Source organism: Oreochromis niloticus, linkage group LG22 (assembly GCF_001858045.2).
Source record: "Oreochromis niloticus isolate F11D_XX linkage group LG22, O_niloticus_UMD_NMBU, whole genome shotgun sequence".
NCBI classification, from domain to species: domain Eukaryota; kingdom Metazoa; phylum Chordata; class Actinopteri; order Cichliformes; family Cichlidae; genus Oreochromis; species Oreochromis niloticus.
The window spans coordinates 3,078,820-3,139,549 of NC_031985.2; the positions used below are offsets into that span (position 1 = coordinate 3,078,820).

At 42.4% G+C, this 60,730-nt stretch overlaps 1 protein-coding gene across 1 annotated transcript; it reads right to left on the reverse strand.

The window, feature by feature from the left end:
- Positions 1–736: 736 nt before the first annotated feature.
- LOC109196621 (CD209 antigen-like protein E) lies at positions 737–37,333 on the reverse strand. The gene is made up of 7 exons (XM_019350868.2): positions 37,280–37,333; positions 36,527–36,637; positions 5,560–5,607; positions 5,395–5,448; positions 5,154–5,293; positions 1,563–1,675; positions 737–1,275 (listed from the first exon to the last, which is right to left on the reverse strand). The coding sequence occupies exons 1-7, from the start codon at positions 37,326–37,328 to the stop codon at positions 1,143–1,145; spliced, it is 648 nt and encodes a 215-aa protein (XP_019206413.1). The 5' UTR covers positions 37,329–37,333; the 3' UTR covers positions 737–1,142.
- Positions 37,334–60,730: the final 23,397 nt, after the last annotated feature.

Below are 60,730 nucleotides of genomic sequence, written 5' to 3' on the forward strand. Positions count from 1 at the left end.
ATCTCGTTCCTGGCTTATATTTTATTATAACGTTGCAAATCTTCAGCAATTAGCAGTTTCAAGTTCCTACATCATGCATCCACAAGTCCTGCATTTGACTCCTAACTTTCCTGCCACACAGACATAACTTGAAAGAAGAACGCTGCAGCCACAGACGAGCCACTCTTCATCACTGTGGTCAGCCGACACCTCACCTGCCTCCCTCTAGGCATTGTGGACTGAAGAAGATGAGCCTGCCACCACTGTGTCCTCACTTTCCTCGATCGGCTCTCTGTATCCTCCTCTACTTATTCAAGGCCTCTAATATTGTATCAGATCAGAATGCAAAAAATTCTTAAGCATTTTCTTTTTGCTTTAGAAATGAGACATTTGGGAATTGCTAGTATGCAATAATCTACACAGCAAAAGGAAAAACATTAAAATTCAGAGTACAAAATAAAGCTCCACAAATAGAAGTGATCCATCAGAATGAAGTCAGGAAATAAATCACACAGCAGATCAAAAACATGAGTAACAGGTCACTGACAGTCCTTTAATAAATTTAGCTCTGACGATGTCAGGTTAAAGTTGGACTAAAATACATTAGGAGAAAGAACCTGGTCACATTCAGCTACATAAACTCTTTTTCCTGGAGTCAACATTTTATTCCATTTAGCCCAAACTTCAAAATCCTTACTTGACAACTCCACCATAAATGAGTATTCAGAACTTATTCGCACATTTGAAAATTGTTGAATCTGCTTTTCTTCTTCATTTCAATCTCCTGTCAAAATTTATAGCTAATAATAAGAAGCAACTACTTTCAGCTGATTGAGAGAAACTCAAGAAGACATTTACTGTAGTTTTAGCACCAACAGACTGATGAATAAACCAAGTAAACCAAAGTAAAGACAAGCTGCACTTTGACTTGTATTAGAACAATTTGCTGGAACTACAGAGTAATGAAGTACTTCAAGTTTTTGTGTGGATGACTTCCAACCTTACTGTACAGCACAGAGCACAGAGGGACAATATATGTAATCAATATATGATGCAGAATGAACAAGTAACAACTGTGAGCTGAGTCTGAGGCTCATGCAGGACATTTCATAGTGAGGTGTCTTTGGTTGGATTATTCAAACATTTACATCAAAGCAGGAAACTCATTTCTCACAGATGAAGGTCTTAGAGCTGTAACCAACATAATGTTCAACTGCTTGTTTCAACTTCCCATTATCGTCACAGCAGACTCCGTAGGAATCATAACTCGTACTCAGCTGTCCTGGTGCCCACAACCTGTCAGAGAAAAAAATAAATGATATTAAACTGGAGTAAACTTTGAACATTTTTCAATCCTGATTTCTTCAAACTGACTTGTTGTAACTGAACGTCATCACAGACTGCAGATGAAGAGAGTTCAAGCACAGCTGTTCATTCAAAGAAGGATTTCTGCTTTTCTTTACATTCAGTTTGTGGGGCTGTTGGAAAATAGCTCAACTCATGTGTTGCTGATCTATCTTCCAAAATACGAATGTTTCACTTCTAAATAATAACTCTGGAATAGAAACAAACTAGTGTCTCACGTTTCATTCACAGCTGATCCGTCCACCCATTCCCATTTATATCCTCCTGATGTCTTTTTGCCTGTCAGACCAGTCCAGGACTCTCCTCTCATGTTCAGTTCATTGATAAATATCTATTTGGGAAGAGACAAAAATATTTGCTCCAGTCATAATTCAGTACTTCTTTTTGAAAAAAGACAAACAAACACAAAAACACAAAGTTACTACCAGTTATTGCCTCTTGCAGGAGGTAATTTTGGATGAGAAGATTTTCCAAGCTTCTACAGTCGTGGGTCGAGCTTTATTTAATTTCGCTGTGGTATGTTCAAGATTAATGATACGGATAAGACATCGTATCCAGAATGATTCCATACAAATGTCAGGACTGAACTGTTGCTTTGTAATTGTCTTCTTTGCGGACGTGAATCCGGCAAACAACATTTTGCATTGTATTTGTTTTAAGGAGATGTCAGAGGTATCATTAAGGAGACAAAGACCAGGATTGGGGATATATGAAACTTCCAGTACCTCAGATAACACAGAGTTCTGTCAGGCGTTGTGTGGAGGCGAGGAAGAAAGAACCCAAACGCAGGACTCGCAGGTAGGTGAGGACTGGTGAAGGTTTATTATAAGGAGTGGATGAACAGAGGGTGAACGGACACTGACTGGCTGGACAACTAAATGGCTGACTGAACTGAGAGAAGACACGGGAAGGACAACATCACACAAACATCAATGACACGACAAGGGCTGAAGGGAACAGAGGGCTTAAGTACATGACTAACAATGACAACGATTGGAGACAGGTGAGTGAACAGCTGAACATAATGAACTAATGATAAATGGGAAGAGGACTGAACATAATGCACACAGACCAAGGCTAACACAATAAAACAGGAAGTGGAACAGGCAGAAGATAAACAGTGAACATGAACTGAAAATACTGGGTCAACGACCCAGGAACCCTGACAAGTTCAGAAAGACCCAAAAGTCGGATATAACTGGACAGTCCCAAAACATGTGTAAGAACGTGCCTGGTGACAAATGTCTGTGAAGGTTCTCAGTCATCCAGGTCATCATAGTCAAAGGAGTTTGCAAAGAAAAGCGTCTGGACTTCTTTAAGTTGATTGAAGACGTTTCACCTCTCATCCGAGAAGCTTCTTCAGTTTGCCATTTGACCTTAGAACTGAAGAAGCTTCTCGGATGAGAGGTGAAACGTCTTCAATCAACTTAAAGAAGTCCAGACGCTTTTCTTTGCAAACTCCTTTGACTGGTGACAAATCATTGCACATGTGACAGTGATATGTAGCCTGTAGTTTCATCTGGAATCTATAATTCAGTACTTTTGTTGTAGTAACATCATCTTGTGAATATGTCTGAAGGAAGAACTAAATGTGATGAAACTTTTCTGTTCTTCCATTGTGCAGAAATCAGAAATACCCAAAGAGTTTCCCAGAGGAACCTGTCCAAGGAATTAAAGTTCTATCTATCTGTCTATCTATCTATCTATCTATCTATCTATCTATCTATCTATCTATCTATCTATCTATCTATCTATCTATCAGCTCCTGCATGATCAAGATGGCGCTGCTGAGGTCGGCTGCCGTGCTGGATTCTCTGACCCAACTTTTCCACATTTTGCTGATTTTTGTTACTTTTCATTTCATCATGTTTAACTCCGGACCCAACCTGGCCAAGGGAGATTCTGAGAGAGAACAAAGGACGCAATCCTAAGCGACGGCCTTGAGGGAAACATGTCAGCATCAGGAACAGGCTACGGGCTCGTGCACACTGTGCACCCATGTCCAGTATCCTGCTAGCCAATGTTCAGTCCATCGAGAACAAGCTTGATGACCTCAGGGCTAGAATTAATTTCCAGAGAGACATTCGGGACTGCAGCCTCCTCTGCTTCACCTAGACATGGCAAAACCCAGCGATACCAGACCATGCCGTGCAGCCGACAGAGTTCTTTTTGGTTTACTGCATGGACAGAACAACAGAGTCGGGGAAGAAAAGAGGTGGTGGAGTGTGTTTGATGGTAAACAACAGATGGTGCAACAGCGCGAACATTTCCCCACTCATACGCTGTTTCTTGCCCAATCTGGAACTTTTTATCATTAAATGTCACCTTTTCTATCTCCCTCGGGAATTCACTGCGGTCATTGACTGTGCTTTTTATATTCCGCCTCAAGCTACTTGGACACTGCCTTATGTGAGCTACATGAAACTCTCACACAACAACAAGCATTTCACCAGGACGCCGCGCTCATAGTTATGGGAGATTTTAATAGAGTAAATCTCAAACACATATTTCACAACTTTCACCAGCCCCACCAGTGGCACTAGGACATTAGACCACTGCTACACTCCATTCAAGGACTGCTACAAGGCTCAGCCTCTGTTGGCATTTGGAAAATCAGCACCGTTTTCAACCTCTCCCTGGCCCGAGCACTGGTTCCCACGAGCTTCAAAGAGTCCATCATTGTCCCTGTCCCAAAGAAACAACAGCCCGCTTGCCACAATGGTTACCGCCCAGTAGCACTGACTTCAACTGTGATGTTAGGATGCTGTTCGTGGACTACAGTTCAGCATTCAACACAATAATTCCCTCAAAGCTTTTCACCAAGTTTAAGGATCTAGGACTCAGCTCATCACTGTGTCAGTGGATCCTCAACTTCCTCACAGACAGACCCCAATCAGTGAGAGTGGGAAAACAAGTCTCCCCCTCAGCACTGGAGTTCCTCAGGGCTGTGTTTTAAGCCCCCTGCTGTACTCATTGTACACTTATGACTGTGTAGCCACATCAGACACCACCTCCATTGTCAAGTTTGCTGACGACACTGTTGTTGTGGGCCTGATCTCCGACAACATCAAGAAGGCCTACCTGGAGGAGATTAGGAACCTGGAGACCTGGTGCCAGGAGAACAACCTCCTCCTAAACATCAGCAAGACTTAGGAGCTGATCGTGGACTTCATTACAAAGCAGGCCCTGAACCAGGTGTGGAACTGGACTCTCTCACACACATCACATCACCACAGCACTCTGTTTATTTGCACACTTATCATTTATAATTTATTTTTATTCATAATTTCTTTCGTAAATCATTATTTGCACATTCTTTTACTGTAAATTTCTAAGTTAAAATCTTTAAATTTTGTAGTAATCTGTAAATCTGTAAATCTTACTGTCAATTCTTATTGTCATTTAATGGTCGGGCCTTGTACAGCAATAAGCATTTCACCACATGCCGTACTGTGTATGGTTGTGTGTGTGACAAATAAAATTTGAATTTGAAGCTCAGTCACTGTTGCAGTGGAATCACTGTTAATAATATGTTTTATTTGGTATTATTAAATAAGAAACATAGCCAGGATTAGGAGGATTGCTTTTATTTTGGAACATTTCTGTGTAATTTAAATTTTTGCTTCAAATTTGTCAAATGTGTAAAAACTTACATTTGAATGTGAATGTCTGTAACAAAAAAGGGAGAATCAAAGAAATCGAAGTGGAGACAGGAAGCAGGTCACAGACTGACAGCAGGTCAAAAACACAAGTAACAGATGACTGTCAGTTCCATCAAAGATCACACAGACATGAACAAACACACCCACCTGTTCCTCTTTGCTGTTTATCATCACCAGATCAGCTCCTTTATCCTGACAGTCTCTCCTGCTCTCTTGCCAGTGCTTTGCCTCAGTGGATTTAAAGTAACAGCTGCTTCCAAATCTTGTCCATCGATCAGGACACTTCTCTTAAAGTCAAACACATGTTTTAAAGGCGGTTTTATTCACTGCTCATAGTTTCAAGTTTTTGTTGTGTAATAAAGATTTTTAGTTTTTAACAGCTTGTTACCTTTGATCTTCTCCTTTAGCAACTTGATTTCTTGCTTTAATTGAATTATTTTCACTGCATGTTGAGAACAAACATAATTATAATAAAATAATAATAAAACAGGAAAAATGACTGCAAAGTTAGTTTATGAATATTTATTTATAATTGTTTTGAAATATTTCTTACTTGAACGATTAGCCTGGAGATGCTCTTTTTCCAAATTGACTAAAATATCTGGTTAGAAACAAAACAGGAAACTGATTTAAAGTTTTAAAGCATTTTATCAATGAAGTTTTGTGTTTTTCATTCCCATCACATGAATGGAACTAACACATGCTGACTTGCTAGCTACTCAATACACCAAGTGAACTAATTTGCCGGCATGACAGACATCACTGTCTAACGTAGTGTGACTGCACCTGCATCAGTCTGCAGCAGATGCTGCTGCCTGTCTGCTTTGTTGATATAGTCACAGAATCACCGTGTTGAGTGAAGAGTTTGAAGGAACAACAAGAACATTCACTCCACCTCCACAACACACACAAGATATGAGCCAGGAATCATGCACACGTACAGACTATTAAGACCATTAAGAGACTTAAAAAGAAATAAAAGAATGTTAAAATGGATGTGAAACTGAACGGTAAACCAGTGAACGTACACTAAAACCATGGTTATGTGCTCTTGTTCTTGTTAAAATCATGCAGCAGCGTCTCTAGGTGGCATAAAGACAGGATGGGCTTAATTTTTGAAAGATGGAGGACTTAACCACAGCATTGACATGCCAGTCAGGTTTTAGGCTGCTGTCCATTTTCACAACTAAATTGGTGATTCTGGATTTTTCATGCGGAGCCAAAGAGGAAAGGTCAAAGGCAGGGATACAGCTGGAGGTACTGGATTTAAAAAGCATGACCTCAGTCTTTTTTTCATTAAAATTTAGAAAATTCTGTGCCATCCACCACTGTGCCAGACAAAAAAAAAAAAAAAAACACACATCTCTCTATAACAAAATGGAGCCCGAAAGAAAAAGAAATGTTTCTGCTGTGTGGGATCATTTTGATCTTTTAACTGCAAATAAGGTCACTGTTTGTCTGTCTTTGTTTCAGTGTAATCTATCAGAATAGGAAAAACAGCAATGTGACTTGCAGTGTAAATTATTTACTTCATTTAATGCAGGTTAAATGTCGCATCTCTTCTGCAGAGCTTTCTTACACAAACAAAAGCACCTCCTCAGTGTTTAGGCATTACAGAGCCAAACATGAAAATGAGGAGACACACCAAGAATGAACACAGGTAGGCCTATATTGACACTGAACAGCTTTATCATCATTTTTTTTTTTTTTTATTAATTTCTGTTTTATTATTTTGAAATCAAGCATCTAGGAAGACTGTTCTGGACCAGGCAGTTCTGAATTTTATTATAAAGGACTGCCAACCCCTTAGTATTGTGGAGAGTGTCGGAGAGAAACATTCCAAGATCAGAGGATCCTTTAACGTACTGGGGGAATAGGCAGACATCTTATCAGAACCTTTTCCACCTGGCTTTACAATTTTTGTGTACCCCAGCTTCATCTGTGCCCTGTGAGTTTTCCAAAGCTGGGGAAATGATGTCAAAAAAACGCAACAGACTGAATGCAAAAACATTAATTACCTGGGAAAGCTTCAACTCCTTATGAGCACAGGACTGCAATGTGTGTATAAAGACATAGTAATACTGAAAGTGGTTATGCTGCACCTGTAATAAGGATTAATATGGTGTCAGTGTGTTAAATGATTATTATGGTGTCCGGGTATTAACTGTCACCTGGCCAGCTTAAAGCTATACGAGATAATATTAATGCTGATTAATATGCTATCTAATATATTGTAGCAGTAAAGCAATTTCCTCTTCTCCACAATCCTCCTTTTGACCTCTTGACCACAAGAGGTCACTACACCGGGTGCTGTGTCACTCCTCGGCCCACTCAGTCGTTTCCATCTCCATCAATGGCATCATGGACACCGGGGTCACTGCCCCGGGATCCACTGCCCTCGTAATTACCTTTTCCAACAATCCTCTGGCACAAGGAATGAGACAGCATCCACAGGTGACCAAAATCCCTAAAAAAGCAGATATAGAAAGCATTGCAGACATCACAAACCCTTTCCACTGCCCGAACACGGATGTCAGCCAACCCTCAAAGGGATTCTCAATCCCTGAGTCTTCATGCATGGTCCGGGACAAAGTTTTAAGGCCCTCCAGAGCTCGAGTAACCGAGCCATCTGGGGCAGTATTGTTTGGGATGAAGGTACAGCACATGTCACCAAACATAGCACAGACTCCGCCCCTTTCCGCGAGGACCATGTCGAGAGCTAGTCTGTTTTGGACCCCCATTAATGAGGTCGGACCCAACTGTTCTACTACTCCCACAAAGGCATCCCGGGTTAGGTTTGAGAGTCTCAGCACATTATAATGAACGTAGTTTATCCTGTCCACATTCTTGTTTGGGGTCACTGGAAAAAGAGCAGAGATTATTGGCAAGTTTTCAAAACCGGCTGCTATTGGATCTACCAGTTTATACTCGTTCGGGACTCCCCTGGGCACTCCTATGCAGTCAATCCATGTGGGTGAATCCATTCTGGGATCGTATACATGTGTTCCCTGAGTGCTTCTTTTACTCAATATGTGTCTCTTACGTCTGGCTGCCAATGTGCGTGTGTTTCTTTCGGGCATGACTTTCACTTTGTTGCCGATTAATGTCAGTGGAGCTCCCAACCTTACCATTGCACACGTCCCAACACTTCCCAGAGGAACACGGACCAGGAGAGTTCTCTGCCCACAATAATAATATAGCCCACTTCTTGCCCAGTTGCCAATTAATGTAGTTGAATGGTTTTTCATATTCGTGGTTCTCCCTGTGATTGTCACAGAGCACCAGGTAGGGTCAATATCTCCCAGCGTGTATCTCTGTTTATCTGTAGAGAACTTAAAGCACGTGTAGTTATCCTTTTTGGGTCTGAATGGTCCTGCCTGTGTCTGCTTGTCAATTGGTGGGAAGAGGCTGGCCAGAATTGAACAGTTGCCAGTACTCACCGCTTCTCTCGTAAGTCGCAGCAGACAGTCGTACCCCCACTTGTCCCCTGGATACAGTGGAGCAGGCTCTGTAAACAAACGCGGCCTAGCTGAGGCACAAGCAACACAGTTAGACACTTGTTGTTCTTTAGCATTTTGGGCCACCCAGTCCAGCCAGAGGTTACTGTCACTGAACCCGGTGGCACGCTCAATTAGATCCTGCGGCTTCAGCCTAGTGTAATCGACCGTCAGCACTCGTCTACCTTTTGGTTCATGTTCCTCTGGTGTAGCGGTTGGCAACCCGTCCCCTCCTTTTCCTGTAATGTTCGTAACAAAATTTGTGACATTATTAGACATGGGATTCACTAAGTTTATCCTAATTAATCCGATTGGATCTGTCCCCGAGACATCGGCACCGATTACCAGGTAGAACACGTTTCCTGGGCTCTGTGACCTGGGCAGGGTGTCCCAGGGACCCAGAGAGAGTGTGATAGGGTTTTGTGCGGTAGAAAAATCCCTCTGAATGGCTATTCCCTTCAACCCCTCAGGCACCTGTGGCTGCCACCCTACTCCGGTCCAACTTACCACGTTCCCCCAGCCAGGGGCGCACCACTGTGCCGCTGTGTATGACGCCAGCACAGGGCGGATTCCCCGGCTGGAATGAGGATTCCCTCCCCTGGTGCAAACGTAAGGGTGGCTGCACATCCACACATCATATCCCCTCCAGCTGCTGTTTGCTCCTTCACAGTTAATCACTTCACATAGATCAAACGTGTATGAGCTTGTGGACCCTTTAACGTAGTCCAGTTCCATGCCATTATATGCGCTGAGACACTCATCCCTTTTACCTGACACCTCACGCTTGGGTCTTTTCAGCGGCCCCATTTCGGTGTTCGGTTTTTCAGTCAGTGATGGGCTGGGCTGACCTCCGTGCTCAGGTGGGCTGCGCCGGGCTATCTGCCAAAAATACAGAAAAAGACAAATACCCAAAACTAATACTATCTTATATAGAAGCCATGTGGTTGTGAGAAGCATTTTTACCAATTTCCTCTCCTCACGCTTCTTTCTACGTGCCTGTAAGTCAAATCTGTGCATGGTGTCGTGTGAAATGTGTATTGCTGACATAAAAAATTCCTTTGTTTTCTTTTTTTTTTTTTTTTTTTTTTTTAATTTGTTACCACTCCTTTGCGTTGGCGTGGGGATCTCCTCTTTGGCTGTTCTTCTTGCTTCGGCCTCCCAGGTAGACTGCTGGTCGGCCCGTTGCACGGGTGAGAGGATTTATTTTGCCTCTGGCTGTCGTCCGCACCCGTGTTCGGTGGAGCTGGGTCGTTGTCTACCAAGCTCTCATCCGCTGCAGCACACTGCGTCCAATGGAACCAGGTGTCGCCTTTCCCTTTCAGTCGGACCGCTGTGTTGGTCCTGGCGGCTACCTCATACGGACCTGTCCAGCGGGGCTCTTTCCACTTCCGCTTGATGACTTTCAGCCACACTGCTTTTGCGTCTGGGACCTCCCCTCCTGCTGTTGGTCTTCCAGAGGTAACCTGTTTTGTGAAACTGGACACAAGAGCTTTCAACTCATTAAAATATTCAGCATGAGACCTGTTACTTTTTCTGGGCTGCTCCACCGGGACCATTGTCCAGGGCGCCGGAAACTGCCGTCCTGTCAGCAGCTCGTAAGGCGTGAAACCTGTGGATTGGTTAACAGAGCACCTTATGGTCATCAAAGCAATGGGCAGGGCTGCCAGCCAATTCAACCCTGTCTGTGCACATATCTTAGCCAGTTTGTTCTTCAAATTTAGGTTCATTCTTTCTACTTTCCCTTGCGATTGAGGGTGGTACACTGTCCCGAATTTATGCTGAACCCCCAACATTCTCTCCACCTCTGCTAAATCCTGATTTCTAAAATGGGTACCGTTATCTGATCTAATTCTCTTAGGAAACCCATGCCTTGGAATGTAGTGGTTAATCAAACATTTAATCACACTCTTTGCATCCTCTCTTTTGGTCGCCCATGCCTCTGGCCAGCCGGTCAGAGCATCCACACATACCAACAAATACCTGACTCCTCCTGGACCTGGATCTACCATGTTGGTGAAATCAATCACAATTTCTTCTCCTGGTCTCTCTGGCATGAGAAACTTACCTGTTTCTGGCTTCACCGCTGGCTTTGGATTGTGTGCCCCGCAAATTAGACAGGTTCGGGCTCTCTCTTTTATCATGTTTCTCAGATCCGGGTGCCACCAGTGGCACAAGTTTCTCTCCATCTGTGTCACTCCTACATGGCCAAGTCCATGCGCCTCGCTTACTTTCTTTTCAGCCAGCTTAGCTGTCAGAACCGGTCGCCCGTGTGGTCCTCGCCACAGACCTCTTTCTTTCCGAGCTCCTCGGTTCTCCCACTCCTCCTTTTCCTCCTGGGTGGCTTCTTCCTGAGCCTGTCTGGCTTCTGTTACGGGTCCGAAATTGAGGATGAGAGTAAAACAATGATGGTCCAGAAGAGGTGGTTCAAACAATTGATTTTAATGAATGCACGCAGCGTGGAGAGGTGCAAACTGCAAAGCAGTTGTACATCTCTACCCAAATTACACTCTAGATTGCTTTTATAACATCAGGGTATTGTAACGCCCCTTCTTGCGTTTACAAGCACATAATTTGCATGTACAGAACATTCATGTATTTTAAGAATTAACTGCAACATAGAGGTTCCTCCTTGTGGCATACTCTTAAGAATATGGTGATGATCTAAGGCCTTTGAGGTCACCATGGGCTGGACATCCTTCCGTCACCTGTAACTAGGCAAACTCAAATGCAACAAGAAGCTGAATACATTCAGGCCTTTGCTCAGGTACTATTTTACTGTACCAATATACTCAGCATATGAGTTATGATATATATATATATTTAACTCAATCATTTTAAAGTAGTTATAACTGCACCTGTAATAAACATGTTAATATTTGCTTATGATAACCCCTATAATATAAATTATACCATAATGCCAGCAGCTTCAATAAACACTTTGATGAAATGATAATTAATGCAATGATAAGATGATGGTTATGTAAAATAATCCCTGTAATTCCACAATTCCCCCTTTTGACGTCTTCCAAAGACGTCACTACACCATTCCCAGGTCCACTACCTTCGCTCTGACCCTCTCTAGCCGCCCCCTGACTCAGCAAATCCGACAACAACCTCATGTCCTCTAGGTGGTCCAGCAATAAAACACCAGCTCCCACTTGAAAACACTTCATGCTTTAGTGGTCTCTGCTCCTTTTCTGGGTCCTTCTCTAGTGGAAATCTTCTCCTGTAAGGGATAGAAAACAAACAACCTTTCTCTGCTACACCTTACTAACTTACTGTGTTCATCTCAGGTTCCTGTCATTATTCAAAGTTGGTTCCCAATATCATATCAGGCAAAATGATAAACCCTACTGCCACGTCTACTTTGTTAAGCTCTTCAGCTAGACTCTGTACCGGTTTGCCAATCTGTGTGTACATGCCTCTACACTTTTAATGTCTAAATGCACATCTGGATGTATGTGCACTTGTATGTCTATCTGCATCTATGAGTCAATGATTTGTCAGATATAAGGCGTTAATGTGAGAAATGTTTCCTGACTATTAACTCCTGATACTCAAGGAACTTTCCTGTTTGCCGAACTTCCTAGGTTTGGCCTTTTACACTTTTACTAAAGAAATTTTAACAAAGCCCAAAAAGATTTTTATTTTGCTCCTGTGCTTGACAGGTTAAGCGAAGTTGTTTTTTGTTTTGTTTTGAAATTTTTCTCTTCTGTGTGTGTGTGTGTACATAAGTAAGAATATGATAATCAACATAAGATCCCTGGTTTGCAAATGATTTTCTGCCCCCGCTGCAGGGCAACATCATGTGGTGGTGAGTCTATGTTGGCTAGTTTAATGCAAATATGTAACAGTTGCTTCATTACATTGCCCACTCAGAGTTGCGCAGTTTCAAAGTATGTGGAGAATTCAATACACATTTCTTGGCTAATTATTTTCCCAATAAAAGTGAAATCAAACATTACATTTGATTTTACTTATGTATTATCCTGTTCTGGGCTCTATCCATTATATTAACTTTATTTAATCTCAATACTCTTTATGTGTGTGAGCAACGCTTTTAGTCTTATTAAACACAACCCAAGTAAAATGCACACCATCCCCATGTCAGCCTAAATCTCCGCTAAAAAGCACACTTCAAAGTTTTCTATCTGGATTTACGCCTCTTTTGGCCTCAAGCATATACATAACATGCCAAGGTTACTGTTAATGCCCGTTAGACAAGTTTCCATTATCTACAACATTTTGTTTCACCCGGCTCACCTTCACACATTTCCTGTTCGCTTATTGCATATTTATCTTTAACACCTTTTACCTCCGGAGTTGCTAAGCAGAAACAAAGCAACCTGTGGTCCACCTTTACCCTGTAAAATAAACCCCTGTTATGATTGTGTCTGTAAGCATGTTTTGCATTCATTCATTACACTCCCCGCCATTCCTGCAAGTTAGGAGCTGTAAAGTTGAAAGCTGCATCAAGTCCAGGCCTTTGGCCTGGCCTATATTTAAATCATGTGTGTTTGTAAGCGTGCATGCAATTCACCTGCTATGTTCTCATCTTCCCTCAACATGTATCACCTGGACACTCTCACCAGTGAAGCTTAAAACCCTCTTGGATAGAACATCAACTCTAAACAAGCACAGTTATGCATTGTGTATAAAATTAACTCAACCTCATGCTAACCTACATAAGTACCTGTCTTAAGAGAGACCTCTGCACAGCTCAGACGCCAGTTGCAAGAGCTCTCTAACATTAGAATCATCAGCTGTGACTTATATAGTGTTATTTCGGTACTTTATACTTCACACATTTTTGAACGTTGTTTATATGGGGAGTTCCTCTTTTTATGTCTATATTTATTAATATGCCTTGTGCACTAAAGCTTCCTGTTTTTCAGTCTGGCTGAGCACTCGTTTGTGAGTATAAACTGGCCTCTACAAGCCTTCATTAGCAGATACACATTACAAATACTTCATATATACAGAGAAAAACCCAATAATCCACATTTCACTATTTTGTTCTTTGGTTCAGATTTGGATTCTGTATTGTTCTTTATTTCTTATTCTTTATATTTACATTGTTTTTGCTAGTCTTGGTTTATTATTGTCTGTTTGGGAGCTGACATAGTCTCTATAAATAAGCTTCTTTTGGTGGGGTAGCATCAGGAGAGAAGCTCCAGAGAGGCATCTTCCATGTTAAACACTAAAATATAACAAAAGAGATCTCCTCAACGTGTTGTATATTTTTAATATTTCCTTATTATTTTGTCATAAATAAATCAACCAAATAACTTAAGCTGTGTGACAGCACCTTGCGTTTACGCCAGGCTGTGAACTGCCCTAAATCTACTTGCTACACCCCCTTTTCACCTAGTTTAATTTTTTCAATTCTAATTTAAACTATTCCTGACTTCCCTCAATGCACACTGTAAAGTGTAAAAGATACAATTAGCTTTCTCCTGGTAAAAGGTCCTACATTATTTTCTCTACCTTTGGAAACATCCTTTATCGAGTTAACCCATTTCATTTTCAAACTTAGGCCTGATTTCTTCGCCCCTTTAACGGGTAGCGCATATCCGGTCTGAACACTGTGTTTGGGCAATTTACGAATTGTTGCAGGATTTCTATGTTATGTAAAGTTCCTCTCATCCCTTTTATGCTTCCATTATCACCTGTGTCTAACAAGCTTTTGATCTTCTTTGTAATATAAACAACTCGGTGTATTTGTGCTCTGTTCTTCTCCTTTCTGTCGTCTGATCATCTCAAGTACGTCCTGTACCCAATTTGCTTCCTCTTTTCAAGCCCCACATTTAATTACAAGCTCAAACACATTTGCCCTATATTGCTGTCTCGACGTGTTTCCTGTCAACTTAACAGAGTTATTCTCAGAACTCAGAGCTGAGGTTCCCCTTTTCTAAGTCTGTCTGTTCTACAAGAGAGCAAGTCGGTAAACAAGTTTATCCTCACAAAGGTTATTAGGTAAAGGTCACGTAGACATTTGCCTAGTAACCCTAAAAGAACACATTTCATGTAGCTAATCGCATATATTAACACCCCCCTTTTTGTGACACATCTCATGTGTTACAAACTCAAAATCCTTCACTCAGGTTAGGGAATTAAAAGAAAAGTTTAGTCCTATCATATTATGTATAAATGCTCCGGAGCTTCAAACCTGTATTTAAGGAATGAAATCAAATTAATCATCATGTCAAATCTTTTCTTGGCTCCATCCACAGCCTGCATCCTTGAAACGTCCTAGAAACAAAAACCTGTGTGTTAACCAGAACATCACCTTTTATACTCAGTTTATCCACTTATGATCCAACCTGTGTTATAACAGAAAAGTTAAAACAGAACAATTATCAGTCATGTGTCCAACCTTAGTCCAGTCTTTTGTCAGTGTCCAGTCGGTCCACCCTATGGTCTGCCTTGTCCGTCCAGTCACCATCCATTTACACACATTCACTCACACGCATTACCATCAGGTATTGCTGACAGTGGAGACTATCTCGCAAATATTCAGTCTTCACTCTCAGCAACATCAACTCATTTATTTGTTTTACTTTGTTTTTAAGAAAATAGTTCTTTCTGCTTTTAGACTGGATTGGCTCGCGGCAATCCTTTTACTTTGTCAGCGCTGTTATCCACTCTTTTGCAGGCCTGCTTACAACAAAAATGAGAAAAAAGAGAGCTGAGTATTAGCTCATCAAAGTACAAAACAAAATCACCTGACAGGTTTTTCTTTATAAGTGCACTGTTACAAAACCCCTTAAACATGTCCATGTTTATTAACACTCCCTCTTTAAAAATAAAACAACAACCTCAAAAATCTTCAACAATCTTAAATTTCACCCATAGACCACACCCAAAACGTAAAAAAGCTACACCGTTTTGTACACGAGATCCCCCTTTAAGCACTTTACCAAACTCACATTCAACCTTAACATATAAGCACGTTCTCACAATATGTCAACACTAATTTATAAACCTCTTAATCAAATTTGCACCTCTGAACAATCTACCCCTCCTTTAAGGCCTCAATCACACACACACAGCAACCTCCTCTGTCCACATTCACACGAGCTCTCAAACTTTTTCCATACTCAGCCATATCTCAACAATTTAACTTGGCAAAATAAATACATGTTTAAACTTTATCACATTATTCGATTATTTTCATTTTCTTTCTATACTAATCACTTACTTTGATCAATCAGTGCAAGAGCACTCCTGAGTCACTCTTATAGACACTTTTCTTTTGTTTTTCCATCTATTTTATGAACCATTCACACCATTCTCTCACTCATACAAGCAGCAAGCAGATCTTCATTGCATATGCTTATGTTCTTAGCCAGGTTTTTAATCAATATCTGTTCATTAAGCTTCAGGAGCTTGTCTTTATAAGGTTAATGCATTTTCTGTTTGTGTGTGTATGGGTATATGTTATTTTGCATCTATGACTTCACAGTCTCCCAGACTTCTTCCCAACTCTCCAGTTAAGCAGTCAGTTTTCTTTTTCCCCGAGTTACTAACCCACATTTTGATTTCCCACCTTAAATTACCGCCCTCCTGGTCTTCAGCCAGGAGCTGGGGCTTGCTTTTCAGGTTCCTGGACACATCCTGCTGTGAACAATTCAACCAGAAACTTGCCTTAACTTATCCATAGATGTTAACCTCTAACTTTCTTCCGACTGCTGCTGTGGAGAGCCGGTCCAAGTCTGCTTTACTCCTGAAAATAACAAAACTAAGACATTTTCATTATTATCACCAGTGGTTGAATAACCCATTTCTCTGTCTCTGGTCAGAAACACCAATTATGCCAGGCATGTAAGCGTGTTCTTCCCTGCATTTTATGTTAATTGGGTGTAAACTGCTTCTTCATTAAATTAATTCATTGAGTTTCTCATTGCATTTCTATGTATTCATGTTAATGTACACTACGTGTAAGCTGTTTCTTCATTGCATCCTATATATTCATATTTAATTTATGCATTTCACCACTGAGCTTTAGATTCAAACTATCTCACTTCTGATTCATTTCAAAAATAATCTCACATGTAACAATTTGTATGTGTGTTTTCTATTCATTAAGGTAATAACAATTATTTCTTTCATTATTCTTACCTTTTCTAATGTTTACCTCTTTGTTATGCTATGGTGGACATCCCTAAACAATTCATGAGTTCAGGTTTCAATTTTCAATCCAATTATATCCTATATTCTCGCAGTCAAACTCGTCCAGCTTCATCTCTCACTGGTCCTCTCTGCACAATGTCCTGTTCGGGCTTCAAAGCTCCCGCAAACACAGTCTCAACTCAGCTGTTGTCTTCTTCTCTGTTTCTTTACAGTCTTTCTTTCAGATTAAGTCCCAGCATGGCAAAATATCACTCAATGTCCAGTGCTCTTCCACAATTCTTTATCCCACTGTTCAACTGCCCAGCCTGTATTTTCACAGTACATGTTACATTACTCTTACATGCTGCTGCTGGTCGTCAGTCGTCATCAGTGTTACTGGATCAGTGGCACTGTCGTTTGCCTGCTGTATTCAAGTCCACGATGTTCTATCGGTCTTCATCAGGCGATTAACTGTCCTTTGAACTTCTTCTCCGCTTCAGGGACAAAGTGAGAGATCCAGCCGCACAATTTCGAGCCAAAAACTGGCTTATTCTCCCAATTCTTTTAATCTACTTTTCTGCTGCTGAACTCAAGGTTGCAAAGTTGAAAGACGCCCACCTGTATTGACACACTAAACCATATAATTAGTATTATATTCATTTTTTCTTAAAGGCTTCATTTGCTTCATGTGCCTAGAGTTAAATCTCTCTCTCTGTGTTCTTTCTGTACACACTCAGTTCCCATATATGGGCATGCACAGTTCCTGTTCCTCAAACTAATCTAACTCCTTTGTTTTTTTTTTGTTTTCTTGAATTAAAAACACTTTCAAACTTTAGCACATCCTACTTTTCATCACACAAGAAATATATTTCACACTCCTTTATTCCATACACACCTTTTAAATGCTCTAACCTCTTTCAGACGCCATAAATCGTCTCACACGCACTGCCTTTCTCTCTCTCAGACTTCCCCTTTTCACTTACTCAGACAAATCACCCAGTCACTCAAATCAAATACTGACAGCATTCACACAGTTAAAATCACACAAAATACGCTTTCATACGAGTATTTTGGACATGCCTTCCATGATCAGAAAGAGCAAGTCAAAAGAAAAAAGAAAAAGAAAACTGAAACCTCTCATAACATCCCTGAAGGTCAAATATCTTCATAGACCCAAAAGTAAGCATATTATTTCCCTAGTCAAAAGTCAAACCGTTACTCACAGTAATTTTAATCTCACAGCCTTTGTGTTTTGAAACTAAAAAGAGGAAGGGACAGCGCCCAATTTAAAGTGCGCATGTTGTCACTCAACAACACACACACAGAAAATGTAACTGTATATATTATCTCAAACTGAAACAAAACCCATCTAAAAATCCTAAAACATCTTACTTCGACACCCCAAAACACACATCGCTTACAGACATCTTTATTAATTAAATTATCTCAAATTCAATTTCAGTTCTCAGAACCCAGGTAACGGTCTTAAGTATCAACAGTTTATGTATCCTATCTCAAAACCCCTCAAAAAGTCATACAGTCATGGCAAGAAATAAAACTTTACTTACATATTGTAATAAACAAAACCAGCATCTTAAGTACATGCACCAGCAATGTCTAGCAGTCCCTATTAACTTCCTCATACTCTATTGACCTCTCAGCTGCCTTATTTGCATTCTCACACACACACACACAGTCTAAAAATAATACCAGCCTGACTCACAAACTCAGACAAGTCTCTTAATATATTTACACAGACGTCCTATGATTACAACTGCCCAGATTTTAGGCTTCTCATTCCAAAACCTACACAATTTAGACAATTTTTAAATTAACCCTCCAAGGGACAAACTCCCTGAGTTTTTTGTGATCAATTTAACCAGTCTCGGCCCCGGACCGTGGTCAAATATCTAAAACCCTACACAATTTAAAAGCGTCAACCAACTCAACCCCTGCCGAAAAGCTCTGTTTTGGGGACATTTCACATCCCAGGCTTCCCCGAAGTTTTAAGTTAAAAGTTACACGCCCGAAACCCGGTTTCTACTGACCAAAAAAGTGCAAACCACCGCCCCGGACGGCAAACTGACCCAGTCAGTGGCTATTTTGGAGTGTCGTAGTTCTCCACACTTGCCAAGTGAACTATCCCTCCCCGAGGAAGATGTCGATCGTCACCGACAAATTGGAAGCGTCACCTTCCGACAAAAATGCACTTGTTAGACTCCCAGAGTCCCGCTCTATACAATTTAATTATTTTGAAGACACCCCAAAACTCACAAACCCACCATATCGGTGTCCAAGCCCGGCTTTATATTCAATTATAACTGTATGACCATATACAGATTTCAAATGACCTATATCCTAAATTCAGTAGTCCAACTACTTTAACTTGTCCTTTTCCTATTTCCGTTACTTTTACCTATTCCTATTCAGTAGTCCAACTACTTTAAATTCTCTTTCCTTAGCAGTCCAACTGCATTTCCTTTAATCAGTACTGTCACTTAACCTTACGTTATCATTACTTCAACTTCAATTCTCATGAGATTTTCACCAAAATCAAAACAGACGTTTACCAGTAATTTTCAGTGAGTAGACTTTCAATTTTGTCAGAACCAATTCAGCACTGTTTGGAAATAATTCAACAGGTAGTGCCTTACCTTTAAATAAGCCGGCTTATGTCCACTCACTTCGACCACTGACTCGTGTCTGCCTGTTTGAGCACCTTGGGCCCTCTCAGTCTCAAGCTCCAACTTTTCTCCCTCAACCCTCGGCCAATGCACCAAATGTTACGGGTCCGAAATTGAGGATGAGAGTAAAACAATGATGGTCCAGAAGAGGTGGTTCAAACAATTGATTTTAATGAATGCACGCAGCGTGGAGAGGTGCAAACTGCAAAGCAGTTGTACATCTCTACCCAAATTACACTCTAGATTGCTTTTATAACATCAGGGTATTGTAACGCCCCTTCTTGCGTTTACAAGCACATAATTTGCATGTACAGAACATTCATGTATTTTAAGAATTAACTGCAACATAGAGGTTCCTCCTTGTGGCATACTCTTAAGAATATGGTGATGATCTAAGGCCTTTGAGGTCACCATGGGCTGGACATCCTTCCGTCACCTGTAACTAGGCAAACTCAAATGCAACAAGAAGCTGAATACATTCAGGCCTTTGCTCAGGTACTATTTTACTGTACCAATATACTCAGCATATGAGTTATGATATATATATATATTTAACTCAATCATTTTAAAGTAGTTATAACTGCACCTGTAATAAACATGTTAATATTTGCTTATGATAACCCCTATAATATAAATTATACCATAATGCCAGCAGCTTCAATAAACACTTTGATGAAATGATAATTAATGCAATGATAAGATGATGGTTATGTAAAATAATCCCTGTAATTCCACACTTCCTCTAACACATCGATATTTGGTTCTTCCTCCGCAGTGACCTCCACCATTTGCCTTCGTCCTTTGTAGCCTGCCGCTTCCTTTGCGGCTTCATCTGCTTTCTGGTTTCCTTTGGCCACCATTGTGTTTTCTTGAGAGTGTCCTTTGCATTTTATGATACTTACCTCGCCTGGGTCCTTCAGAGCTTCTTCCAGTTCTTCCATTTCCTTCTTATGACATATTGGGGCATTAGTTGCTGTTCTGAAACCTGCTCTCTTCCATTGAGCAAGTTCCACGTGAGCTGCTCCAAACGCATAAGCTGAATCAGTGTAAATGTTCACCTTCATATCCTTGGCCAGTCTGAGGGCTCGAGTCAGAGCTATTACTTCAGCTCTCTGTGCTGACTGTTGGCCCTCAATTCTTCCAGCTTCTTTCACTTCATAGTGTTGTCCTCTCCTGCAAACCACAGCGTAGCCTGCTTTCAGTCCTTCTTCATCACGGTGACAGCAGCCATCTGTAAACCAGTCTTCAGCTCCGGGGATGGGGTCCGCCTTCAGATCTTCTCTAACTTTTTCTTCAGCTTCAGCTCTTTTGGCGCAGTCGTGTGGTTCCCCTGACCCCATCAAGTCCGCCATGTTTATTCCCTCATGTGTAAATGTCAGATTTGGAGCGTCTAGGACTTTGCTCAACCTCTGTTGTGTCAGTGGTGTCATGGTGAAGGCTTGTGAGTTCACATATGCTACTACACTATGTGTGGTGAGCACTTTAAGTGGATGTTCTCTCACTACATGTGCTGTTTTCTGGATGATTTTTGCTACCCCAGCTGCGTGTTGTGTGCACGTGGGATGCCTGGCCTCTGTTGGGTTTAATCTTATGCTAACATACATAAGCACATCTCTACCTCCTCCTTTTTTCTGAAACAACACCCCATTCACCACCCCACTTGTTTCAGAAACATCAAGGTAAAATGGTTCGTCATAGTTGGGCGTGGCCAGGTCTGTGGCCCTTGACAGATCTTGTTTCAGTGAAATGAACGCAGTTTCTGTGGCCGGCGTCCAGGGCAATTCAGCCTTAAGGTTTCGAACGCCCACCTTTTTTATCAGGTCCCTTAAAGGGGCCGTCTTGCCTGCATAGTTAGGAATGAACTGTCTGCTGTAACCTGTCAAGCCTAGAAAGGAAAGGAGCTCTTTCACAGTTCGTGGTCTTGGGTGTGTCAGAATCTGGTCTCTGTGTGTGTTCATCAAACCCACTGACCTGTGTGCGATGACTCGGCCCAGAAATGTTACTTCCGGTCGGACCAACTGCAGTTTGTCTTTACTTACTTTGAACCCACATTCTGCCAATCGGTTCAGAACCACCAGCGAGGCTGCTGTACAGGCCGATGCTGACAGGGCTGCAATGAGAAGGTCATCAACATACTGAATTAATGTACAACCTTCAGGCAGGTGGCATGGTGACAATGCATCTTTCAGCACCTGATTGAAAATGCCTGGGGACAGTGCAAAGCCTTGTGGCAGGCGTGTGTATCTGTATTTCTGGCCTCTGTATGTGAATGAAAAAATGTCCCTCAGTGACTCATGTAAGGGGAGACAAAAGAAAGCATTAGCAAGATCAATGCATGTAAACCACTTCTGGTCCCATGAGATGGCGGTTAAAGCCGTGTATGGGTTTGGCACAGGCACAGTGTCAGTGCGCAGTATGGCATTAATGGCCCTCAGATCATGCGCCATCCTGTATTTCCCTGTCCCTTGCTTCTCCACCGGCAAGATAGGTGTGTTCCAAAATGACTGTGAAGGCTCAAGCACACCTACTTTCAACAGCCCTTCAATGGTTTCTGCAATTCCCTCTTCAGCTTCTGGTTTGTGTCTGTACTGTGGTCTGTTGATTGGCGCCTCCGACTTTAGCTGAAACAGGACGGGTGAACAATTAGCCAGGCCAACATCCGTGGGCCCTGTTGACCACAAACTGTCAGGGAGCTGTGAAAGCGCTGCAACTGCGTCAGGGTGGTCTGTTTTTTCCCTGCCATGTGTTCTTGAAATTTCTTTGTGTTCTACAACCACCGCGTCGTTAGACAGACAGGTGATACGGTAGGTTTTGCACTTGGGTGCATACCAAACATTTGGGATTTGCGTACTTTGCCACCAGCCGTTTTCCAGGGCCCGCTTGACCATCGGACCCATTTCTCTAGCCTGATGACCTATGTGGACCGCCAATGTGACATGAGGAGCTGAATCGGAACCCATCTCGTACCAAGGCAGTTGTTCTTCCGTTAATTTCACAGCAGCTGCTACTCCTTCCGGCCCAACATAAATGTTGTGGCAACGCACGTTCCAAATTTGACCTTCGAGGTCAGACTCAAATTGTTCTCGGTATGTGTCATCGTCGTCCCTATCATAAAACAGAGTGACGTGGTAAGGGTCACGCGGCGGGGTGTAGACGGCCAGGCTCATTATCCAGGGTCTCCACAGCTCATATTGTCTGAGAATGCCGTCTTCCACCAGCCTTCCCCAGTAAATGTCAGCGGTAGCTTGTTCAGAGTCTTGGATCAGATATTGAGTCTTTGAATGTGTCCCCAGGCACGGGAACTGTCTGCCTCCCGGAAGAGTAACTGTGAGTCCATCTGTAGAACACATTATGGTAGCTCCCAATTTCACGAGCAGATCCCTGCCCATGAGGTTTACAGGTACTTGTGGTGACACTACATATCTGTGCTTCAAAGTCTGTTTCCCCAGCTTGGTCAGTGCTGGATCAGTTAGTGGCAGAGTCATGGGAACCCCAGAGAAACCAACCACGCTCACAGTGTGGTCTGAGAGTGTTGCACTGTTTGGTGTGGATATAAGCGTTGAGTAGGTCGCTCCAGTGTCCACCAGGAAGGTCAGTGGTGTTCCTTCCACAGTCATAGATAGCATGGGATCTGCCAGTCCCACACCATCCAGTTTCTCAGGGCCCCGTCAATATTGCTCTCCCTCCCAGCCCCAGTCCACCACTGGATACTGGGCGACTGGCGCTGCACCTGGGTTAGGAGCTTGGTGTCCACCTCTGTATGCACCTCTTCCTCTAGGAGCTCCACGTGCCTGGGCTTGGTAGCCTCGCCCACGGTAGTTCAGGGGCGGTTCTGGGCAGTCTCTCGCCCAATGTCCCTCTGCTCTGCATCTCAGACAGGCATTCCATGACGTGGAGCTGGGATTCCCCGTACCACGTGCCCTTTGTCCTCTCCCGGCGTAACCACCACGCCCTCTGTACGGTCTCGCCGCCCCCCAATTTCCCACGGGTTGTCTCTGCCTTGGTGCATTGACGGCCCAGCGGTCATCAGGATACAGGTTGGGATCCAGATCTGGCCACTCAGGCACGGGATCAGGCTGTGGCTTTGCCACCATCATTGCCTTTCTTGCTTCTTTAATTTCTTTTTTCTTGCCCTCGCACTTTTCGCGAGCCTCGTTCAGTTGCAGCTTCAGCAATTGAGCCTGTGCGTCCTCCAGTTCTTTTTTCTGTTTGTTCACCTCGTCCTGCTCCAGCGCCAGCCGGTGTGTTAAATGCCGCTCCCACTGGGTGGAGTCCGCGACAGCAAAGTCTGGATTCTTCTCTAAATCAGTTCTCACCTGCTTAGGCAGCCCTGCCAGCACCGCAGCTCTAAACCAAGCTCGTGATTCTCCTTCTTGGCCAGGATGTATCCCTGTCTCTGACATCCACTGCTCTTTTGCTCTCGCTAAAAACTCTAGGGGGGTGTGTTGTGGATCCCAAAGTATTTTAGGAATGGCTCCAGTATTTGGGGTCGGGTACTTCTCACGCACTGCGTTTGCTAGGGCATTTCGCACTTGGCGGTATGGCATGTTGTTGGCGTATCTGGTTGTTCCTGCCATTTCTTCCACGTCCGCCAGTCCACATGCAATCATCGCCCTCCCCGCTAGAGCGCGAAAGTCACCGATGGCGATCTCCTCTCCTTCCGTCAACGCATCCAGTTTCCTCAGCCATCTTGCTCCTCCTTCTGTGACAGGTGGCAGTTGTCTGGCCAGAGCTTCCAGATCCCTTATCTTGTATGCCCGGTAGATCGGTTCATGTTTGGGGCCCACTATCAGCGGCATACTCCAGCCTGCTCTCTCGACTGCATCCTCAACGTCCGCTTCCCTGCTCTTGCTGGTCTTCCCCCCGCTCATTGGGGCGTCAAACACTGATTTGCGTTCCACTCTGGCGTCGGACTTCAGTTTTGTAGTTGGATGTCTGTGCACCGTTCTACTACGCAAGTTCAAGTTTTTGTCCGGGTCACAGCCGTCTTTTCCTTTAATTTCCTCCTCTTCTTCATCCATGTCATCTTCCGATGAAGTCTTGCCCTCTTCCATGTCATCCTCCACAATTGTCTTCGGGGGCTTATGCCCTTTGGATGAAGTCTCCAAGTGCTTTAGTTCCTCTTCCATAAGTTCCTTCAGGGCTTTCTGCTTTACAACGGTCAGCGTTTCTACTACTGCCAGTAGAGCGTCTCGGTCCTCGTGCATTTGCCCATAAACCTGCCCATCCCACCTATTCTGCTTCTTAGTAATCTGCTTGCTTGCTTGGTGGTGTGTCTGTCCTTCTGGGTTCGGCAGCTCGACCAATTCTGACCTCCTTTCTTCCTCATCTTGCGAGGGCACCTCTTCCGTCGGGACAGCAGGTGAGGCTTCGGTGTGAGGCACCCCCGGCCCTGCTGCTTCTCCTAGTGAGTCTCGCGTCGTCCAGGCCCGGCTACACGATGCCAAACCGGGACCTGTGGCACAGGCCGTCTGCGTCCCTGCATTCTCCCTGTTGTGTGGTCCCACCACCGTCATTTCTCCATGTTGGGTTGGCCTGGTCATGCCTGGGTACTCGACATTTACGAGTCCTCCTATCACAATGCCCGTCTGTCCATCAGGGCCCTGCACCTGTCCTCCGTCTAAGGACATCACTGGCATCACGTAAGGGGGAGGAGTCTCCGCTCCACCAAGCTGTGGCGGGGCGCTGGGAAGTTGTGGGATCCACGGGTATATTGCTGGTGTTCGAGGGTTGTTTACTTCTTCTCCCTTCAACGTGAGTTTTGCCATTTTGTCCTCCAGCTTTTCATTGTCGTCCTGTAATTTCTGCAGTAATTTCATTATACTCACCGTGTCCTCTTCCTTTGCTGGCTCAGGCTGTTCCACTTTGTCTTTCATCCAGGACGACACTGCATTGCACATCATCATCCACTTGCAGCAGTTGCCATGCATTGCCTTCAAAGCAGTCATTTCCTTTTTTGTTTTCCGGTTGACTGAGCGGCCTCCTGATTCATCCTGTAAGTTTTTTAGTTTCTTCTCACATCTTTCTCCCTCTGTTCTAAGCACAACCTCCAGAGCTGTCCTTTCATCTGTCCCTTTGTGTTGTAAGTCAAAAATTTTGCTTACCTCTGCTTCCATGGCTCGGCACTCCTTTTCGGCTGCTTTAGACGTACCTGTGCAGGCCATCCTTATGGCCTTTTTCAGCTCCTCTACCTGATCCTTCAATGCCTTGTAACGTCTCTGTCCGTTGGCCGAGCTGTCCGCCATTTTGTGATTTCCTGCAAGACAGCACGTACCTCTTCAAAATGGCTGCTGTCGGCTCCTCCCTGCCAGTCACCCTCCGGCACTTCCCTTTTCCGCCTCAGAGCTCGTCTCTCCGCTCTAACAGTCACTTCCCTTTTTTAATTCTGCTTGGTGACACAGAGAACAGTGAACTCAGGCCTCACCACACAATATTATCTGCTCCGTCCACCCCTGAGCAACAATCCAGATCCCGACAATGACATAAACCTGAAAATGATCCCCCCCAATAAACTTAATAAGTTTTTATGTTAGTGTCTTGCCTCTAGTTACATTTTTTTTTTTTTTTTTTTTTTTTTTTTTTTTTTTTTTATTGTACAATGTACCAAAATACATCGCAGAACTTAAGCAGATCCATCCAAAAATGTACAGTTATGGGTGATGAGGAACGAAGCAGCCATCAATCAGAAAAGAAAGGAAAGGCACAGTAATAGAAGTCTCCAGCAGCAAACAATTATCTTAATGTCCTTCCTTATAAAGTAAGATATAACTAAATCAAAAAGAAAAGTAATACTAAGAAAAAAAAAAAACACAACAACAACAACAACAACAAACAAACACAGAAAAAAGAAAAAAAAAAAACGGAGAACGTACAGTCCACGCACATACAGTCTATCTACATTAGCTTAGAAGCTGCATCAAAAAATCAAGTAAGGTGTGAGCTTTATTAACATTACATTTGTCTAATGAAGCCTTCAATAAAGAGACTTCATTTTTAAAAGCAGCGAAGATCGGAGTAATTTTCAAGAAGCGACATTTATGAATGAAGAATTTTGCGACTATAAATAGGTTGTTAATCCCAAATTCTATTTTCTTATTTTCTGTTTGTAGGCCAACTCTAATTACTTGAAAGGTTAGAGAAGGGCAGTCAATATTTTTAGAAGTTAACCAGTACTGGAAACCATCCCAAAAAGATCTGATGCTTTCACATGAGTAGAAAAGGTGCTCTGTAGTCTCAATATCAGTGTTGCAAAATGTGCATGTGTTCGTATCTATATTGAATTTCTTGTGAAGATAATCCTTGGACGGGTATATGGCATTTAACACTTTAAAGTGAATTTCTTTAGCTTTTGGCGGAATTGGAAAGGAAAGATACTTGGTCAAAAACCTAAAGTTATAATCTTTAAACAAATATTTTCTTGTTAATTGAGAAGGAAAAAGTTGCTTGGTTAAAATTGTCCTTAAAAATTTGTTATTGCAAGTCTTTCCTTTAAATTGACGATCATCAATAAATAAGGATGGTTCACGGATTATAAAGGAAGAATAGGTTAAACTGGCTTTAGTCATCTGAATCATTGCAGGGGGAATGGCTTTCACAACTTTAATGAATTTACTTTGAGTACATACTAAGCCATAATTATCAATAAATTTATTATACGATAATACATTGCCGTCATTGTCTAAAAGGTGTAGAACGGTCCAAATTCCGTGGTCCATCCAATCCTTATAAAAGAAGGATTTTCTTTTTATCAATATACATCGGTTGTTCCAGATCGAATTTGTATGTGGAGAAAAATTGTGCTTATAAATCATTTTCCAGTACTGGAGAACCTGTTTATGAAAATTGGATAATTTAATTGGTAATTTGGAGATTTCAAAATCACACTTTAAGAGAAATTCAATGCCACCAAGCTTCTCAAAAATTACTTTTGGGAAATAAAACCAAATATTATTTAAATTATTTATGAAAGACTGCAACCATTTAAGTTTGATGGAACCATCCAATGCTTCAAAATCAATCACATTCAATCCGCCTTCTTCTAAAGACTTCACTACATCATTCTTCCTAATATAATGTTGCTTATTTCTCCAAATATAATTAAAGTTAATTTGATTTATATTCTTGATTAGTTTATTGGAAATATATAAACATTGAGATGGATAAATCAGTCGCGAAATACCTTCTGTTTTGGTAAGTAGGACACGTCCAAAGATGGAAAGGTCTCTTTGTAACCAGCTGATTAGGATCTTTTTAGATTTTTGGGTAATATGCTCAAGATTTAGGATTTCTCTATTATTTATATTCTTTGAGATTATAATACCCAAATATTTAATTTCAGTTTTTACAGCTATATTAAGAGAGATGCTGGGTTTTCCATCATGAATAGTTAATATTTCACATTTTCTAATATTCAGATACAAACCAGAGGCCTTTGAAAATAGTGAAATTTCATTTAGTGCGAGAGGAACCTGTAACATGTTCTTTAAAAACAGTGTAGTATCATCTGCTAGCTGACTTATAATCAGTGGGGCTCCCATTAAGTTCAGTGGTTGAATATTTGGATTGTGTTTTATGAAAATAGCCAAGAGTTCTGTTACAATAATGAAAAGTAGCGGAGAAGCTGGACACCCCTGACGGATTCCTCGACTAATGTTAAATCGTTTAGATGTTCCAAAAGGTAAAGAAATAGAACTATTGATATCGGAGTATAACAAAGAAATTAAATCTATGAATTTTTTACCAAAACCAAAATACTGCAAAGCTTTAAAAATAAAAGGATGTTCGACCGTATCAAATGCTTTATAGAAGTCTAAAAAAAGAATCACACCATCATCTTCAATTAAGTGATTATAGTCCAATAAATCCAAAACTAATCTAATATTATTGTGGATAGAACGATTCTTAAGGAACCCAGATTGTGTTTCACTAATAATCTGATCTAAACCGTCCTTTAATCTATTTGCAATAACATGAGCAAGAATTTTATAATCTGTATTCAATAGAGTAATTGGACGTAAATTATCGATTAATCTTTTATCTTTACCAGGTTTAGGAATAAGGGAGATAAGACCCTGTTTCATTGTCGTTGCTAATGATTCATTGCTAATGATTTCCCTAATAGTTTTGAAGAAAAATTCTTTTACTTCTTTCCAGAAGAATTTATAGAAGATGGCAGTCAAGCCGTCCTGACCAGGAGCTTTGTTCATTTTCAGTTTGTTTAAGGCTTGATCTAAGTCATCCATTAATATGTCAGAATCACAAATTTCTCTAAATACAGAATCGATTTTTGGAATATAAGGTTCAATCTGATCAAAAAAGGCAATTGAGTCAGTAGTTAAATATTTAGATGAGTATAAATTTGAATAGAACATATGTATTTCTTCTGCTATAGTCTTATGATTTGTGCATTCTTCCCCATTTACAATTAAGGTATTAATAGATTTCTTCTCTTGCCTCCGTTTCTCCAGATTGTAGAAATATGAAGTACTCTTTTCACCTTCTTCTATCCATTTTGCACGAGCTCTAATGTATGCTCCATGAGCCTTTTTCTTGTATAGATCATCTAATTGAGCCTGTAAAGACAGTAGGGATTTCTTATCAGCCTCTGACATAAACTGTCTATTACAATAGTTATTTATATTGTAGAGTAATTTACTTTCATACTCTTTTTGTTGTTTACTTGCCATTTTACTAAACGTAATTGAAAATTCTCTAACTTTAAACTTAAAAAATTCCCATCTGTTTGTGTAAGTACCAATTGTTCCATCATTGTAAATTTTATGGATGAGAGCTTTAATCATCTTAACATACCCATCATCAATTAACAGATCTGCATTAAATTTCCAGTAATCTTTTTTAAATTGTGTTTTATTTTCAGGGTTAAGTTTAAGAGTAATAGTACTGTGATCTGTCAGCGGGGCTGCTGAGATAGACACATGTGAAACATATCTATACAATATAGACGAGCCCAACCAAAGATCTATTCTGGACATATTATTACCATTTGGTTTAATCCAAGAGAATTGAGTGACTCCAGGATTTTTCTCTCTCCATATGTCACTTAAATTGTTTGAGTTAATGAAATTTGATAAAGTTGGATTCCACTGATTAATACCATATCTAGGAGGGTTTCTATCCTGCCATTCATTTGGAACAAGATTAAAGTCACCACCTAATAATACATGGTCTGTGTGGTATAGAAGTTTATACTCGGAAAGAACATCTGTTATTTTTTCCAGCATGACCTTATTTAGAGTAGGAGAGGAGTACCCATAAACATTTACTAGAATCACAGATGAACCATCAATATTCAATACAACTGCAAGCCAGTGCCCTGAAACATCAGCCTGAAAAGTCACGACCTTCCCTGGACATCGGTAGAAACAGAGAGCTACTCCAGCAGAGTGGTTAGATCCATGGCTGAAAAGGATTTTATCACCCCATTGATTTGACCAGAAGGTGACATCAGTGTCACTTGAATGAGTTTCTTGTAGTAAGACACAATTCGCTTTTAGCCCTTTGATAAACATAAACATTGCTTTCCTTTTAACATTATCCCTGAGACCTCTAACATTCAACGACACAAAGGATAAACACGTGCGTAGCATTAAAAATAAACAAAAAAAAAAAGGTTCAAAGTATTATAATATCAAACTTAACTATGTACAAAAAAAAATTTTAGTTTACTTTCCTGTTTAGGGAAAGGTGAAAGAAGAGCGGTGCGGCAACTCCCATCCCATTCAAAACTGTCAAGCGTCCCTCTTTAGGTAGAGTTCAGAGAACAAGTAAAAGTGAAACAGCCTTCAGCCGTCCGCCAGAACGCGACGGCCGTTAATATAGCCGACAGCTCCTCTGTAGTAAGCCTTCTCCCCCGCATTTCTGGCTTGTAAAATTTTCGGCCAAACTTTCTCCCGTTCCAGACGATCCTCCTTCGTCAAATCCTCGGCAAAACGGATTTTTTCCGTCTCACAAATCTGAGCGTTTTTGGACTTCTTCCATATTCCATCTCGATGTAGGCGCTTCGTGAACTGAATCATGACTTGGCGATTTCTGCCCTCTTCTTTCCTTCCAATCCAGTGCACAGTGTCGACGATGTACTCCATATTATCAGACCATTCTGGGGCTATCTTGGCGAGAATTTTAATCACCTCTTTTCTGATATCTTCGCCCATACCTTCTTTCATTCCTTTAATCCTTAGATTCCACCTTCGTGAATACCGGTCTCGTTCTCTTGCCTTTTCTTTGAGCTCATCAACTTCTCTCCGTAAAGTTGAGGCTTCCTTCTCCAAACCCGCAATTTTATCTTTACAATCACGGACTTCAGCTGCATTGAACTCGATAGATTCAACAAGATTGGCAATCAACGAGGCATTCTCCGATAGTTTGTTGTTAATGTCCGCCATTTTATCATCTTGTTTATCAAATCTCACGTGGAGAGCTTGAATAGCTGCCAGAATGTCACTTGTTGTGGGACTAGGTCTAACAACCTTACTCGAATGATCACTAAGCAAGTCATTCATTTCCTCTAGATTTCTTTTTTCCCCTCCGTCACTTTCAAGCTCCACGTCTGAAAGGCAGTAATCGTGGTCATCCGTAGCTGAAGCCAAATCTTGTATCTTATCATTCTGGGAAGACTTAGATTCCATTTTGTCCTTCTTCTGTTTTTTTGGCATCTTTGTAAAGTTAGGTAAGATTTTTGAGGGAACAAAGCGTCAAAAAAAGGAGGGATAAAAGGTACCTTGCACCAGAGCTAAATTAAGGACAGCCGCTTAGTCCGCCATCTTGCTTGCCTCTAGTTACATGTTTAACAACATTCACCAAACTTTTACACCCCTCAAGGGACCCTGGTGTGCCTGTCAGGAAACAGAGCTGCTGCCTGACACGCTGTAGTGAGCAAAGAGGAACCACACCCTATCTCTCCAGGGACCAAGCATTTCTTCAGCAAATGTCATCTAACATCCACCACTGTCTAACAGCCCAACTGAACTGTGTAAAGCAATAAAACAAACATGTATAAAGTAACCCCAAATGCACAGCTATTGTAACACAACATGAACATTCCTAAATGTCTTCTCCACTCCCCTCATCCGGAGAGGCCCATTGTACAGTGTCGACCTCCTCGCACAGGTCTACCATTGTACTAAACAATGCAAAGCTCGTGGTCAACCACCATGCTATTTGTGATTCTGTGACAGTGGTGGCGAATTCAATTTCAACCGGGTCATCCTGTGCGTCCGCCCTTTCTCCACGAAACACACGACTGGCTCTGAACTGGCCCTCTCCCAGGGGAGTAATTGTTATTCTGCAGTGCCCAAAAGTCAGCATGTCACTGCGTTCATGTGTGCGCTTTATGCAGTAAGATAGTATCAGTTAAAACACAAAATCAAATTTATGTATGCACATAACAGCTATGTGGCACACCAAAGGCAAATACAATAAAGTACAGAACAGGAAATGGGAAATGTCGCACAAACGTATAAGACAAAATGTTTATCAGTCTACAGGTCTGCGGCCTCCTCACTATTTTCTTCCACAATCTCACGTAGCGTGGTTACCAAGCGCAAACACTCATGTAATAACAGGGGGAATTCTGTTTCAGTCAAGTTCACAATTATAGTGTAGTCACGCTCAGTGAGCCCTACTTCACAGCAAACACGCACCTCTGTTTCCACCCACCATGTTTGACCGTCCGTTACTGGAGTCAACACAAGACTGAAAGTAAAGCCGGTGACATCCCTGCGCCCTTCCCCCAAAACTGTATGGTGTCTTTCAGCCATCAAATCTACAAGTCATTGCACGTGAGTGTATTTACAAAACAAAATTGTCTCGAGCAAAATCAAGCCGAAATACAATACAATCTATCCGGTCCACTGAAAGTCAATATCAAAACCCCGAAAGGCAGAAGCACAAAAGGCGGGAAAGTCCCGTTCGGCGTCAGTGGGAGTGGGACCTCTGTCGGGATGACAGTATAAGTCCAGCACCCGAAATATAATAAGACTACGAGCTGTAAAGTCTAATAACACTTGTGGTGAACGCCTTACTACCGCAGTTACTGTGAAGCCATACTCATGGTTAGAAAACTCAGCGTGACAGCGACAAGTGACGTTGGCAACGTCTCCTGTCCTGGTATACTCAACCACACAAGAGCCGTTATCGAACATGCAAGCAAAATGAGACAGCCAATTATCCTCTCCAGTCGAACAGAATATCAAAATCCCTGAAAGCAATTCCACAAAAGGCCGAAAAGTCCCGTTCGGCGTCCGTGGGGTTTAAATTTCTCTGCTGTCTACAGTATAATGCCAACGCCCGAAAGATAACAAGGCTACTACATGCAAAATCAACTAATGTTTCTTCCGATGACCCTGTTACAGTAGTTACTGAAAAGCCATACGGAATCCCTGACACCACAACGCGACACCGACAGGTTACGACATAAAAATCCCCTGCCTGTGTGTATTGAAGCAAACAATACCCTGTATCCGACATGTGTATGTACAGAAGCTTGTTACACAATATTAAAAGAATGTGAGTATAAACAATCAAAAAACGCAAGTCATATGAGTTTCAGCAAGTATTATGTGTAAAGTAAAACACATCATAGATTAGTCACCATATATAACAATCATAATGCCAACAAAGTGAAAATAAAAGCAAATCTTCCCTGAAAACACCAAGGCCAGTCTTCCTTAACTCAGGCTCTGCAGTCAGTCATTAACCACTCATTAGTAAACAGGAAATGTCAGTCTAAATAAGTCGCAGGCAACTCATTTACATAGACACAGACACATCCTCAAAATAACCAGGCTGCTGCAGTGCCTGTCACAGACAGGGCCTACACACAAACAAAGAAATTATAACACAGAGACGTCTGATAAATTAAAGAATATTTACAAGGCCTTAAATTGCACAACCTACATAATTTAGACAAAATTTGAATTAACCCTCCAAGGGACAAACTCCAAGTTTTTGATCATCAATGACAGTCTCAGTTCCAAACTGTATCTGCTCTAATCCCTAAATATCCTAAGTAAATTTAAAAGCGTCCAACGCCCAAGCTCCAAGCTTTACTGCCCAAAAAAGTGCATAAACCGTTCCAAACGGTAAAGTGGTCCAACCACTAGCTATTTTGGAGGTTCCCAAGTTCTCCACGATCGCCAATCGGACTATCCCGTCCAACGGAAAATCCTGAGCGTCCTCAGGAAGTTGGGAGCGTCACCTCCGAGAAATGCACTTCCTGGAACATCCCACAGTTCCGTTCTACATTAATTTAATTATGTTTTTAAAGACATCCTATGAAACCACCAAACCAACTTTATTGATGTCCAAGCCCAGCTTTGTATTCAATTATAACTGTACGACCATATACAGATTTCAAATGACCTATTTCCTAAATTCAGTAGTCCTACTACTTTAACTTGTCTTTTCCTATTTCCGTTACTTTAACCTATTCCTATTCAATGTGCACACTACAAAATATCAGATCATAACAACACAAACAGTCACCAGTAATCTAATGAGTAGACATTAATTTAAACATCCAATTCGGCACACTTCGGAATAATTCAACAGGTAGTGCCTACCTTTTGCGATGGGCTGCCCGTTTGTCCACTCAGATTGACCACCGGATCCTGTCTGTGTGACCCCCTTGGACGTCTACAATGCCAACACCGTCTCTCCCTACCAACCACGGCCAATGCACCAATTGTTGAGGGTTCAGAATTGGTGGAGAGTACAAAGGCAAGACAGTCCAGAAGAATTGGGTCAAAGCGATCTTTTATTGAAGTACTCGCGCGGGAAGACAGTCACTGCACATGTCAGCAAGGGTCTTCACCAAAATTATACTTCAGACTGCTTTTATAGCATCAGGGTATTATAACGCCCCTTCTAGCGTTTACAAGCACATAATTTGCATGTACAGAACATTCATGTATTTTAAGCATAAAGTGCAACATAGAGGTTCCTCTTTTCGGCATCTTCTTCCAAAAAAGGCAATGGACTCGGGCCTCTGCAGTCTCCAGGGGCTGGTCCTCTCCCCGCGTCACCTGTTGTCAAGAAAGCTCCAGTGCAACATGTTTGCTCAATACATTCAGGCCTATGCTTAAATCTGGTTCTAGGTTATATGTGATATATGTGTGTTTTGTAAGCATGTGTGTAATCTTTCTTAAGCTCCCGGCTTCTTAACCAATGTGTCACCCAGACAGTCGCGCTGAATGAAGCTTGAGACCTTTAATTACCTGGGAAAGCTTCAACTCCTTATGAGCACAGGACTGCAATGTGTGTATAAAGACATAGTAATACTGAAAGTGGTTATGCTGCACCTGTAATAAGGATTAATATGGTGTCAGTGTGTTAAATGATTATTATGGTGTCCGGGTATTAACTGTCACCTGGCCAGCTTAAAGCTATACGAGATAATATTAATGCTGATTAATATGCTATCTAATATATTGTAGCAGTAAAGCAATTTCCTCTTCTCCACACATGTTAACTTAACAAACTTGTAGGAATTGACGTAAACCAAGATGTTATATTATATAATCTGTAAAAGTGCAAAACATAAACAAACCCGGGATAGTAGATGTTTGCCTATTGCAGATTACATGTGAAATATGATTAAATCAAAACAAGAATGTTAACTAAGAATATAGACAAGTGGTGTTCTCACCCACTTTGTCACACACCAGATGAAGGGGAGTGGGCCGAGTGGGATAGAGCACCTGCTCCAACAGGGTCCAGGGAACACCAGGATGTAAAAAGTCTAGGAACCTCACTAGCTGCTCGCCAGGACATCAGTGGCGTCTTCTCCAGCGAGATGGGTGTGGTTCCTGGCAAAGGTAAGCTTGTACTCCAGCCAAGAGCAGGGGTAAGAAATCAAGTCTTTCTTGTTGGCAGTGCAGACATTTTGCAGTAGACCAGGGGTGGGCACCGAGGGCCGGTGTCCCTACAGGTTTTACATGTGTCCTTGAACCAACACAGCTGATTTAAATGGCTAAATCATCTCCTCAACATGTCCTGAAGTTCTCCAGAGGCCTGGTAATGAACTAATCATGTGATTCAGGTGTGTTGACCCAAGGTGAGATCTAAAACCTGCAGGGACACCGGCCCTCGGGGGCTGGAATTGCCCACCCCTGCAGTAGACGGATGAAGGGCCAGGAGAGCTTAGCAATGATAGGTCAGTAATGAGTTGACATTATGAAAGACGCACAGAACTAACAACAAAACAGAATAACAACAGAGAGCAGTAGATAACTCGTCACACACACTGGACCATCTCTTAACCGCTCAATCAATCAGTGCATTCAATACTAAGTAACAGACTCATGAAATACTAGAAGCTCAGTCACCAAAACAACATGTTGGTCAGGCTGTACCACACAGCAGCTCATATTATTGATCAGAGAATTCCATTTAAAATGCATTTAAATAGAATCCATTAAAATCCATTTATGAAGAGGGGAAACTATCCTCAGAGACCAAAACTCATTTTGTATGAATGAATGGAAACCTGCTTTTAATGCTGGAAAGGTGCTCATTTTAACACGGGAGTCTGTGGGGACTGACTCGCTTTCAGAATCAGCCTCCAGTGGTCATTAAAGGAACTGCAGTTTTTGGTTCTTCTGTGCTGGCTTCATGTTTCTTGTCCAGGCTTCTATCTGTTTCAGACAGGAAATGGCTTTTTGGAAGTGACAGCATGCAAAGAAACACAGGCCTATAAATGAATGTGATTAATATGAGTGATAACCTCCAGTGTGCTGACCGCTAGACGGAGAATTCCCATACTTTATATTTGTAAAGCCCATTAGACTATCTATCAAACAATTTGCGAGGCAAGAATAAATTATTTTTCATTGTTCAACAAAAGAAAAGCTCTTAAAGAGAGAAAAAAAACACATTCACACCTCACTCTCACAGTGCATACAAACCAGGAAATGCCTCTTTAGAGGCGACACTTTTTTGCCTTATAGAGAAACTGTGTCATAACTTTCATTATATATACTTTAAATAAAGTTAAATCTGGGATCAGCATTGATTACTTTACTACTGAAAGCTAAAAACTTTTCTTCTCATCCTTCTTTGACCAGTAGTTTAACACGTAGATGGGAAACAGGTGACGGTTTCTAAGTAAAATATGAACTGATAATAGGAGCTAAACAAAAGCAAGTCTACATCAACATCTAATGTCTAAAATGATACAGCCACCATACTATATTTTAATAAAATTACTCACATCGTGCGGTGATTCCAGCCAGAATCAAAAGATACAGCAGCCCAAGATTCACTTCAAAAGCTCTGAACCATCTTCTTTTCACAGCTGAAAGCTTCATCTGGATGTTTAATTCTACAGAGACAGAATGAGATTTAATTATTTTATTATTTTAAATAATAAATACGTTGTGATCAGGTTTTTGCTGCATTTATGGAGCTCATCATCATGAACTCATCTTGAGGATAAGCTGAACAAGTTCATCATGTTAGTGTAATATTTACAGGAGATTGTGTAACATATAGAAAGCAGAGAAACAGTGTTTGAGAATGAGAAATGTTTTTAGGTGATTCTTAGAGCATGGAGGCCAGAAAAAGTCCAGTATATCTGTCAGTATGGTCAAAAAATAAGCTTAAAAAATACAATTAGCTCTGAAGACTTGAAGACCACTCTTGAGTTGTTTCCTGTGGTTTCACTTGCACCACACAGTATCTAAGAAGACTTCCTTGTTTTTAACATTTCTACCTTTGCCACTGATCTGTCAGATAAGCCTTTAGACTCATGTGGGACTTCCCTCCTTTTCTCTAATTTTTCAAAGACTGAACAATTTTTAAACAAACTTCAATTCACTTCTATTCAGTTTTATTTATTTAGCGCCTAATCACAACAACAGTTGTCTCAAGTTCCTTTGTATTGTGAGGTAAAGACCCTACAATAGCACAATACTTTAAAGTTAACTCATCTTGTGAAACTTGAGTACATTTATTTCCTGCTTACCAGCTGCCTGCAGCCCAACATCAGGATGTTGTTCTTCATCATCTAGCATCTCAACCTCACTGTACTCTTCCTCTCGTCCATCACTGTCGATCCTTCTGCTATATTTCACTCTAAAATCTGCTGCAGTCTGACTGTCTGCAGACATCTTGGTGGGTGGAAGTATTTGAGCAGCTTCCACTGTCTGTTTCTTTCAGTCAGGCAGTTTTTAATCATCAGCATCAAACAGGAAGTAGCAGCAGACCAAACCACAAACACAGAGGGGCTAACTTCATTTGTACTTTACAATGTGGTTAGACCTTTGAGTGAGAGTCATGTCAAATGTCAAAAAGTTTTTTTCTGTCATTTTTACTGGCTGTTGCAACACGGAACTATTGAAACTAACATACATACATGTACAAATATGAATACCTTTGTCTTGAATTAGTACATACTGTGAATAGACAGAAGCACACCAATTTCTGACTTTTTCCGACACAGGAAATGATGTTGGGCACCACTTATGTCATGGTTAGGCTGTGTGCAAGCAGGATGAGGACCCAAACGCAAGCTCATGGAGGCAGGAATGACCTGGAAACAGCTTTATTGCTGGACAGAAAAACCATACAAACTAAACAGGGAAAAGCTAATTATAATGTACACTAGGAGACACGGGGAGAATCACACACAGTCATGAGGGAGAACGCGACACAGAACTGAGGGAGACGCAGACATAAATACACAGAGGGTTAATGAGGGAAGTGGGAGCACATGGGGAGCACAGCTGACACTGATAATCATAACAAGACACGGCAGGAGTAAACGCAACACTGACGGGAGACTGTCAAAGTAAAACAGGAAGTACAGAGGTTCAGACAGGAGGAGAGAGAGCACGGGGAGAGCACAGACATAACGGGCTGGGGAAAACATGGAATAAAACACGAGAGACGAGGGCTCACAGATACACAGAGGGACCCAGAGGGACACACAGGGGGTAAGAGTCACAAGGGGAAAACACATAAGGAAACAATGTAACAGAGCAAACCCAGGAAGCATGGCCTAAATAAGGAACAAAATACATGAAAACTAAGAATACTGGGCCAACGTGGCCCAGGACCATGACAACTTATGCTAACCTCACATGTCTAACAGAGCTTCAGTGAGACAAAGGAGATTCTTTCAGTTAGTGGCCAACTGAAGAAAGCCCATAAATCACTGTTAAAGACTGCTCTATTGTGACTTCCCAGTTGCTGGATAATTGCTGAGCTATAATTACACTTCTACTTTGAGAGAAGAGCTTTTTTGATCAGTATTTTTCCATCAGAGGTTATCGCAGCGTTCTAGAAACCTTTCAGTCAAAAATCACAAAACTTTAACAACTGGATATAAGCTTTTTTAAGGCTTTAATAAAAAGCAAAATTAACAAAAACAAACAACACATCATCAATCTTATCTAAATCTTGACTAACTTATTTTGTTTTATGATGCATGGCTGAGAAAGATGAATACAGAAACTTTACAATTGTTTACCAGCATCTTTTGCAGATGTGTCATAAAGCAGGAAAAGGGCTTTTCTGCAGAGGTGAGGGGTGATTCTCAGTGTTTTCTCACCCATGCTGGCAGCTGGTACCTGCCTGTCAGGCTATCCTCTCTCAAGCACCAGCCCTCAACTCATTTTAAATCTGTGTTTCATGCCATTGGTGTTTACTTTGTTACACTGAGAGTCCTCATGCAGTTTGAAATATTTCACTTTCTTCACAAAAACCAGAGGTCATATGGCAATTTTTCTACTTCCGGCTTTTACATCAAATCAAGCAGTGTGACAGTGCATGATCATATAGATAAAAGTAGGCCACAGCATTAAAGCCACACTGACTGGCTGACAGATGTTAAAAAATTACATACTGAGACTTGTTTTGCTGGATTTAGCTGAATGTTTTAGTTTACTGACTTACTCTATGATTACTTTTTTATTTTGATGTATTTGGTTACTTAAAATCCTTATATTTTCTCAAAAATTGACAGTGCACCTTGTGTGTTCATTCTGGCTGTGCTTACTGACCTTGAACCAATTTTATGTGGTGCACAGCACTCAAAAACCTGTCAAAATCTTTTAGAATGACTTTGGTAAGGTGTGGAAGCTGCACCCCTTGATAGATTGTCAGAGCATTACGGCTACCGTAGTCAGGAGCCTTGTGGAGTAATACGTACTGTGCTTCAGCATAATATTATGATGTGTGTACAGGGAGTGCAGAATTATTAGGCAAATGAGTATTTTGTCCACATCATCCTCTTCATGCATGTTGTCTTACTCCAAGCTGTATAGGCTTGAAAGCCTACTACCAATTAAGCATATTAGGTGATGTGCATCTCTGTAATGAGAAGGGGTGTGGTCTAATGACATCAACACCCTATATCAGGTGTGCATAATTATTAGACAACTTCCTTTCCTTTGGCAAAATGGGTCAAAAGAAGGACTTGACAGGCTCAGAAAAGTCAAAAATAGTGAGATATCTTGCAGAGGGATGCAGCAGTCTTAAAATTGCAAAGCTTCTGAAGCGTGATCATCGAACAATCAAGCGTTTCATTCAAAATAGTCAACAGGGTCGCAAGAAGCGTGTGGAAAAACCAAGGCGCAAAATAACTGCCCATGAACTGAGAAAAGTCAAGCGTGCAGCTGCCAAGATGCCACTTGCCACCAGTTTGGCCATATTTCAGAGCTGCAACATCACTGGAGTGCCCAAAAGCACAAGGTGTGCAATACTCAGAGACATGGCCAAGGTAAGAAAGGCTGAAAGACGACCACCACTGAACAAGACACACAAGCTGAAACGTCAAGACTGGGCCAAGAAATATCTCAAGACTGATTTTTCTAAGGTTTTATGGACTGATGAAATGAGAGTGAGTCTTGATGGGCCAGATGGATGGGCCCGTGGCTGGATTGGTAAAGGGCAGAGAGCTCCAGTCCGACTCAGACGCCAGCAAGGTGGAGGTGGAGTACTGGTTTGGGCAGGTATCACCAAAGATGAGCTTGTGGGGCCTTTTCGGGTTGAGGATGGAGTCAAGCTCAACTCCCAGTCCTACTGCCAGTTTCTGGAAGACACCTTCTTCAAGCAGTGGTACAGGAAGAAGTCTGCATCCTTCAAGAAAAACATGATTTTCATGCAGGACAATGCTCCATCACACGCGTCCAAGTACTCCACAGCGTGGCTGGCAAGAAAGGGTATAAAAGAAGAAAAACTAATGACATGGCCTCCTTGTTCACCTGATCTGAACCCCATTGAGAACCTGTGGTCCATCATCAAATGTGAGATTTACAAGGAGGGAAAACAGTACACCTCTCTGAACAGTGTCTGGGAGGCTGTGGTTGCTGCTGCACGCAATGTTGATGGTGAACAGATCAAAACACTGACAGAATCCATGGATGGCAGGCTTTTGAGTGTCCTTGCAAAGAAAGGTGGCTATATTGGTCGCTGATTTGTTTTTGTTTTGTTTTTGAATGTCAGAAATGTATATTTGTGAATGTGGAGATGTTATATTGGTTTCACTGGTAAAAATAAATAATTGAAATGGGTATATATTTGTTTTTTGTTAAGTTGCCTAATAATTATGCACAGTAACAGTCACCTGCACACACAGATATCCCCCTAAAATAGCTAAAACTAAAAACAAACTAAAAACTACTTCCAAAAACATTCAGCTTTGATATTAATGAGTTTTTTGGGTTCATTGAGAACATGGTTGTTGTTCAATAATAAAATTATTCCTCAAAAATACAACTTGCCTAATAATTCTGCACTCCCTATAGAAGGACCCCAAAATGGCACCTGTTGAGAGACATGTTTATGAAGCTGGTGAGTTCCACCACTATTTGCCAATGGATCGTGGATGCCTGGGCTAAAGTACCAGTCTCAAGTGTCGTCCAAGCTTTCACGAAGGCCAGAATCATTACTGAACAGCTAAGTAACAGCAATGAGACTGATTCGGATAATGACGAGAGGGATCCGGGCACGTTTGATGCCAAAATCACCCAACAGTTAAACTCAGATCAAGTCAAGTCAAGTGGCTTTTATTGTAATTTCAACCATGTACAGTGGTACAGTACAGTGTGAAAAGAGACAACGTTCCTCTGAGAACCTGGTGCTACATATGACATATAACAGACAATCAACACAGGACTACATAAAGTGCAATGTGCAAAAATTGCAAAAAGACAAGGTTAAACAGTGCAACACCAGACAGAACAGGACGATACAGACACAAGACAGTGCAAAGGAAATGTGCAAAATACTGAGTGTTGTGCAAAAAGTAACTTGGTGTCTGAAGGTGTGTGTGTGTGTGTGTGTGTGTGTGTGTGTGTGTGTGTTTGTTTGTGTTAGATACTGCAGATAAGTGCTTTGTAGTGACGCGTATGAAGGTGTGTGTGTGTGTGTGTGTGTGTGAGATACTGCAGATAAGTGCTTTGTAGTGACGTGTATGAAGGTGTGTGTGTGTGTGTGTGTGTGTGAGATACTGCAGATAAGTGCTTTGTAGTGACATGTATGAAGGTGTGTGTGTGTGTGTGTGTGTGTGTGTGTGTGTGTGAGATACTGCAGATAAGTGCTTTGTAGTGACGTGTATGAAGGTGTGTGTGTGTGTGTGTCATTCCAGTCACTGAGTGTTCAGGAGTCTGACGGCTTGGGGGAAGAAACTGTTCTAGTAGTGAGGGCCCAAATGCTCCGGTACCTCTTGCCAGAAGGCATCAGGGTAAAGAGTGTGTGTGAGTATGCCACCAGCATTGCTGGGTCCCTCACAATGCTGGTGGAGCGGGTGCTATAAGTGTCAATGATGGAGGGAAGAGAGGCTCCAATGATCTTCTCAGCTGCTCTCACTATCGGTTGTAGGGTACCGCGATCCGATACGGTGCAGTTTCCATACGAGACAGTAATGCAGCTGCTCAGGACACTCTCGATAGTCCCTCTATAGAACATTGTTAGAATGGATGGAAAGAGATGGGCTCTTCTCAGCTTCTGCAGGAAGTAGAGAAGCTGTTGGGCCTTCTTAGTTATGGAGCTGGTGATGAGGGACCAGGAAAGGTTCTCCATCAGGTGGACACCAAGGAATTTGGTGCTCTTGACGACCTCCACAGAGGATCCATTGATATTAAGTGGGCAGTGATCTCTCTGTGTTCTCCTTGAGTCAACAATCATTTCTTTTGTTTTGTCCACATTCTGAGACAGGTTGTTAGCTGCTGCACCTCCTCTCTCTATGCTGACTCATTCTTGCTGATGAGACCCACCACAGTCATGCCATTGGCGAACTTGATGATGTGGTTCAAACTGTGCATTGCTGCACAGTCATGAGTCAGCAGAATGAACAGCAGTGCCCTGAGCACACAGCCCTGTGGGGCTTCAGTGCTCAGTGTGGTGGTGTTGGAGATGCTGTTGCCGATCCAGACTGTCTGAGGCCTCTCCGTCAGAAAGTCCAGGATCCAATTGCAGAGGGAGGTGTTCAGACCCAGTGGGCTCAGTTTTTCAGTCAGGTGCTGAGGAATGATTGTGTTGAATGCTGAACTGAAGTCTATGAAAAACATTCGTGCATATGTGTCCTTATTATCCAGGTTGGGTGAGGGCGAGATGCAGGGTGGTGGCGATGGTGTCATCTGTTGACCGGCTGGGGCGATAGGCAAACTGCAGTGGGTCCAGTGTGGGTGGCAGCAGGGTCTTAATGGGCTTCATGACCAGGCGTCATTGAGTTGTTGAGGCAGGACACTGGGGACTTCTTTGGCACAGGAATGATGATGGTGGCCTTGAGGCACGTTGGAATGACAGCAGTGCTCAGCGAGAGGTTAAAGATGTCCATGATGACATCTGATAGCTGGTCTGCACATTCCCTGAAGATGAAGAATTTGATGAATTTGTGGAAGACGAATGAAGTGAAAAAGTGAGTGTATTGTTCTGCATTTTATGTGTCACAACTGAACAGTGTTGATAGTTATTGTGAATGAGTTGAATAAAGTTGGACTTGACTGTTTTGTTTCACTTAATGCACCTTATAGTCTGAAAAATACAGTAATAACAATTTCATTAAGTTGAGGACTTAAGTTGGGGATCTCTTTAATACTTGATCATCAGTTTATAGACAGACTTCCTTGTTTTTGTGAACTTCTACCTGCACGAAAGGTAGAAGACCTCCTGCAGCATAAACCATGAGAATCATGCTGCACGACACTCTTTTTTTGTTAGGTTTTGAAGATGTAGTCCTTTTAACTTATTAAAATGATCACTAATAAATGGAATGAGCATGTTTTTGTTGTTGTTTTAATGTTTGATACTTCCTGCTGTCAGTTTCTTGTAACCACACACAAGGATGCTTTTTGTCATTGAGGACCAGAGAGAAATCTCTGTAAAACCTAAAAACCTTTTCCAGTCATCGAGGGGCAAGAAAAAAGGGTTTCGCTCAGTGTTTTTCTGGGTCAAGTGGTGTTTAATAAATTCTGCCTCACAAACAATGTTTAACCAAACAGGAAGCAGCAGCAGAGCAAACCACAAAGACAAAAGGGAGCTTCATTTGTGCTTTACATTGTGATTAGGAGACCTTTTACTGAGAGTACATTTAAGATAAAAGCAAAACTAAAAGGACGTTTATAAATTCAGATTTTTTTTATTGTTGTTCATAAGTCAGATAACTTGTTTGGGGCCATGTGGACTGGGTCGAGGCCCTGGTGGACGAATCTCCACTTGCTGACATTGGGCTGAAAGGAACAGAATGTCACTTTGCTCATAAATGAGGAGTGATTTGAACTGGAGATCAGCAAACAGATGGAAAGAATGACACTGTACATATATGTGGCAGAAATTAGCTTCCTTCATAGATTGGTGGGCTCCCATATGGAGATGGTGTGAGGAACTCAATAGAGAGATTGAGCCTACGTCCACACTAATGCATTTTCGTTTGAAAATGCGTCATTTTCTCTCCGTTTTGGCCTCCTGTCCACACTGAGACGGCGTTTTAGCATATGGTAAACGCAGCATTTTGAAAACGGTGCTTTCGCCTCGCAGTGTGGACAGCGAAAACGCAGACTTTCTAAAATGATGACACATGTTACTCATGTGATGCAGTCATGTGACCAAATAAACTAAGATAGCGGAGGGCTTCTTCAGTTCTAGGGTCAAATGGTGGTAAAATGGTAAATCTGGGACTCTCCACCATTTGACCCTAGAACTGAAGAAGCTTCTCGGATGAGAGGTGAAACGCCTTAAAGCGACTTAAAGAAGTCCAGACGCTTTTCTTTCCAAGCTCCTTAGACTACGATGACCTGGATGACTGAGAACCTTCACAGACATATTAATATCAGTCTGTACATGCTCCAGATAGCTTTTCTTCAAATTCTTCAACTCTCACTCGCTTTTGCAACTTTGAACTTTTGTGTTATTCGCAGCAACAACTCCACCTCATTGTTAGTCCATTTAAAAAACTCTGTGCTTTTCCTAAACATTTTGCCGTAGCATTTCAAAGAGCCGGAAAGTAAGTAAACGGCAGACAGAAATGAGGCAGGTCGAATCTTCTTACGTCTCATGCATGTGCAGTACTGGAACGTAAGCATTTTGGGCCATTTCAATGTGGACGCACAACTCTGTGAAAACAACTGAAAACAAGTGTGGACGCGGAGCGCTTTCAGACAGAAAAGCAGTTTTCAAATCTATCCGGGCTAGTGTGGCTGTAACCTAAATCCTGAGCTGGCTTGGTATCATCTCTGTGTAACCTGAAAGAAGTGGACCCTCTGTGATCTGGACATAGATAAGCTGCTGATTAATGTTTTTTGTGTACATTCCTTGTCATTGGTGCATTTTGTATTTGATCAAGAGTTTAGATTTAGATTAATGACAAAAAAATCATTACACCCACATTAGAAAGTAACAGATACATGCCCAGTATATTCTGGTCATCATGTGTCCAGCCTGAAGCAGTGTGGATCTAATGAAGTGGGTTCATTGTATCATCTAAGACAGTGGTGCTCAAACTGTGGTACATGTACCACTGGCCATACATGGGCTCCCTCTAGTGGTATGCGGGAAGTCTCCAAATGTTTAAGATTAAACAATATACCGTGTTCTGATGAATGTACACTTCTGCTATCACTTCTGAAATGAATGACAGAAAACTAAACAGCAGTGATGTTTGAAGGGTTACGGAAGTTGGGATAGCTGGTATATAATGATGTGCTACGTGTTGGCTAGCGACACAGCTATGTTAGCATAATATAAACAGTGAAGCTGGAGAATGAATGCTAACTTTTTTCCACTTGATAACCGATGGTTAGGGACAAATGCAATTGCATGGCAGGATGCTGTAAATGGACCAAACTTCAGTCAGGAGAACAGCTGAGATAATCCATCCACAATACGAGGTTAGTCATTAATATACTGCTGCATGGGCTGGGCTGTAGTTACATCGTGAGGTTTTAAAAACTGGGTGATTTGGAACTCCTGACTCTTGGTGGTGCTGTCACTTGGTGTTCGCTCTCTCTGCTGTAGAGTATCACTTCCTGTTCCTCCTCAACACACAGTGGTGTTTTTGAGTAGCTTATCTGCTTACCAATTTAGTTAAAAACTTTTAGATACATTCTTTTTTATAGTATAATCTTCACGTGCTTTATCCGAAGCACACTTTCTGTGTACTCACTACCTAATTTATAGCCAAAGTATTCACTCACTGTGTCACTCACTGCTACCCCCCCAAAAACCCATCTCCATTGAGACTGTGTCAGCTCCCAAAAAGACAAAAAACAAACTAAAAACCAGCAATAAACAACCTAAACATAAAAAATCACAAAGAATTAACAATACAGTATCCACATCTGAACCAAAGAGTAAAATAGTGAAATGTGGATTATTAAATATTAGGTCTCTCTCCTCCAAGTCTCTGTTAGTACATGACTTAATAATTGATCAACAAATCGATTTTCTCTGCCTTACAGAAACCTGGTTGCAGCCGGATGATTATGTTAGTTTAAATGAATCAACACCCCCGAGTAGGGATGGGTACCGGTGCACCGGTTCTGACATAAACGGTAGTAACCAGACCGAAAAGCAGCGCACATTTCGGTGCTTTATTTCGGTGCTTTCTTTTCCTGAGATGTCATACACTTTGGATTCTAGCCAATCATTTTTTTTTTTTTTTTTTGTCTGTCCCATTTGGTTCTTTAGCCGTCAGAATTGTTGTCTGAAGACCAACAAGGATACCAAATGGATTTATTTTGCCAAATGGATCATCATGGCATTGCCGTATTGGTCCATTTGATCAAACTTAGTTATTTTTATTTATTTATTTCAGTTGTTACAGATGGGACAGACATGACTGGGGGATAGGAAAGGGAGAAAGAAAGAGAGGAAGGAAAAGAAAAACAGAAGGGAAAAGGGACAGTGAGAAAGGGCACTTACAAAGACAAAGAGGGAGAAAAAAAAAAAAAAAAAAATCTCCTGGATCACCTGTTGAGAGAAAAAGGAGAAGACAAGCAAAAAAAAAAAAAAACAAAGCAACATACTAAACACAACACCATCACGTTAATCTAGCTAAGTGTGAACAGCAGTAAATACTAAATATTGAAAGTTGTTGTGCAGCACGCAGGACAGACAGCGCACAATGTGCTTTGAAGTAGCAGCTACGAAAGGTGTAGTTTGTCTACGAACAGTGAACACCCGTGTGTACACCTGTGTGGATCAATGCGCTTGTATACAAAAGGTTTCCCCATGTAACGGTCTGCTAGAGGGTGTGGAGGCCCATAGCCCCGTCCCCCAGGGCATGAAGCAGGCATGGAGGAGATCCAGGCTCCAGACCTCCAGAGGCCCCAGAGTGCGAGAGCCCAGGGAGGACCACCGGAGGGGCATCTGTGCCACCTTCCTGGGAAGGGCTGAGGAGATCCCCAGACGAGGGGGTCACCCAGTAGCCACGGAGCAGAAGCCAGAGGGGGCTGCACCGGCGTGCCCGCCGGCTCTACCGGCAGCCAGCTGTGCCAGAGTGAGCCGAGTTGCAGGCCCCGAGGCCGGAGGCCCGAGGGCCCCCTTTGCTCCGGAAGAGGCCTGACCGAGCGACAGGCATCAGGCCCCGCCAATTAGCCACCGGGAGTGAGCTGGTGCATACCTGAGCGCCCAGCCCCGGACACCAAGAACCACCAATGCACCAACCCCTGAGGGCATCAGTTACCAGCAGGGAGTGTGGTGAGGGGAGATAGGCCTCCACACTTGGAGGGCCTGGGAGTACCCAGGGAGGTGGAGTCTAAGACCCGACCTGACATATAGACACAGACAAACAGGCACACACAGACATAAACATGCTTTCCCACCCTCATGCACACATATACAAACACTCAGCACTCACCCAACGTAGGGACAGACATACATAGACATGTACACACAATCATACTCCCCAAACATACTCTATGCCCCGGGTCCAGGTACCCTCGCCCCCAGAGGGGGAAACGGCACCCAGACCCAAGATATGTGACCCTTTCCCCCGGGGTGGAGGCAAGCAGACCGCCCCAGGCTCCGCAGCAGCAGGGAGGCCAATCGGACGGCCAACACCTCCTCCCAGCCCCCCGCCCCGATGGCTAGTAGAGAACGGGGGTGTGTGAAGACCCCATACCTCCCTCCTCCCGCTCATGTGTAGTGTTGCTGCGTGTTGTTCTAAAGTGCATTTAAAACAAGGGAGGGCATGGTGTTGCTGCCAGAGAGCAGCAGGTGTTAGCACGGCCCCTCCCGAGAACCCAATCATTAGCCAATCATTTTACCTTTGCAAGCGTAGTAGGCGGGCCCAGCAGAGCTACAGATTAAAAACGCCCAAGGCGAAGAGGTCAGAAGTCTGGCTGTACTTCACAGCAAAAGATGCAAACTCAGCAGCCTGCAACAAGTGCTTTAAGGTGATACTGTGCAAAGCAGGTAACACCTCGAATCTGATGAAACACCTGGCGACGTATAGCATTTTGTTAAAAGCTGACAAATGCGCCGTATTTGATAGCTTGCTGCGAGACCTCACACCGTGCACATCTACTGCGGGTGTGGTGCCTGTTATCGGACCCGGAGTTAGCAACATCCCCCAAAAACCCGAAGAGTAGAGTCCTGGCCCCTAGCCCTGCAAGTTTAGCAGAAATGATGACGGATGATGATGGCAGCAGCAGCCGTTCTCCTCTGCGTGAGTAGCTTAGTGTTGTTCGTGTGTAATTTACGGTGAGTAGGCTAACCACGTTATTAAATTAATGCATGTAAGGTGAACTAGCAAACACCGTCATAGTTACATGCGGCTGTCTTCTTGTTTGATGGCAGATGCTCCCTTCACCCTGGCCAAAAAGGCTAAAATGACCAAAGAAAAAGTGGAAAACAGCTAAACATGAGAGGTTTTTGGACAAAGTTTGTGTTTTTTCCATTGATTAAGCACTGCTTCCAGCCAAGAGTGATACCATATATGCCCTATAGCTGCAGAAAAGGCTAACATTGTTATCTTTTTACAAAAAATCAGCTGAACATGAGAGGTTTTTGGACCAATTTTGTGTTCTCCATTCTTTAAGCACCGGTTCGAGCATGGTTTAAGCACCGGCACTGTTTCAAAAGTACCGGTTTGGTACTGGTATCGGATAAAACCTAAACGATACCCATCCCTACCCCTGAGTCATTCTAACTATCAGAAATCTCGAAGCACAGGCCGAGGGGGTGGTGTGGCAGCAATTTTTCACACCAGTCTATTAATTAACGAAAGACCAAGACAGACTTTTAATTCATTTGAAAGCCTGATGCTTAGCCTTGTCCACCCCAGCTGTAAAACTCAGAAACCAGTCTTACTTGTTATCATCTATCGTCCACCTGGGCCTTACACAGAGTTTCTCTCTGATTTCTCAGACTTTTTATCTGATTTAGTGCTCAGCTCAGATAAAACTATTATTGTGGGTGATTTTAACATTCATGTAGATGCTAAAAATGACAGCCTCAACATGGCATTTAATCTGTTATTAGACTCAACTGGCTTCTCTCAAAATGTAAAAGAACCCACCCACCACTTTAATCACACTCTAGATCTTGTTTTAACATATGGCATAGAAACTGAACATTTAACAGTGTTTCCTGAAAACCCTCTGCTGTCTGATCATTTCCTGATAACATTTACATTTACAATAATTGATTACACAGCAGTGGAGAGTAAACTTTATCACAGTAGATGTCTTTCTGAAAGCGCTGTAACTAAGTTTAAGAATATAATCCACCCACTGTTATCATCTTCAATGCCCTGTACCAACATAGAGCAGAGCAGCTATCTGAACGCTACTCCAACAGAGGTCGATTATCTTGTTAATAATTTTACCTCCTCGGAAGTGACGGACAAGGTAAGCGACTCATGTTGTAACTGACGTCAGACGCCGGAGATTTTGGCGGTAAATTAAAGTGAATGGTAGTTTAGATTTCAACACATTCCTTTAAGCTTCAGTATTACCAAATGCACTTATCAATTGTCTTACACCTAACATTATTTGTCTAAATAATCTCCAACACCCTGGAGAACAACGGGGAGAGTTTAGAGGCTCTCCAAGATTATATTGATCAGTGCTTTCAGGATCTCGTGATGAAGAAGGCCCAGTGTGCAGCTTCCCCGGCTAAATCTGAGACGCCGTCGTCGAAAAGACTTCGCCCGGCAGATTCCCCCGGCACAACATCGCCAGCCGGCAAAGATATTGCCGACATACTGGAGTCAATCGACAAGCGATTGTCCAGTGTCGACGCAAGGCTGTCCTTGGTGGAGATTCTTCACCGGGAATTTAAATGCTTGCGAGAATCCCTGCAGTTCAGCCAGCAGCAGGTGGAAACGATCGCCGCTGAAAATGCCACGCTAAGGGAGTCGGTGAAATGTCTCACAGACAATGTTACTGAGCTAAATAGATATAATAAAAAAATAAAAGAAACAGTTATTGATCTACAAGCCCGTAGCATGCGTGATAATCTGGTATTTTCTGGTATTCCAGAAGCCGCTGGAGAGGACGTGGAGACCACGGTAAAAAGCTTCATCAAAACCCACCTGAAGCTGCCGGAGGACACGGTGAAGAACATCGTCTTCGATAGGGTACATCGCCTCGGCCCCATTCGGGCTGCGGCCGGGAGACCACGTCCTATCGTGGCCAAATTCGGCCACTTCAAACAAAAGGAACATGTGAAAAGCCGTGGCAGGGAATTAAAAGGAACGGACTTCAGCGTGAACGACCAGTTCCCCAAAGAGATCCTGGAACGACGCAGGGTCCTCTTCCCAATCCGACGCGGCTTTATCCAGAAGGGCTCCCGTGCTGTCATCGCTGTGGACCGGCTGTACGTGGACGGACAGCTCCACCGCGACCCCGACATCACTCCGTGGCTGTATTAACTTCACACCAGATAAGAATCCACTACACCCTTTCCCCATCCACTCACACTAATTTGCATTAACATCTGTCTAACTTAGTAGTATTAAATTGCATCTTAAGTGTGATATCATAGCAGAATTAACACCGTCACTCTCCGTCAATGGTTTGATTGGAATGTTTCCAGGTTTTGTTTTGGTTTTTTTTCTCGTTTTTTCTTCTCTCTTCTTTCCCCCTCTTGTTTTTATGCTGCTCACCCTTGTCCTTGGTTTCTTTCTTTCTTTTTTCTTTCTTTCACTGCTTCAATCAACTGCTTCCACACTCATCCACAAACAACATCCTTTATTTCGACACATATGCACAGCACGATCACGCACAGTCATGCGCTCAACGGCAGCACATTTACATCAGTCAGACAGCGTACACAGACCTACAGGATACACACACTTAAGCCAAGCGAACTCATATTAGTAAATATGCAAACACATAGTCAGACTCAGGGAGCATCTCATCACACATTTTTTCTCTCTCTCCTTCTCTTTATTAATGAACAAGTGATGTTTTCTCTCCACCTGTCTAAGCGACACACAGAATACACCCCTAGTTATACACAGACATCTATGGGTGCACTAAGATTCGTCTCATGGAATGTAAATGGAGCTGGCTCCAGAGAAAAGAGGTTAAAAATATTTAACCAACTCAAAAAACTACAGGCAGATGTTGTCCTTTTACAAGAGACCCACAGACCTCTTAGAGGTTTGAATGAACTTAAAACACCTGAGTTTCCTAATGTGTTCTCAGCTTGTTATAATTCTAGACAAAGGGGAGTAGCAATTTTAATCCATAAAAAAATTAATTTCACAGTACTTGATACAGTTATAGATCCAGAGGCAGATTTTTAATCATTAAACTATCTATACTTGATAAAAAGCTATGTATTGTAAGTGCATATGGTCCAAATGTTGATGATCCCTCATTCTTTCACGGCTTTTTCAGTGCACTCTCTGAACACTTAGATGGCACACTTGTTCTTGGAGGCGACCTCAACCTTGGACTAAATGAAGAAATGGATAGGCTCAATACAGCAGGAACTCAGCGTAATTGGCAGTCCACAAATATAATCAAACAGTATATGAGCGACTTTGGTCTTTGCGATGCATGGCGCTCCCTTCACCCCAGCAGTGACGAATATACTTTTTTCTCACATGTTCATCACTCCTACTCTCGTCTGGATTATTTTTTGGTCAGCAGCTCACTGCTGAGGGACATTTCAGACACTGAGATTCACCCCATAGCTGTCAGCAATCATGCTTCTGTATCTTTAACACCAATGCACAAGAATAATACTACGCCAAGTAAAAACTGGAGATTTAATACATCACTGCTTAAAGATGAAGACTTTATTAAATATTTTAAAAAAGAGTGGACTTCATATTTAGACTTTAATGACACTCCCGGAACATCAGCTTCTGTTCTATGGGAAGCAGGGAAAGCTGTGATGAGAGGTAAAATAATTTCTTTCTCATCACATAAAAAGAAAAAAGAAAACAAAAATATTCAGGAATTAGAAAAAACCATCAAATCACTAGAAGAAGCCTATGCGTCCCACCAAGATCAGGAAACATTGAACAAAATGCGCAAAACAAAACTAGAATTAAATGAGATAATTGATAAAAAAACCAAATTCTTAGTACAAAGACTACGCTTACAAAATTATGAACATAGTAATAAATCCGGTCAATTTCTAGCAAACCAGCTAAAAATAAATAAAGAAAAAACAACTATATGTGCTGTTCAAGATTCATCTGGGAACACAATATATGAACCAAAACAAATAAACAACATTTTCAGGGATTTCTATAAAACGTTGTATTCACCACAAATAAACCCATCTAAAAAGGAAATTGATCAGTTTTTAGACAACATAACTCTCCCAAAATTATTAGACTCTCAAGCAAATGCACTGGATTCACCACTGACTTCAGGTGAACTCCAGGAAGCCCTGATAAGTATGCCCAATAATAAGGCTCCAGGTCCAGACAGCTTTCCTGCAGAATTCTACAAAGAATTCTGGACGATTCTAGCACCAGTTTTTTACAGAGCGTTGTTGGAAATCAAAGAAAATGGCAGACTTCCATCAAATATGAATTCTGCAAACATTAATCTCCTGTTAAAACCAGGCAAAGACCCTGTATATCCCTCAAGCTATCGTCCAATATCCCTTATAAATGTAGACCTCAAAATAATCTGCAAAGCTCTCTCGAAGAGACTAGAGAAAATAACCCCCCTCTTAATTCATCCTGACCAAACTGGTTTCATAAAAGGTAGGCACTCATCAACAAATACACGTAGATTACTTAATTTGATAGACTACTCATACAGTAAAAACCTTGAAACTACAATATTATCTTTAGATGCAGAAAAAGCGTTTGACAGAGTTAACTGGAAATTTCTATTTACAACTTTACACAAATTTGGTTTTGGATCTTCTTTCATCAACTGGTTAAAAATATTATATAATTCCCCAACAGCTTGTGTCAGAACGAATGACCAGACAATCCTCCAGCTTCTGTCTCCTGAGGGGCACCAGGCAGGGATGCCCACTCTCCCCTTCACTGTTTGCAATTTTTATCGAACCACTAGCAGCAGCAATTAGACAGAATTCAGTATTTAAGGGCATAAAATGCAAGAACGTGGAACATAAAATCAGCCTTTATGCGGATGATGTGTTACTCTTTCTCCAAAATTCACAAACCAATATCTCTGGGGTGATTGAATTGATGAACTCTTTTGCAAGAATATCAGATTACTCAGTTAACTGGTCAAAATCTACAGTCCTTCCGATTAATTGCTCCTTCCATAATTCCTCTTCTATTCCACTGCAATCGGGAAATATAAAATATCTAGGTATTAATGTTTCTCCCAAGCTTGCAGATCTAAATAAATTAAACCATATCCCACTTTTAAAGAAAGTAGAAGGTGATCTGGCTAGGTGGAAATGTCTACCCATATCACTCATGGGAAGGGTTGCCGCTATAAAAATGATGGTATTACCAAAGATAAATTATTTATTTTCAATGATCCCAACTAAACCGCCACAAGATTGGTTCAGATCTCTAGACTCATATATGTCCAAATTCCTTTGGAAAAATAAACCCCCACGTATAAGCTTAAAAACATTACAAAAGACCAAGGATAAAGGAGGATTAGAACTACCTAACTTTCAGCACTACTTCTTAGCCAACAGGCTTCAGTTTATCTCAGGATGGCTAAAACATACCCTCTTAGATGAACCTTGGCTAGATGTAGAACAAGCACTTTGCAATAATCTAGAGATTTCAGATCTACCATTTATCAGCTCAAACATCCAACAACATGAATGCTTCAAAAGCGTCAACATCAGCTCTTCTCTGACAGCATGGTGGGAGTTTCTGAAGTTGACAGAGTCTTCATTAATCCCATGCAAACGTACAGCTATCTGGAACAACCCTGACATATTACAAAACAATAATATGATAAACTTTTCAGATTGGAGTGGTAAAGGAATCAAATATTTAGAACATATACTAGAAGGAACAGAATTTATTTCATTTGACAGACTAGTTACACAATATGGGATCAACAAGAAAAGATTTTTAGAGTATCAACAAATTAAATCCATAGTAAAAAATAAATTTAAACCGGGTCAAGTTGAAGTGCAAACACCACCAAGTGTGGTTCAATTTCTTACTCGTAAAACCCCTAAATTACTATCCAAAATATACAGAATGCTTTCTAAAACAGATGAATCAATATCACTTCCTATTGCAAAATGGGAAGTGGATTTATCAGTTAACTTTGACCAAAACCTCTGGTCTCAGATTTGCTTAAAAACCTTTCATCTAATTAGAAATCCCAGTCTTCAATTAATTCAATACAAAATACTACATAGAGTGCACTATACAGGTCATCGGATGTTCAAGATGGGCTTTACATCTACCAACAACTGCTCACACTGCCAAACCAATTCACCGGACAATTATATCCACGCTCTTTGGTTCTGTCCACCAGTTCAGAAGTTTTGGCGCGAGATATGTGAAGACTTATCAAAGTGTCTGAAATGTAACATTCCAACTTCCCCTTTAGTATGTTTGTTGGGCAGCTTAGATAATGTCACTACAGAAAGAATATAGCCCATATGGTTTTCACTGCCCTATGCATAGCCAAGAAAACAGTCCTCATGAACTGGAAAAATAAAAATAATCTTAATTCTAACCAATATAGAAATTATCTATTAGATTACATTAGTCTTGATACAGCCTCTGCCACCACATCAGATCAATTGCTCTAGGCTACTTTGATCAGCTCCATCACCTAGTGGGGGTGGGGGGGGTCATAGTTTGGTCCCACCTTCACTGTTGTGATTGGTGTGGGGGTAGGGACGGGCTTAGGGCGTCGGGGGGTTCCCCAGGAGCATCTTCCTTTGGGGGCTCAACCAGGGGTAGCGGTCATGGCCAATTAGGGGCTCTGTTGGCTGTTAGGTGACGGTTTCCTCGTGGCTGCGTGCAGCAGGGCTAGGGGAGGGTCTGTGCTGACGGACGTGGGTTACTGACCTGGTAGCCTGGCTGCCCCTGGGTGGGTCCGGGACGGGCGTGAGGTTCTGGGGGCGCTCCGTCTCTGGGCTGGGACCCCAGCCGGGCCTCGGGGGCTTGGGTCCTGGTTGGTGTGTTGCCGGGGTTGTGGGCGGATGGGTGTATGGGTGCCCAGCTCTGGCGCAGGGTGCCGCTGGTGCATCGAGCCACCTGGGGGGCTCTTCAACTGGTGGGGGAGGTTGTTACACCTTGCAGGAGCTCTCCTCTCTTCAGGAACTCTCTCTGCAGGAGGGGGAGATACAGGAGAGGTGGAGGAAGATCTCAGCCTGGGCGTCTATTGTCTTGTGTAATCTGGAAGATGAGTGGATGATGGGGTGGGTGCAGTTTTCTCTGTGGTGGGGTCAGGTGGACTGTCCCGGGCTCTGTGGGGCCAGGCTCTGTGGGGCCAGGCTGCGCTGCTGCACTGGGCCCCGGTCCGGATGGGCTTGGGCCCCCTTTCCCTGGCGGGTCGTGGAGTATGGGGGTGCCTACTGGGGTCACGTGCCCCAGGGAGGGGTCACTTGCCCCTCCCTTCCTTCCCTCCCCATCTCCAGCTGCCTCCCTCTTCCCGCTCCACCACAATCACCCACACATGCAGGGCCTTGGGGTAAAGGTGTGTCATCAGGGTGCAGGGGAGGCATCCCCCCCCTCTGGCTGCCTCTGCCTCAATTTTATCCCACAACAGACATTCACATTACTCACACTCTCATAACACATACATATAGGATCTTGGGGGTGGGCATGCTACACGGAATCCAAATTACCATCAGGGTGTACACCTCACCCCTGGCGTCGTTGCCCACCTCTCAATTTTAAATACACGTAGACATTGAGGGCTATCAGGTGGGCTATGCGCTTACCTGCTGCTCTCTGGCAGGTAGCTCCATGCCCTCCTGGGTTTTAAATGCACCTTAGAACACACATGCATCAACACTACATATGAGCGGGTGGAGGGAGGTTTGGAGTCTTCTCACACCCCCGTTCTCTGCGGCCTGTTGGAGCGGGGGGCTGGGAGGAGGAGTTGGCCGTCCGACTGGGGTCTGGTATGTGGGCCTCCCTGCCGCTGCGGAGTCGGGGCGGTCTGCTTCTCCCCACCTCAGGGAAAAGGGTAACACCACCTGGGTCTGGGTGCAGTTTCCCCCTCCAGGGGCAAGGGTACCTAGACCCGGTTCTTAGAGTACGCTTGGGGAGAGTGATTGTGTGTACAGTGTCTCTCTATGTCTGTCTCCACGTTGGTTGAGTGTGGAGTAATTGCATTTGAGAGCATGAGGGTGGGAATGGATGTTTGTATCTGTGTGTGCCTGTATGTCTGTGTCTATATGTCAGGTTGGGTATCCGACGCCACCTCTCTGGGGACATCTCAGGCCCTCCAAGGTTTGGAGGCCTATCTCCCCCCACCACTTCCCCTGCCGGTAGCAGACGCCCTCAGACATCGGTGCGTTGGTGGTTCTTTGTGTCCGGGGATGGGCGCCCAGGTACACACCGGCTCACTCCATGGCGGCTGCTTATCGGGCCTGGAGCCTGGGGCTCGCTCGGGCCACTTCAGAGGTGGGGTGCCCTCGGCCTCTCGGCCTGGGGCTCGGTCACTCTGGCACAGCTGGCTGCCGGCAGAGCTCACAGGCACGTCACTGCAACCCCCCGGCTTCTGCTCCGCGGCTGCTGAGTGACCCCTCATCTGGGACTCTCCTCAGCTCTTTCTGGGATAGTGGCGCAGCTGCCCCTCTGTTGGTCTACCTTGGTCTCTTGTGTTCTGAGGGCCTCTGGATGTCTGGAGTCTTGATCTCCTCCATACCTGCTTCATGCCCTGGAGGACGGGGCAGTGGCCCCCCACACCCTCTAGCAGATCATTACATGAAGGAACCTTTTAAAAAACAAGCGTGTTCATGCTCACAGGTGTACACACGGGTGCTCACACACACAAACTACACCCTTTTTGGCTCTTACCTCAAAGCACACTGTGCGCTGTCGATCTTACGTGCTGCACAATAATGTTTAACATTTAGTATTTACTGCCATATTCCCATATATCATTGTGATGTTGTTTATTCTATTACTCTCGTTTTCTTCTGCTTGCTTTCTTTTTTCTTTCTCAACAGGTGATCCAGGTGATCGATATATGTATTTTTTGTCTGCTTATTCTGTTGGTTTTTGGTTTTTTGCCCTTTTTCCCCGTCCCTCTTCCCCGCTGTTTTTCTTTCCCTCTTTCTTTCTCCCCTTTCCTTCCCCCAGTCAAGTCTGTCCCGTATTCAGCAAGTGAAAATAAAATAAACAATAAAAGGTGAATCAAATAGACCATTACGGCAAGGCTGGGATGGTCCATTTGGTAAAGTAAATCCGTTGGGCATCTTTCTTTGCCTTTAGACAATAATTCTGATGGCAAAAGAGCCAAACGGGACAGGCAAAAAAAAAAAATAATAATAATAATTTTACCTCCTCACTACGTACGACTCTGGATACTGTAGCTCCTGTGAAAACTAAGGTCTCAAATCACAAGTACCTGACTCCGTGGTATAATTCTCAAACACGTAGCCTAAAGCAGATAACTTGTAAGCTGGAGAGGAAATGGCGTGTCACAAATTTAGAGGATCATCATTTAACCTGGAGAAATAGTTTGTTGCTTTATAAGAAAGCCCTCCGCAAAGCCAGAACATCTTACTATTCGTCACTGATTGAAGAAAATAAGAACAACCCTACGTTTCTCTTCAGCTACTCTTAGTACCATTGATGTTAAGTTAGACTCTTTTTTCTCCAATTGATCTTTCTGAGTTAACTTCAATAATTACTTCCTCCAAACCATCAACATGTCTTTTAGACCCCATTCTTACAAAACTGCTCAAAGAAGCCTGCCATTAATTAATGCTTCAATCTTAAATATGATCAACCTATCTCTAATAATCGGCTATGTACCACAGGCCTTCAAGCTGGCTGTAGTTAAACCTTTACTTAAAAAGCATCTCTAGACCCAGCTGTCTTAGCTAATTATAGGCCAATCTCCAACCTTCCTTTCATATCAAAAATCCTTGAAAGAGTAATTGTCAAACGGCTAACAGATCATCTGCAGAGGAATGGCTTATTTGAAGAGTTTCAGTCAGGTTTCAGAGCTCATCACAGCACAGAAACAACTTTAGTGAAGGTTACAAATGATCTTCTTATGGCCTCTGACAGTGGACTCATCTCTGTGCTTGTCCTGCTAGACCTCAGTGCAGCGTTCGATACTGTCGACCATAATATTCTATTAGAGCGATTAGAACATGCTGTAGGTATTACAGGTACTGCACTGCAGTGGTTTGTATCATATCTATCTAATAGACTCCAATTTGTGCATGTAAATGGAGAGTCCTCTTCACACACTATGGTCAATTTTGGAGTTCCACAGGACCAATTCTGCTTACATTATACATGCTTCCCTTAGGCAGCATCATTAGAAGACATAGCATAAATTTTCACTGCTATGCAGATGACACCCAGCTCTATCTATCTATGAAGCCAGATAACACACACCATTTAGTTAAACTGCAGGAATGTCTTAAAGACATAAAGACCTGGATGGCCGCTAACTTTCTGCTTCTTAATTCAGATCAAACTGAGGTTATTGTACTCGGCCCTGAAAATCTTAGAAATATGGTATCTAAGCAGATTCTTACTCTGGATGGCATTACCTTGGCCTCCAGTAACACTGTGAGGAACCTTGGAGTCATTTTTGACCAGGACATGTCCTTCAATGCACATATTAAACAAATATGTAAGACTGCTTTCTTCCATTTGTGCAACATCTCTAAAATTAGAAATATCCTGTCGCAGAGTGAGGCTGAAAAACTAGTTCATGCATCTATTACTTCCAGGCTGGACTACTGTAAATCATTATTATCAGGATGTCCTAAAAACTCCCTGAAAAGCCTTCAGTTAATCCAAAATGTTGCAGCAAGAGTCCTGACAGCGACTAGAAAGAGAGAGCATATTTCTCCTGTTTTGGCTTCCCTTCATTGGCTTCCTGTTAAATCCAGAATTGAATTCAAAATCCTGCTCCTCACATACAAGGTCTTAAATAATCAGGCCCCATCTTATCTTAATGACCTTGTAGTACCATATCACCCTATTAGAGCACTTCGCTCTCACACTGCAGGCCTACTTGTTGTCCCTAGAGTATTTAAAAGTAGAATGGGAGGGAGAGCCTTCAGTTTTCAGGCCCCTCTTCTGTGGAACCAGCTTCCAGTTTGGATTCAGGAGACAGACACTATCTCTACTTTCAAGATTAGGCTTAAAACTTTCCTTTTTGCTAAAGCATATAGTTAGGGCTGGACCAGGTGACCCTGAATCCTCCCTTAGTTATGCTGCAATAGACGTAGGCTGCCGGGGATTCCCATGATGCATTGAGTTTTTCCCTTCCAGTCACCTTTCTCACTCACTATGTGCTAATAGACCTCTCTGCATCGAATCATATCTGTTATTAATCTCTGTCTTTCTTCCACAGCATGTCTTTCATCCTGTTTTCCTTCTTTCACCCCAACCGGTCGCAGCAGATGGCCGCCCCTCCCTGAGCCTGGTTCTGCCGGAGGTTTCTTCCTGTTAAAAGGGAGTTTTTCCTTCCCACTGTCGCCAAAGTGCTTGCTCATAGGGGGTCATATGATTGTTGGGTTTTTCTCTGTATTTATTATTGTGCTATCTACTGTACAATATAAAGCGCCTTGAGGCGACTTTTGTTGTGATTTGGCGCTATATAAATATAATTGAATTGAATTGAATTCAACACTGCTCTTGGGCCTCTAAAAACATACTAAATTGCTCTCATTGTACACTAATCCGCACATAACTTCCAGATGAATCACACACCTGTCATGTGCACTAATTTTATCTTACAGGCTTTTATTATGCAGCTGCAGAGTCTGAAGGTGTGCCCCGTGCAGAAGTAATCGATGAAGATCTGACAGAAGAACAACAACAAAATCACAATGTCATAGCTGTGGACAGCAGTTGTGTTGGACAAGTGGAGGTTGAGGTACCAGCTGCAAATGTGGACAGTGGTGATCGGACAGACAGCATCACGGAAGCTAAAGGGCAGACGAAGCATTGTGTGTGCAACGAACAGGGCAGAGCAGAAATAAACAACACTGCTTGATAAGATTGTTAAGGTTTGCTGTGTTTTGGTGAATATGTGCCCCAGTGTGGTTGTCAAACCAGGGCCAAATGAAACTTGCTCTTGTTGAGTATTTATAAAGCTGTTATGTTGCATGTGTAGTTCATTGTAAATAATTGTACTTTGTGTGAAGTAGTTTCAATAAAACAGAAAAGAATAGTATACATGTTTTTTTTTTATTCTTGATCTTATCACATGTACTTAGCAAGTACATAAAAATGAAATGCAAACTATTTACATGGCAACACACAGCTGGCCTCAATCTTGAACCACAAAATGAAACATTACAGGCTATTTAGAGCAGCACATTGTTTGGAGAAGTATTTCCCAACAAGTTCAGGAAGACACACTTTAAGAAAGAAGTCTTGTGCTTGCTT

Excerpts from the sequence above, each read along its gene's own strand:
- LOC109196621 (XM_019350868.2), bottom strand. The coding sequence starts at position 37,328 with ATGCTAGATGATGAAGAACAACATCCTGATGTTGGGCTGCAGGCAGCT. Across the intron at positions 5,608-36,526 it reads GGCTGGAATCACCGCACGAT|ATATTTTAGTCAATTTGGAA; the intron begins GTGAGTAATTTT and ends GTTTCTAACCAG. Across the intron at positions 5,294-5,394 it reads GCTAAAGGAGAAGATCAAAG|AGAAGTGTCCTGATCGATGG; the intron begins GTAACAAGCTGT and ends TTTGACTTTAAG.